This window comes from Heloderma suspectum, chromosome 11, assembly GCF_057233095.1.
Source record: "Heloderma suspectum isolate Gila_16-S chromosome 11, 16-S_ref, whole genome shotgun sequence".
Taxonomy (NCBI): Eukaryota; Metazoa; Chordata; class Lepidosauria; order Squamata; family Helodermatidae; genus Heloderma; species Heloderma suspectum.
Window position 1 is genome coordinate 13,823,844 of NC_139468.1, and position 71,311 is coordinate 13,895,154.

General features: G+C 46.7%; 2 protein-coding genes across 7 annotated transcripts in view; both read left to right on the forward strand.

Annotated features, from left to right (window-relative positions):
- Positions 1 to 242, forward strand: part of SCAMP5 (secretory carrier membrane protein 5) — an 11,947-nt gene extending 11,705 nt beyond the window's left edge. Inside the window, exon 6 of the mRNA XM_084816371.1 lies at positions 48 to 242. Coding sequence (XP_084672497.1) covers positions 48 to 242 — 195 coding nt within the window. The remainder of the gene's footprint in view (positions 1 to 47) is intronic.
- A 13,427-nt stretch (positions 243 to 13,669) lies between these two features.
- On the forward strand, positions 13,670 to 59,101 carry PPCDC (phosphopantothenoylcysteine decarboxylase). Of its 6 annotated transcripts, none has more exons than XM_084816922.1 (7): positions 13,670 to 14,746; positions 14,889 to 15,138; positions 16,826 to 16,989; positions 23,692 to 23,787; positions 24,349 to 24,477; positions 26,422 to 26,590; positions 29,320 to 34,149. In XM_084816922.1, the coding sequence occupies exons 3-7, from the start codon at positions 16,855 to 16,857 to the stop codon at positions 29,403 to 29,405; spliced, it is 615 nt and encodes a 204-aa protein (XP_084673048.1). In that variant the 5' UTR covers positions 13,670 to 14,746; positions 14,889 to 15,138; positions 16,826 to 16,854; the 3' UTR covers positions 29,406 to 34,149. The 6 variants fall into 6 exon arrangements, with proteins under 6 accessions (XP_084673048.1, XP_084673049.1, XP_084673043.1 ...); XM_084816917.1 differs by adding an exon at positions 41,694 to 50,769 and having other exon boundaries at positions 14,724 to 14,896; positions 29,320 to 29,412; XM_084816918.1 differs by lacking the exon at positions 13,670 to 14,746 and adding an exon at positions 53,675 to 59,101 and having other exon boundaries at positions 14,759 to 14,896; positions 29,320 to 29,412.
- The last annotated feature ends 12,210 nt before the right edge of the window (positions 59,102 to 71,311 follow it).

Consider the following 71,311-nt stretch of genomic DNA (forward strand, 5'->3'; position numbering starts at 1 on the left):
ATGGCTGACACCCTACATCTATCCTCCTTCTGCTTCCTCCAATGCAGGTGCATAAATTTTACCGGGGAAGCGGTGGGAGTTTCAGCAAAGCACAAGAAGAGTGGACAACGGGCGCCTGGAAGAACCCCCATGTGCAACAGGCGGCTCAAAACGTGGCCGTCGGTGCTGCCCAGGGAGCCATGATGCAACACGAAACGCAGTATTCAGCGACCCCTAACTATAACTACCCCAATGATATGTGAGATGTGTTACCTGACTGTAACTACCCCAGTGAGATGTGAACACACTGAGGTTGTGGCTTAAGGTGGGCAGGAAGAACTGGACCAGGAGTGTGTGTGTGTGTGTGTGTGTGGGGGGGGTTCTGCTGTATAGGAGGGCTGGGATAGCCGTACAGTAACCTCCGTGATGGCTGTATAATAACTCCCACGATGGGGGAGGCGTGTTGGATTCTTCCTCTTCCTTCTCCCCTCGACTCCGTACCGGGACAATCGTCCTTGGAGATCATTTTTTCTCTCTCACTCCCCCCACCCCCACCCCCGTTTGAAGAAGCTGTGCATCAGCCTGCAGGACAAGTGTGTTGTGCTGTCTTAACTGTACGTGTGTGCTCAGTTTTTTCCCTTTTGTGAAACAGTGTACAGTGGCGGTGATCTTAAATTTTACTGTGGTGATAGGTGATGTTTAGAGCTACATCAGCCGGGGGGTGGGGGAGGAGGGAAGGGCGGGGGAAGAAGTCAGCCCCATAGTTCAAGAGCAGGCTGGGAGTTTCACTTGGTCACTCAGTCCATGACTACTGTAAGGACTTGGTCAACTTCGTTCTGTCCCAGGGGTTCATTTTTCTGATAAGCTGGGCCTTGTCAACTTATTGGAACTTTGAATCTTGCTCTCTCTCTCTTTGCCCCCCCCCCGGGCCACCCCCACTTTCATTCCATGCTGTTCTTCTCATGTCGGAGGCTACAGCTTACTTTAGTGCATAGCATTATAAGTACAAATCCATTTGCTCTTCCAATGGATCAATAGGGAGGCTGTACTAGTGCGTGGCTTAGAAAGCAAAGACGTGAGCAGGCCTGTTTGAATTGTAGTGGACCTCTGTATTCAAAGCAAAAGTCATCCCATTCCATACCTTCTCCCCCCCACCCCACCCCCAAGCCCCCTACCTGGAATTATAGAGTTGTAGTGGTCCCAGAGGACATCTAGTCCACCCCTCTGCTCAGTACAGGGCATCCAGAGCTAGGGAATCCCCAACTGATGGCTGTTTAGCCCCTCCTGGAAGATCTTCAACCAGGAAAGCCTGTTACTCCTACCACTCTGGGTAGTTTGTTCCATAACCTCTTCATCTTAAGTTCCTTGTTTGCTTTTGAAGAGTTGAAAAGCCGTGGTCCTAATGATACACAGCAGCTCTGCGGCGGTTCTGTGTTCTGCAGGGGGGAAATGTCTCCAAATCAGGGGTGTAGAACCTCAGGCCTGGTGGCCAAATCCAGCCTGCCTGTGGTCCCAATCCATCACTCTCAAATTCCCCAGATACCTGCCCCCTTGACCACTGATAGTTTGGTGGTTTCCAGGCTTTGGTGCAGTTTCCTCCCCCACCCTGTTCTAAAGGGTTGAACCCCCCCTCCCCAAGCTCAGTTACCACCAGTAAGAGCTTTAAGCTAAAATAAGCTGGTGGGTTTTGACCATGCCCCTTTTGCTTTTGGCCACACCCATTGCTGGAATTCGGCCCTCCGGCTGCAAGAGGTTCAGTTCCTCTACTCCAAGTGTCCTTTGGCTATAGAACTCCGCATGGCGTTTTAGAGAAACTGCCTCGATCAGAAATCACATTGCCGCCATGCAGTTTGCCAGTCACTTGGCCAAGGAGCAGTTGCCGCTGGTAATCAAGCAGCAAATGCCTTTGCCCCACGCTCCCTTCTAGCCCGCCCAAGAATGGCGACTGCTATAGCTGCCAGGCAGGGTGCTGTTCGCCTGTATGCATGCTCTCTCTTCCTCTTTTCTCCCCCGGTCCCCTCTCATAGCCAAAGGAAAGAGTGCTGCTGATCTCCATGTATGATTAGCGCTGAAACTGGTGATTTTTTTCCGGACCAGAACTGTTTCTGAATTGTCTGGTGTGTTTGTGGGCCCCGTTCCTGTAACTGTATTTTCACAAATTTGCATCCGTCTTCCCACAGAGTCCTAAGGCTGTGTCATACATTTCAAAAACAAAACAAACGAGGCCTGCAACAAAATGCAGCAGTACAGAGTGCTCCCTGTTCAGGATTCTAGCCACTCCGTTCTGTTCCCCACTCCCAATTTTCCCTTGCCCTCCAGCCTCCAAATACGTCAGTCAGCATTCTAGTCCCCATTAGGCTGTTTTCAGGGTCCCCTCATTTCAAAGTATTTTCCCTCAAGATTTTTTGTGCTTCTGCAAACCTTGGGGTTCCCCCACACCTGCTAATGCCTCCTTGTTGTGTATGCGCGATGGCAATTGGCTACATAAACATTGGCATGCACAGTGTGAACATCAGCAACAACAGGAATGGTGACACCAACACAAAAGGTACCATAGGGATTAATGCGAAACCCACATGTGCAGTCTCTCTTCTGTGAGGACCCACACGTGGATGAGCTTCTTTTTTTTTTAAGTGTGAAGCTCTAGTGCATCCCGAGCAGATCTTTGCTTAAACCTCCAATGCCTTTTTCTCGATGGGAGTATAGCAACTCATTCTGTATCCTACTTCCCTTGACCAGCACTCTCTCCCCATCAACTTAACAGAGCAATGCCTAGTGAAATACCAACAGCTGTCCTGGTTAAGTAGGGACTCCTTTCTTGCCTTGCAAATAGAAGAGCATGGAACGCCTCCATGTTCAGATGGCCAGGGAGCGTGTTTGCTCCTGAGCAAGGAAAAGTACCTGCTAAATCTGTTTGGGACAACTCCAGCCCATCACCACCCCGCTATGTTCTGTGTCACTGTACTTTGCTCCCTTTCCACCTTGAAAGTGTATGTGCCCTTAGGTAGGTGCGTTCACAATTTATTAAAGATCAGTCATTGCACTCTGCTAAAGACACTTAGGAAACTTGTCTGCCTTTAGAAGTTTACATCTCTTTCTGCCAAGACTAAATTGGCTTCACCTTTTTAATATTTGTGTGTATCACAGAACAGCTGCTTTTTTGCATGTGCCCCACATCATGCTTTCTGGCTACCCGAAGCAACATGTTCCCCTGTTAGGGTTAGCATTTAAAAAGCTGGTGAACCCTGCAAGGATCAGCAGCACCATAGCTGAGGGCATTCTAAATTCATTCACTTTGGCAATGCTACTCGTGACCTGTTCAGTGGCCCCTGTGCTTTCAGGTGAAGCGCATAGCAAAATCCAGACAGGAAGAAAGTAGGACATTGGATAGTTCCGAGTGGCTCCTGCTGGCTGGAGCTCTCTGCTACTAGGACAGTAGGTGGATGTTGTCTCAGCAGGGAGCTAAAGCCAACTGCAGCCTTAGGTAGGCTGACAAGACCTGTAGTGAGATCCATTCCGCCCCTCCAGAAGGCACTGGCCAGACTGTTAAATGGCCGCCATCTGATTTTGTACCCTGAGACTTCTGCGAGGCTGGGAAGATGAAGGTTGGGCCAGGGGCTCAACCTCTGAATCAGACATCCTCTAGCCAGGAGGGCCCTGAATAAGGCACTGACTATCCTACCCCTGAGGAAGTATCCTGTGCCTCGTCCTCATCAGAATCCGCTGCTGTACATGGGAAGGCTTCAAGGCTAGGGGGCATTACATCTTGGCACTTACTATCTCCCCTTCCTTCCACCCCATGTGAGTTCCCCACCCCGTCATAAGAGTACATATCTTGCTACTGTATTGGTTCCTTGAAATGGGATAATTTATCTGGCGGGGGTGGGAGGAGAAACTGCACAGTTTTTTAAGCGGTGCTGTTTTAAGCATCCCTGAAGAGGTCCATTCGCCTACCAATGCACATCAGCCAAATGTATGGGATTCTGTCTGTTCACTGTTGAGAAACTGTGGCCTTGACTGCTCACAAAGATGGAAGCTGGCTCATTGTTCTGAGCAGATGGACTCAGTTGGAGCTGTTTCAGGCTTCTGACGGGCCTCGGTTTATCTGGCTTATCAGTTGGAGCAGTTGAGTCAGGCTTGAGAAAGACGCAGTTTTCTGCTTTTTTGAAAGAAGCAGAGCATTCTGATAGGGGTCACACTTCTACACTAGCACACTAATGATCCTTGCAGCTCTGGGAATAGAGAAGGCTGCGAAGGAATGGAGGCTGCGAAGGGAATGGAACACAATACAGTCTGCCGACAGTCCATAGCTCCCGATCTCAAGTGGGAAAAGTCCCTCAGGTCTGAAGTGAGCATCAAACAAAGGCCTGGCTCCCACTGAAATAGTCAACCCTTTGTCTAGGCAATATTGCATCAGCTTGCAGGCAGGGGCTTCTCCATTTTTAATTAATAAATCCCTGCATGTAAACAATTAGCATGTCAGGGAGAAAGTGAGGCTAGGACTCTTTCCTCTGACATGCTAGTTTTCTGTGTGCAGGGATTTATTATTATTATTAATAATATTGTACAGAGTAGCATTTCATCATGCAAACCTCTCCCACCCCAGCTCACAGTCTGAAGTGGTACAGCCCCAGTCCAGGTATTCTCAGCTCTGTGAGAACAAGGCCAAAATGGCAGCTAGGTTGCATGTGGCCGTGGGACACCGTGTCTGACAGCCTTTATTGTTGTAGTAAACGAGAAGAGCAGGGGCAAGCCTTAACAGAGTAGGCATGGTTTTTAGTATGGATTAGTCCTCTGCCGCACTAAGCTGCATCTCAGGGAGTGTAGACTGGACCACGTGCTCCACAGCTCTCGCCCTGCAGGCCCTGCAAGCGTGAGGGGATCACCAGCCATCTTGGGGTTTGCAGGGATTGAAGGTGCTGATGAAAGGTCATCTTTGGTCCCCAGAGGCAGATAAAGGGGTGCTTGTAGCTGAATCAGAAAGAGGCAGTGGAGGCTGGTGGCCCCGATTCCAGTGGGGCAGTGCATCCGGGTTTCAGTGAGAACCAGTCAGAACTCTGAAGGAGCTCTCCAAGTAGCAAAGCTCTAAAGGAGCTATCCAATGTTCTAATCCAATCCGAAGCACCTTGGGTAGCCCTTTTAGAGTTCTAATTGAAACCCATAGCAGATTTACCCCACTGACATGAGCCCCACTGACATCGGAGCCAACAGCCTCCACTGGAAAGAGGGTTCATGGTGGTTGCGAGCGTTCTTCTCTTCCTGCTAATGCTCTGCTCTTCCCAGAATCTGTGACCCTCACAACATGTCGGGTGGGGACCTGGATGCTTTCCCCTGCAGCCAGTGGTGCAGCTAGTGAATTTTAGACTCGGGACATAATGGTCTTCGGGAGACCCCCTTTAGACAGCCATGTTAGTGCACTGCTAACAGTCCTCTTCACCCTGCAACTGTCATGCCAACTGCTGCTACATTCCTGATACATTAGCACAGCAGCAAAACTATTGGCCAACCCCCATTAAAAATAACTACTCTGAGCATGGGATATTTTGCATTTGAAACTCGCTTAAATCGTTGCACCAGCATGACTATGGGAAGAAAATGGAGTTTGCTTCTGCTGCCCGCATCACCTGCCACTCTCTGGATGATCGTTTGCCCCCCTCTCCCCGTTGGCTGCAGGGGCCCTGGACTCCAAGGTCCAGTCCTAGCTGCACCACTGCCTGCACCTGCAAACCTCAGGCAGCAAACTCCATCGTCACCATGTTTCTAGTCATCTGTGCCATTCTTGTTTTAGCCACCCCTTGCTTTTTCCTCCTAAGCTGGGCTGTAGCTTCCTTTGACTTGACACCTACTTGCGCATAGTGGCTACGGGGTGGGGGTGGGTAAGCCTGTCCTATGGCAAGTTGGCTGTGGGTGAGCACTGCCGTGGTCAAGATCTGGATGCTGTTGCAAATGTCATGGTTGGCAGCCATGCCAGAATTCAAATCCAGCGCGCGATGGGGCGCATGTGTGTGAGTAGCTTGCTCCAAGCTGAAGATGCTGGCAAATGCCACAGGCGGGGCTTTCCCAGGGACTCTTAGATGTGTAGGTCACTTTCGTGTGTTGGAAATGGTTGGATCGTGTGAATTCTGTCTGACGCTGGGTTGAATTCATTTTGTAATGATTTATTATCTAAGAAGGGAACATCACTGGCTTCTGAAAATTTGCACTGATTTCATGAGGGTGCCTCTTGTTTTGGCATGGCAGAGCTCTGCCCTCTGCTGAGTTCCAGCCTGGTGGAGAAGAAAAGGACACTGGTGTTCCTGTTCTGCATTTCTTTTCACAGACTCCCAGAATAGCTGTGGTGCCATAAGTAATCATGTCAATGTATCTAATTCACAACAGAGTTTTTAAAAGAAATGTTATATAACAATGGGGGGGAAAGGAGGGGAGGGGATTTTTAAATATTGGGACCACTTGTGATTTATTCAGTCATTCCATGTCTGTCCCTGATGAAACAGTGTCAACTTGGAGACTAATGAATAAAACAAATTATACCAAAGGTTGGTACTTTTGGGGTGATTTTGTTTTGTGTTGTGCTTGTGACGGTGAAGCCTCATCACAGGCGTGCCTGCAGGCTGAAGCGTCAGAGGGGAGGAATCCTCAAAGGAAAATGGCAAGATTGAAGAGGGGACAGGTGAGAAGATGGCGAAAAAGGAACAGGGGAGAGGCACAGATGGATGAGAAGGTGTTATGAGAGAGAAACAGTCAAGCAGGTGTGAGAGAGACAGGCAAGAAGAGGAGTGCGTGTGAGGGAGAGATTCTCATATGCTGATTAGGTATGTAAACCAGCCTTACCCAACCTTGTGCCTTCCAGATGTTTTGGACTACAACTCTCAGCATTCCTGACCATTGGTACATTGGGGCTGATAGGAGTTGAAGTCCAAGACATCTGGAGGACACCAGGTTGGGGAATGCTGATGTAGACTGTGTGTGTGTGTGGGGGGGGGGGATAGTTTGTGTTGTGTGCGGGAGGATGTATGCAGTCAAAACACTGGTGACAGCGTTGTAGAAGTTAAGTCTTCCTTCTGGGTGGCCGTGGATTGGTCTACCCAATCTATGACACAACCCCTTCTCTGAACATGTAGATGTATGCAAATGTGGCTAATGTGATCAATATTAGAATCAAAATGTTATTTATTAATAAATAATCAATGCACTACATATACTGACACACATGATTAACACTTGTAATAAAACCAACATACTGCCCTAATGTTAACACTGAAAACTTTCCATGTACCAATTTTAGAGCAAATACTTTACTCAGCATTTTGCTGGCAAAAACTTTATAATACTCAAGATAATACAGATTTAGATAGAAAACATTCTCCAAGTCAGTAGATATCCAGCAAGTATATTCAACTTTAGTAATTTTATATCCAGTTAATTGTTTTTTATGGTAGAACTCAACATTTGATAGTATCTGAAATGCAGCGGCAGTGAGATCACATTTATATTTCCCACGCTTCCATTGAGGGCAGGGTGACATGCATGGATGTAGGTTACTTCCATTTTATTCTCACAACAACACTGTAAGGTAGGAAAGGCTGAAAAAGAGTGACTGGAAAAAGGTAACCCAGTGAGTGATGATTTAAACCTGGGTGGGCAGGGACCATTATACAACACTTATTTAAATCCGAATATTGAATAGTACCTAATAGCTTGACATACAATATCGTTTGACATCAACAGTGTTTTATTAATCAGACTTAAACCAGCTTAAGTCCAGCTGGCATCAGTTACTACTAGCATAACTGTAGTGACTCTAGGATGAATATGTGCCCACAAGTACTGTTCTGTGGGGATATGTGCATTTTATCAGCATATTGTATGTGATGGTTAACGTCTGACGATAGCTGGCTTGCATCGCTATTAGACAGGATGAGACAGCTTTCAGGAGTACAAATCAACATTTCACAGCTGCTGTCAAGGGTGTTGCTCGGCAGTTACAAGATTTGGGGCCCAGGCCTGAAAGACTAAAATCTGCATAAAATCTATATTTGCTAATTTATATCTATATGCCCATTTAGAAGTAATTACTAGGATTTATTTAAATTTCACAGGAGGCAAATCACCTCAACTAAAATAATGTATTCCATTAATTTGCAGTCTAACCCAGATCATCTCAAACCAATGGAAAAAAGTTTTCTTCTCACTTAATTGACATCAGGAGGAAGATTTTGGGAAATGGTGATGTTGCGGGATGTGGGAAGAGGAGAGTTAACCCTTTTTTGTGAACTGCTCAGAGAGCTTCAGCTATTGAGTGGTATAGAAATGAAACAAAACAAATAAACCCTTGAAAAGCTGCAATCCCCCTTGGAAATCACCCCTGTATGGCAATGAAGCAGAGAAAAAAACCCTTTCATTGGGACCAGTGGACAATCAGGGCTCTGGGGAATAGATCCAGGGCCCTGGAAAACAGATTCGGGATCAGTGCCCCATGGGCCCAGGCCTAACAACAAACACCCCTGGCTGCTGTGCTGTAACGCTCAGCATTTGACGGTAGCTGATAGTTACTTGGAACAGCATTTAGGAGATTATGCACATACTCATTTCACTAAGCAGGGAATATCCCCTAGGTCAATGGTGAGGCACATGTGGGCCCTCCAGGTATTGGCAGACTACAAGTCCCATCAGCCCTAGCTAGCATGACCAATAGTCAGGGATGATGGGTTGTAGTCCAAAACATCTAGCGCAGCAGTCCAGCTGGCCCTCCTGATGTTGGACTGCAGCTTTAGCCCACGTAGCCAATGGTGAAGGCTGATCAGAGTTATAGCCCAGCAACATCTGGAGGCTTACAATGGAACCAACTGCCCAGTGAGGTGGTGGGCTCTCAGTCACTGGAGGTATCCAACCAAAGACAGGGCAGCCATCCATCAGGGATGCTTTAAACTGGATTCCTGCACTGAGCACGGGGTCGGACTGAGTGGCCTAAAGTTGTTATTTTATTTATTACATTTCTATACCACCCAATAGCCAAAGCTCTCTGGGTGGTTCACAAAAATTAAAACCAGAAGTACAGCATAAAAACAATATAAAATATAAAAGCATTAAAACTACAGTATAAAAGTACAACCAGCATAAAACCTAGCAGCAATGCAGAGATTTAAAATACAGGAACACATTTAAAACAGCAAAGCTAAAAGACTAGAATGTTAAAATGCTGGGACTCCTGCGGAAATTCATTCACACACACACACACACACACACACAACACAGACAAGATATCATAAATACTGCAAGTGACAATATATACTGAAAATGTTTTACAGAACTCAATAAATGGCCCCTACCAGTTCTATGGTCCCCTTCATGGATCACTGCCTTGTTGTGGCGAAGGGGCTTGCGTAACTGAATGAAGCCATAAGCTATGCCGTGAAGGGCCACCCAAGACGGACAGGTCATGGCAGAGAGTTCTGACAAAATGTGGTCCACTGGAGAAGGAAATGGCAACCCACTCCAGTATTCTTGCCAAGAAAACCCCATGGAACGTATCACAAGGCTAAACGAGATGACGCCGGAAGATGAGCCCCTCAGGTCGGAAGGTGTCCAATATGCTACTGGGGAAGAGCAGAGGGTATTTCCATGAGCAGAGGGTATTTCTGCCCAGAAAGAGTGAAGCGGCTGGGCCAAAGCCGAAAGGACACTCAGCTGTGGATGTGTCTGGTGGTGAAAAGAAAATCCGATGCTGTAAAGAACAATATTGTTTAGGAACCTGGAATGTCAGATCAATGAATCAAGGTAAGCTGGAGGTGGTCAAACATGAGATGGCAAGATTGAACATCGACATCTTGGGAATCAGCGAACTAAAATGGACAGGCATGGGCGAATTTAATTCAGGTGACCATCATATCTACTATTGTGGGCAAGAATCCCTTAGAAGAAATGGAGTAGCACTCATAGTCAACAAAAGGGTGGGAAAAGCAGTACTGGGGTACAATCTTAAAAATGATAGAATGATCTCAGTACGAATCCAAGGCAAACCATTCAACATCACAGTAATTCAAGTCTATGCCCCAACCACTGAGGCCGAAGAAGCTGAGGTTGATCGGTTCTATGAAGACCTACAACACCTTCTAGAACTAACACCAAAAAAAGATGTCCTCTTCATCATAGGGGATTGGAATGCTAAAGTAGGAAGTCAAGAAATCACCGGGATAACAGGCAGGCATGGCCTTGGTGTACAAAATGAAGCAGGACAAAAGCTAATAGAGTTTTGCCAAGAGAACATGCTGATCATAGCAAACACTCTTTTCCAACAGCACAAGAGGCGACTCTACACATGGACATCACCAGATGGTCAATATCGAAATCAGATTGATTATGTCCTTTGCAGCCAAAGATGGAGAAGCTCCATACAGTCAGTAAAAACAAGACCTGGAGCTGACTGTGGCTCAGATCATGAGCTGCTTCTTGCAAAATTTCAGCTTAAATTGAAGAACGTCGGGAAAACCACTAAACCGTTCAGGTATGACCTAAATCATATCCCTGATGAATATACAGTGGAGGTGAGGAATAGATTTCAGGGATTAGACCTGATAGACAGAGTGCCTGAGGAACTATGGACGGAGGTCCGTAACATTGTTCAGGAGGCAGCAACGAAATCCATCCCAAAGAAAAAGAAATGCAAGAAAGCAAAGTGGCTGTCTGATGAGGCTTTACAAGTAGCTCACGAAAGAAGGGAAGCGAAAAGCAAGGGAGAAAGGGGAAGATATACCCAACTGAATGCAGAGTTCCAGAGAATAGCAAGGAGAGACAAGAAGGCCTTCTTAAATGAACAATGCAAAGAAATCGAGGAAAACAACAGAATGGGAAAGACTAGAGATCTCTTCAAGAAAATTGGAGATCTCAAGGGAACGTTTTGTGCAAAGACGGGCATGATCAAGGACAAAGAAGGCAGGGACCTAACAGAAGCAGATGAGATTAAGAAGAGGTGGCAAGAATACACAGAAGAACTATACAGGAAAGATCTGGATGTCCCTGATAGCCATGATAGTGCGGTCACTGAACTTGAGCCGGACATCCTAGAGAGTGAAGTCAAGTGGGCCTTAGGAAGCATTAGTAACAACAAAGCTAGCGGAGATGACAGTATTCCAGCTGAGCTATTTAAAATCCTAAAAGACGATGCTGTTAAAGTGCTGCACTCAATATGCCAACACATTTGGAACACTCAACAATGGCCGCAAGACTGGAAAAGGTCAGTTTACATTCCAATTCCAAAGAAGGGCAACGCCAAAGAGTGTTCAAACTACCGCACAATTGCGCTCATTTCACATGCCAGCAAGGTGATGCTCAAAATCCTACAAGCTAGGCTTCAGCAGTATGCGAACCGAGAATTACCGGAAGTACAAGCTGGGTTTCGAAGAGGCAGAGGAACTAGAGATCAAATCGCCAACATTTGCTGCATCATGGAGAAAGCAAGAGAATTCCAGAAAAACGTCTATTTCTGCTTCATTGACTACGCGAAAGCCTTTGATTGTGTGGATCACAACAAACTGTGGCAAATTCTTAAAGTGATGGGAGTACCAGACCACCTTACCTGTCTCCTGAGAAACCTGTAGAGGGTCAAGAAGCAACAGTAAGAACCAGACATGGAACAACCGATTGGTTCAAAATTGGGAAAGGAGTACGACAAGGCTGCATATTGTCACCCTGCTTATTTAACTTATATGCAGAGTACATCATGAGAAATGCCGGGTTGGATGAATCAGAGGTCGGAATTAAGATTGCTGGGAGAATTATCAACAACCTCCGATATGCAGACGATACCACCCTAATGGCAGAAAGCCAAGGGGATCTAAAGAGCCTCTTGTTGAGGGTGAAAGTGGAGAGTGCAAAAGCTGGTTTGAAACTCAACATTAAAAAAACTAAGATCATGGCATCTGGCCCCATCACTTCCTGGCATATAGAAGGGGAAGAAATGGAAGCAGTGACAGATTTTACTTTCTTGAGTTCCAAGATCACCGCAGACGGTCACTGCAGCCATGAAATTAAAAGACGCTTGCTCCTTGGGAGGAAAGCTATGGCCAACCTAGACAGCATAGTAAGAAGCAGAGACATCACCTTGCCGACAAAGGTCCGTCTAATCAAAGCTATGGTTTTCCCAGTAGTAATGTATGGCTGTGAGAGCTGGACTATAAGGAAGGCTGAGCGCCGAAGAATTGATGCTTTCGAACTGTGGTGCTGGAGAAGACTCTTACGAATGCCCTGGACTGCAAGGAGGTCAAATCAGTCCATCCTAAAGGAAATCAACCCTGAGTGCTCATTGGAAGGACAGATAATGAAGCTGAAGCTCCAATATTTTGGCCACCTAATGCGAAGAGAAAACTCCCTGGAAAAGACCCTGATGCTGGGAAAGACTGAAGGCAAAAGGAGAAGGGGATGGCAGAGGATGAGATGGCTAGATAGCATCACGGATGCAATGAATATGAACTTGAGCACGCTCCGGGAGAGAGCGCAGGACAGGAAGGCCTGGCGTGCTATGGTCCATGGGGTCACGAAGAGTCGGACACGACTGAACGACTGAACAACAACAACAACAACCAGTTCTATGTACATGTTGCCCCATCCCTGCCACATGGGGTGGGGCAAACCAATGTTGATGTCCAATTTCATTTTGCAGCACTGGACTATTCTGAGTGGGAGGGGGGAATCGAAACCCAAGAATTTCTTTTCAGTTCCCGTCAGGCCACCCGAGGGATGCAAAAAAAATATCTTCAGGCCTGAGATTGTCCTGCCCAATGTCCTACCTCGCCCCCAGACTGGTTTTTTTCTAGCGTGCCTCTTTCTGAGGGGGCGGTTTACTCAGCCGTAGCATAGCAATCTCAGATATGCAGATGATACCACTTTGATGGCTGAAAGTGAGGAGAAGCTGAGGAACCTTATGACGAAGGTGAAAGAAGAAAGTGCAAAAGATGGGTTGCAGTTAAACCTCAAAAAAACCAAGATTATGGCAACCAGCTTGATTGATAGCTGGCAAATAGAGGGAGAAAACGTGGAGGCAGTGACAGGCTTTGTCTTTCTAGGCGCAAAGATTACTGCAGACGCTGACTGCAGCCAGGAAATCAGAAGACGTTTACTTCTTGGGAGGACAGCAATGACAAATCTTGATAAAATAGTTAAGAGCAGAGACATCACGCTGACAACAAAGGTCCGCATAGTGAAAGCAATGGTATTCCCCATAGTAACCTATGGCTGCGAGAGCTGGACCATAAGGGAGGCTGAGCGAAGGAAGATAGAGGCTTTTGAACTGTGGTGCTGGAGGAAAATTCTGAGAGTGCCTTGGACTGCAAGAAGATCAAACCAGTCCATAGTCCAGTAAATAAGGCCAGACTGCTCACTTGAGGGAAGGATATTAAAGGCAAAACTGAAGCACTTCGGCCACATCATGAGAAGACAGGATACCCTGGAGAAGATGCTGATGGTAGGGGCAAAAAGGTAAAGGCAAAGGTGTCCCCAACCAGTCGTGTCCGACTCTAGGGTGCGGTGCTCATCCCCGTTTCTAAGCCAAGGAGCCAGCGCTGTCCGAAGACGCTTCCGTGGTCATGTGGCCGGCATGACGGAACACCGAGGCGCACGGAACGCTGTCACCTTTCCCGCCGAGGCGGCGCCTATTTATCTGCTTGCAATTTCTTGCTTTCGAACGGCTAGGTTGGCAGGAGCTGGGACTGAAGACGGGAGCTCGCTCCGTCTCGCGGCACTCGGGTCTCGGACTGCCGACCTGCCGACCTTCCGGCCTGCAGGTCAGCGTCTTACCCACTTAAGCCTAGGGACAGTGGAAGGCCAAAGGACGAGGGGCCGACCAAGGGCAAGGTGGATGGATGATATCCTGGAGGTGACGGGCTCGACCTTGGGGGAGCTGGGGGTGGCGACGGCTCCGGCGTCTCTGACGGCTCTGGAAGCTCTGGCGCGGGCTGGCCCATGAGGTCACGAAGAGGCGGAAGCGACTGCGCGACTGAACAACAGCAACACGTTTAAAACAGCAACGCTAAACGACTAGGATGTTACATGCGAAGGCTCCTGGCAAAATTCTCTCTCTCTCTCACACTCACACACCATAAATATTGCAAGTGCACGCTGAAAACGTGTTACAGAACTCAGCGCGTGGCCCCTTCCAGCTCCGTGTACGCGCTGCCCCACCCCTGCCTCTTTCCGAGGGGGCAGCTCGCTCGGCCCCAGCGCAGCCTTTGCTACCGCCGGATGCCTGTTTTGCGCGGGGAGCCGAGCCGCCCCCAGCCGCGCCTCTGACACGAACTCCGGCTTGACGCCGCGGGGCTGCCCTGACGCTTCCCCTCAGCGCAGGCCTGTGCGGGTCTGCTCAGAAGCAAGGCGCGGGGCGAGCGCGGACAGGATTCCAGCTTCGGCCGATAAACAAGCCCCCGGCTTGCGACATGAGGAGACTTTAGAGCGCCTGCGCCGCAGGCCTGGAATGGGCCGGGGCGGCTTTTTTTAAAAAAAATCGTTCGCACGGAATAAAGCCCGGCTTAGAAAGGCCTTCTCTCTCTGCTGCTGCTGCTGCCTTTTGGGGGGGGGGGTGTTGTGTGTGTTGTGTGTTGTGGAGCTATTAATCCTGGAAAAGGAACCGGAAGTTGAGCTCCGCGTGTCAGTCTAACTTTCCCATCTATGGTCACTCTTAAGACTAGGCGAAGAAACGGAAATTGAGTCCCGCGTGTCACTCCAGACTCCGCATCTATGGCCTCCATCATCTCGTTTGCCGGGGAACAACCGGAAGGTCCGTCCCGTAATGGCGCCCGCCGCGGAAGCGCGAGGGGCGGGGGCTGGTTCCTGCCGGCGGGTCGGGTGGGAAAGGCCGCTGGTGTCGCTCTTTGTTTTTTAACCTGTATTTCCTTGTATATCCCGCCTTTTCCTCCAAGGAGCCGAGGTCAGCATCCGTGGTTCTCCCCGTTACCTGTTTTGGTCCCCCCAAACAACCCCGTGAGGCAGGCCAGTGTGAGAGAGTCACTGGCCCAAAGTCAAGCTTCGTGGCTGCCCAGGGGACTTGGAGTTGAGTCTCTTCAGCCGTTGCTCCTGCCTAGGGTGGCCACCTACGAATCGCCCCAAAGGAGGAAACGCATCACCACAAAAGAGGGCAGGGATCTGCATAAAAGTTGCATATGTTAATTTGTATGTAGAGATGCAGTTTTAGAAATTATTATAATTTAAAAAAAGAAATGCGGTATATCTCACCACGGGAGGCCGCGGTGGCTTAGTGGTTAAGACGCTGAACTGCAGACTGGAAGGTCGGCAGGTCAGCAGTTCGAGACCCGAGTGCTGCGTGACGGAGTGAGCTCCTGTCTTCAGTCCCAGCTCCTGCCAACCTAGCAGTTCGAAAGCAAGACATTGCAAGTAGATAAATAGGTACCGCCTCGGCGGGAAAGGTAACAGCGTTCTGTGCACCTCGGTGTTCAGTCATGCCAGCCACATGACCACGGAAGCGTCTTCGGACAGCGCTGGCTCTTCAGCTTAGAAACGGGGATGAGCACCGCACCCTAGAGTCGGACACGACTGTTTGGGGACACCTTTACCTTTTTTTATATCTCACCACACTAACAGAAACGGTGACCTGTGTGCCGTCCTGTGCAGGCTGCTGGCCAGGTGCTCACCGGGTGGGCAACAGCTCTCATGGTTCATTATCTTTAAACTGCAGTTAGACAGGTAAAAGGTAAAGGTGTCCCCAACCAGTCGTGTCCGACTCTAGGGTGTGGTGCTCATCCCCGTTTCTAAGCCGAAGAGCCAGCGCTGTCCGAAGATGCTTCCGTGGTCATGTGGCCGGCATGACTGTACACCGAGGTGCACGGAACGCTGTTACCTTTCCCGCCGAAGCGGTGCCTATTTATCTACTTGCAATTTCTTGCTTTCGAACTGCTAGGTTGGCAGGAGCAGTTAGACAGGACAGTCCTCCAAACAGAGGGTGGTCCTCTGGCAGCCCTTCAAATGGAGGACTGTCCTCTGTAAAAGAGGACACAGGGCCACCCTACCTGCCTCAGGTTTTCCTTACCTCCATATATATAGAATCATCACTTACACATGTGTGGCCACTGAAGAACAGTGTCCACTGATAAAGAGTGCCAAGGTTAAACCATCAGCTGCTTCTCCCCCCCCCCCCCCGAAAACACATAGTAGTGGGGGAGATCTTTGGAGGATTGCACCTTTTGGGGTGTGGAAATTGACCTGCCCCTGTTTGCTTGCATATGTTACTTCATTTTTTTTAACACGTGGCCCATTTTGAATTGCCCTGAGCTGAACAGTGCAACTGGGTGCTTGTTTACTTGGAAGTCAGTCCCATTGTGTTCAGTGGGCTTGCTCCCTAGTAAGCATTTTTCGGATTTTAGCTGTGTTGTGGGCAGAACTCTGGGGTGGTTTGAATTAGAGCCTGATGCTTCAATATTATGTACACTTACCAAGGAGCAAGTCTTACTGAAATCAGTGGGACTTATTTCTGATTAAACATGTGGTGGGGTGCATTACACTGATATTACAACTACAAATTAGATAGGTGTCAAATGGCTTTGAAATGAGTCAAACTCATATTTTAAGAAAGTTGGTATTCCTCTCCTTTGCCTGTTGAAACATACGTGGGATATTTCAATGATTGGTTGATCTGTGTCTGGTCCTGAATTGGCATTTTCTATAGCAGCCTGCCCCAACCTGGCGCTCTCCTGATGCATTGGACACATCTTAAGGGCACCAAGTTGGGGAAGGCCATTCCATAGTAAAGCAGACTAGTATGTCATTATGTGATGAATCTCATCTAGTATGAATTCATGAACCAGTCTGAAAGCAATAACTCATGTTTTCCCTTTCCTTGCAGGCAGAGTATGATTGCTTTCTAAGGCTGATATGAATTCTCTAACACATTCTGAGCCACCAGCCACCGCCACACGGAAGAATGCCCACATCCTCGTGGGTGTAACTGGAAGCGTGGCTGCCTTAAAGTTGCCTCTTCTTGTATCCGAGCTCCTGAAGATACCTGGAGTGAGTAGTTGTTACACAGACAGATTTGAATCCCTTCCTCCCCTTGTATTTACAAATGGAAATTGTTGGCTGCTTTGTCTCAGTATGCTTTGGTGCAACTTGAGATTGTTTGCATTGGGCACAAACTAACCTAAAAAGTCTGCAAAGAGCTTTTTGAATCACTGTTTGAAAGACTACAGATGGCACTTTTAACATTTCTGTTACCAGCATTCCATTACCAGATAAATGGGTTTTCCAGAAAATTTTGAATCTGGGGGAGAAATCTGGAAAATTTCTAGAGAGTGGCCATGACTCCGTCCTCTTTGTATACAGAAGGTCCCAGCTTTAATCCAGTTAAAAGGATCAGGTTGCAGGTGATGGGGGGGAAAACCCCACTCTGCCAAAAACCCTGGAGAGCCTCTGCCAGTCCGAGTAGACAATATTGGGGTATAAGGGAGCTCCCTGTGTTCTGAAAACACAAAACAGGACCTCTAATGTTGATGCATGTGTGCATGTGAACATAGGAAGCTGCCTTATACCGAGTCAGACCCTTGGTCCATCTAGCCCAATATTGTCAACACTGACTGGCAGCAATGGGTCTTCAGGGTTTCAGACAGGATTCTTTCCTAGCCCTACCTGGAGACCCTGGGGATTGAACCTGGGACCTTCTGCATGCAAAGTGGATGCTCTACCACTGAGCTACGGCCCCTTTTCTACAGGGAAGGAATATTTAGAAGGTAGTGTGAAGGTAGGCCTGACTAGGCCTCTTGAGTAGTTTGGTTCAAGCAAGCAAGCAACCAAGGTGCCTGATGGGTGTGTGTGTGTGTGTGTGTGTGTGACCATGAGAAGGTAATTGTAACTTGCACATTATAAGCAAGAAATTCCTATCCACCAAAGTAAGCTCATCCCTAAAGATAAAAAGGCAGCTGTGCTGATAAGACTGTTGCTGAGTTAAATTAGCTCTTGAGCATTCATAGTGTATTTTCTTTGTTCTCCAACTTTCAGTCTGTATAAATCCATCCTATTTCTTTTTATTTTGTGAGACACAGGGTCGACTGTCTGTCCCTCAGCTGTGATGTGCTTTAATAAATTTCTGACTCTTCAACCTAACCTGCTTTGAATATTTCCTTAACAATAGCATTCCTTAAGATCCCATAACATTCATTTTTTGTCAAGTGTCACTTCACACCCATTTTAGGAAGGCAGGTCTTTGAACAGGCAGTTCTGGGAGGTCTTGTGGGAACTGGATGCACCTCCTCTCTAGAACAGTTTCATGTAGTAATACATTTTACCTTTAGGTGGTGCCATTTGCTAAAGGTAAGTAGACTTTGAACTAGGGGTATATGAAACCCCGCTTACCCGGTTCTGCTCCTCCCCCCCCTGCTCCTCCCCCCCGCCCCGGAATCCTGCCTGGCTGGCTCCGCTCCACGGCCAAGCCGCAGAGCTGCCGGCCGGGACAACCCGCAGTGGGGCTTCAAGCTGCTGCCGGGCTGGTGTGGACGCAAATGGCGTCCTGTGTAGGGGATGCCATTTGCGTCCCTACGCTGGCCCGTGATAGGCTATGTAAATATTTACGTAGCCTATCACGGCAAAAAAAACAAGGCAACGCAAATGGCGGTGGCTATGGCAGCCACCATTTGCATTTCCTTTTTTAGCTGTGATAAGTTATGTAAATATTTAGGTAGCCTATCACGGTGAAAAAGGGAACGCAAATGGTGGTCACCGTAGGCGCCACCATTTGCATTCCCTTTTTTTGCCGTGATAGGCTACGTAAATATTTACGTAGCCTATCACGGCCTCCGCAGGGACGCAAATGGCGGCTGCAGACGCGGCCGCCATTCGAGGAGCACCGGAACGGCCGACCAAGGTAGGCGCCGTTCCGGGCCCATTTTGCGGAGGGGGGGCTTCGTTCCACCATGGATTTCAGGGGGCTGAATGCGCTGGCATTCGGCCTCACCGAGATCCGTGGTGGTATTCTCCACCTTGCCTACTTCGAACAGACTTTTTCCCTAAGTCATGGAGGGCTGTGTTGTGATGTTATTGCAAAGGTCGGGAAGTTAACTAATCTGCTAATGTATTTTTGCCCATCTAAGGTGCTTTGCATTTCATTTGAATGGATGCTAGGCTACAGCTATTGGAAGACTTACATTTCATCTGCATGCTTTCTAGAGCTAAGATGTTTGGTCTATCAGCCAGTTGATGAAAAACATTTTGATTGACTAAGGCCACCCCAGTAATATGGCCACAGATTTTGTTTTTTAAAAGACAAGGGTTCTTATAGAATCATAGAATAGTAGGGTTGGAAGGGGCCTATAAGACCATCGAGTCCAACTCCCTGCTCAATGCAGGAATCCAAGTCAGAGCATCCCTGACAGATGGCTGTCCAGCCTCATCTTGAATGCCTCCAGTGTGGGAGAGCCCCCCTAGGTTACTGGTTCCATTGTCATATTGCTCTAATGGTCAGGAAGTTTTTCCTGATGCTCAGCCGGAAGCCGGCCTCCTGTAACTTGAGCCCATTATTCCGTATCCTGCATTCTGGGATGAGAAAAGATCCTGGCCTTCCTCTCTGTGATAATCTTTCAAGTACTTGAAGAGCGCTATCCTATCTCCCGTCAGTCTTCTCTTCTCAAGGCTAAACATGCCCAGTTCTTTCAGGCTCTCTTCATAGGGGTTTGTTTCCAGTACCCTGATCATCTTTGCTTATCAGGGTATCATGGGGCACTTTGTCGAAAGCTTTGCTGAAGCTGAGGTATGTTATGTCCACAGCATTCCCACAGTCCACAAGGGAGGTTAAAAAGGTAAAGGTGTCCCCAACCAGTCGTGTCCGACTCTAGGGTGCGGTGCTCATCCCCGTTTCTAAGCCGAAGAGCCAGCGCTGTCCGAAGACGCTTCCGTGGTCATGTGGCCGGCATGACTGAACACCAAGGTGCACGGAATGCTGTTACCTTTCCCGTCGAGGCGGTACCTATTTATCTACTTGCAATTTCTTGCTTTAGAACTGCTAGGTTGGCAGGAACAAGGGAGGTTACCTGTTCCAAAAATGAGATCAGATTCGTCTGGCAGGATTTGCTCTTCCATGTTGGCTTCTAGTAATCACTGCGTTGTTTTCAAGGTGCTTGCAGGCTGATTGCTTTATCATCTGCTCCAGAATTTTCCCAGGGATTGATGTCAGACTGACTGGTCTGTAGTTCCCAGGTTCTTCCTTTTTAACCTTTTTGGAGATAGGGACAATATTAGCTCTCCAGTCATCTGGCACTTCACCCATCCTCCATGATTTCTCAAAGATAATACACAGTGCGTCAGGAGTGCCCTAGCTGCCTCTTGCAGTCCCCACCAATAATAAACTCAGGACACAGGCGACGAAGATTCCTTCCGAGACTTTATTCCTTTATTACTTTATGACTCTTTCAGATACTAATCACTAGCGACAAACCAAGGAACAGCACTGGGGAAAGATAGCAGAGTAGCCTAAGCTCCAGGTAAGGCAGTTGGTCCCCGTTTGAAGGAGAACCACGGGAAGTCCCTGAACTTATGGGCTAGGGAGAGATCCTCCCTCTTTCCCTTGGGTCCTCGGGGCGCGACCGTTGTTTGAGCACCAAAGGAGTGGTACACCTCCTTTCTGCACCCTCCATCTGTTGTCGCTCGCTGTGTCTGCACTGAGTGTCCAGCAAGCCCCCCTCCAGTGCTCTCTCACTGCCAGGGTCGCTATCCCAGGAATGCTGGCAGGAGGAATCTCTGCCACCTGCTGTGCTTGTGAGAGATGAGCGAGCTCCTTTCCCACGGATTGCTGTACCTCCTCAGAATCAGAACTGCTCTGGGGCTCTATTGGCTCAGTTTCCACGCTGACACAGTGGTTCTGAGAGTTCTTCTGCCAGTTCCTTTATTAGTCTAGGCTACAGTTCATCTGGCCCTGGAGATTTGAACTCATTCAAAGTAATTAGGTGTTCCTTGACCATCGATCTCAAGCTGCAGTCCTGCTCCTTCAGTCCTGCTACTTCGCCTTTGCCTTTATTTTAATTAAAAATAAAAATTAAATGTTAGGGGCCTCCTCTGCCGAACTCCCCTGACCAACTCCTGTTTGCTCTCCCTGTTGGCTCTCTCTCTGGGAGCTTGCTTGCTTCTATAGTCCCTAGACCAGCTGGGGCAGCTTCCTCTGCTCAGCTGGGAGGCGGGAAACTTCTAGCCCACACAGCTGCTGGGAGTACTCAGGCCACACACCCTCAATTCAACTGGAGGTCTCAGGAGCACCTGGTGAGCTCACAGCCTCTCAGAAGGGAAAGGACAGCCCCCTGGGCTTACCCCAGCTCACTTACCTCTTTGCCTTTGTCTCCTCTTTCACTGGAACTCCCCTGGCCAACTCCTGTTTGCTCTCCCTGTTCACTCTCTCTCTGGGAGCTTGCTTGCTTCTATAATCCCTAGACCAGCTGGAGCAGCTTCCTCTGCTCTGCTCAGCTGGGAGGTGGGAAACAGGTGGCATGCTAGAAGAGGCATTCCTTCCTGAGTGTGAGTGAGTGAGTGAGTGTGTGTGTGTGTGAGAGAGAGAGAGAGAGAGAGAGAGAGAGAGAGAGAGAGACTGGGGTGGAGATGCCTCTTCTAAGACTTGTGTGCATTTATCTTAAACTCCCACTTTTCCAGACCTGGCCTGTGAAATTGATAACGTCACAAAGGCCACCAGCTAGATAAATAAGACTTTTTTTTGTTTGAGAAGGAAGCAGGAAAGAATCCTTTCCCTGCTTCCTAAGTGAAATCTTTTTGTGATGGTGTTAGCATGATTTTTGTTTGTTTGTTTATGGGAGGGGCTGTAGCTCAGTAGCAAAACCCATTTCTTGCATGTAGAAGAACTCAGCTTCTGTCCATCTTCAGGTAGGGCTGGAAAAACTCCTGCCTGAAAATCCCTGGAGAGCTGCTGCAAGTCAGTGTAGCAATACGGAGTTCAATGGACCATTGTTCTGACTCAATAGGAGGCAGCTTCCTATTGTGCTAAGATCCCATTTGTGGCTTAAATAAGGAAGCATTTCGTAATTTAATGGGAAGCATTTTCAGCCTGCTTATCTGCCAACTGGGATAATGTTGTCTGCATCTATAAAATGAGCTCCAGTCCACAAAAGCTTAGGGCACAATCCTGTAGAGATTGACAGGCGCCTCCGACCTCCCCTGAAGTCGGAGGCATCCGCCTATCCAATGCGGGGTGGAAGCAACACAGAGGAGAGGATTCCCTCCGTGCTACACCTGCCCTGCACTTTGTCTTAGACACATGTTTTCACGTGTCTAAGTGCGGCTTTGGGGAAGGGAGTGGGAACGGGGCTGGAGACCACATAAGAAGCTATCTAAGACAGCTTCTGTGGTCTCCTCCCATCCCCACCCTCAGGAACGCCTCATTTTCCCCTCTGCACTCCGTGTTATGAGCACGGAGGCGGCAGCAGTGACTGAAACTCAATCCAGACAAGACGGAGGTACTGTTAGTGGGTGGTTTGTCTGCCCGGCTAGGTGATATTCAACCTGTTCTGGAGGGGGTTGCACTCCCCCTAAAGGATCAGGTTCGTAGTTTGGGGGTGCTCTTGGATCCAGAACTGTCACTTGAGGCACAGGTGAACTCAGTGGCATGGAGCACTTTTTATCAGCTTAGGCTGGTATACCAACTACGCCCTTATCTGGACAGAGATAGCCTTGCTACAGTTATCCATGCTCTGATAACTTCTCGGCTGCCTTTGAAAACGGTCCGGAAACTTCAGCTGGTCCAAAATAGGGCAGCAAGATTGTTAACAGGGACTGGCCTGCGAGCTCATATTACGCCAGTACTTTTCCCGATGCACTGGCTGCCAGTCCATTTCCGGGCCCGATTCAAAGTGCTGGTGTTAACATTCAAAGCCCTTAACGGCTTGGGGCCAGGTTACCTGAAGGATCGCCTCCTCCCATATGTGCCTGCCCGGACCTTAAGATCATCATCAGTGGCCCTTCTCCGTGAGCCCCTGCCAAAGGAAGTGAGGCGGGTGGCTACTAGGAGGAGGGCTTTTTCTGCTATGGCACCCCGGCTCTGGAATGAGCTCCCTAGTGAGGTTCGCCTGGCGCCTATATTGTATTCCTTTCGGCGCCAGGTGAAGACCTGGTATTTTCCCAGGCATTTTAGCATTTTAGCTTTCTAAATTTTTATTTTTGCTGTTTTAAATCTGTATTTTAAACTCTTGCACTGCTGCTAGGTTTTATTGTGGTTGTATTGTTATATTGTGGTTGCAATGTTCTGTATATTTTAAATTGTTTTATTGTGTGTTGTTTGGATTTAATTTTTGTGAACCGCCCAGAGAGCTTCGGCTATTGGGCGGTATAGAAATGAAATGAACAAACAAACAAACAAATAAAAGCAGTGTGGTTCTCTCTGCCTGAGCTATGAGGGGGCAGGGGAGCAGGAAGGGAGCACGGTCTCCTGGCTACGAGCTCGTAGCGCTGTCTACAAGCTCAGAGCTGGGAAACCAAAAAATCCTGTCTACCCCAGATGCTGTGTAGGGGACATAGGGTTGCTCTCTTAAGCCCTCCAAAGTCCCTTAATCTTTAAGGTGCCACAGGACTCCTTGTTTTGTAATCAGATGTACGTGTGTGTGTTTGCTCTAACAAACTGATAAACATTCTGCAACTGGTGCAGAGGCCTGTAGCCAAACAGTCCAGCTCTTAAACAGCTTCTTTCCATCTCTCTGTCTCTCCCATCCTGCCCTGCCCTGCCCTTTTTAGCTGGAGGTGCTGGTGGTGACCACGGAGAACGCAAAGCACTTCTACAACCCCGGCGAGATCCCTGTAACCCTCTACAGTGATGCCGACGAATGGCAGGTCAGTGTTTTCCAGACCCGTGCAACTGACTTGAAATATGGCTCAAGAAAATCTTGTTTGTGCCCCAACTCCTCAAGGGTGTCAATAAGTTCTAGAAAATAAGCCTCACTCTCTCGGCTTGCAGAATTCGACTTTGGAATTGGGTTGACTTTGGGGTAGGCAACAGACTGCCCTGCATACCACACCTTGCGTTACTCGAATTGCTCTTTTGCTCTGTGACACTTTTACAGAGCACAGGAAGAACAGCATGGGCAGAACTTTCTTGTTTCCATTCTGTATTTTCCTGAGTTGTAGTTTCGGATGGGAGTTTCTCTGGGGCTTGATCAAGATGAGGCTGGGCAGCCATCTGTCGGGGATGCTCTGACTTGGATTCCTGCATTGAGTAGGGGATTGGACTCGATGGTCTTGTAGGCCCCTTCCAACCCTACTATGCTATGATTCTATGATTTCATGCAACCTTTGTGTATCTGGATGGGGGAGGAGAGCTTTTGGCTTAGTGCTTGTCAACATACGTATGTACAGTGTTTTTAGCCATAAACTGAGGGAATCTCTCCTCTGCAGATGTGGAAAAGGCGCACGGATCCTGTGCTACATATTGACCTGAGGCGCTGGGCTGACCTCATGCTGGTGGCTCCTCTGGATGCAAACACCCTGGCCAAAATTGCCAATGGCCTCTGTGACAACTTACTGGTGAGCTGCTGTGAGCTTCATCTGATGCTGTATACAGATGCAAACACCACTCATATTTGCCTTTCTGTCGTGCCCTTGCAGAACTTTATCAGCCAAGCCCCTCTCTCCTTCCGTTCACTTAAGGCTCAACTTCACACTCTCTCATATTAAACTGGGAACTCCTGCAGTTTGTTTGGTCTTTTACAACAAACTTCTTTGCATCACATTTGTGCATCTGCGGGCACATCCTTGCCCCTTGCTGTTGTTTTGCATCTTTCACAGCATGGCATAGAGCACAACTTCTTAAAATGTGAATGGCAGTATGATGATTGTGGTTTTAATAGTATGTTTCCAGACACGATTCAAAGTGCTAGTTTTGAACCTTAAAACCCTAAACAGTCTGGGGCTGGGGAATCTGCTGGATCGCCTTCTCCCACATGAACCTGCCCATTTGTTAGGCTCATGAACTTAGGTGCACCTACCTTTGGAATTGTGGTTCCACAGGATGGGGCCTTTTCAGTGGTGGTACCCAAACTCTGGAATCTGCCTCCCCAGCTGCATTTAGCATGCTGCCAACATTGTTAGCTTCTCGGCATCAGCTTAAAACATGTTTTCTTTTATTTACCCAAGTTTTCAATGGCATGTGAATGGCGTTAACACTATTATTTAGTTAGTTGTTGCTTTTGGATGCTAGAACGTGCCCTGCTTTTTTCATTTTTGTGTGTTTAGTGTTACAACTTGCTTTTAGCTATTTATTGTGAGCCACCTTAAGGCCCATATTTGCCCAAAAGGTGGGACAGAAATATTTTACATAAATGACAAGCCCTGGGACTTGGATGCTACACACACACACACACACACACACACACACACATCCAGCAGAGGAGGAGTCAGATGGCACAAAGAATGGGGGACACAGGGTTGAGGAACAACCCCAGGAGAGAGTCTCTGAAGCAGCTGTCCTGCCAGAGACTCCCATGGAGTGGGAGCTCTTGGGGCCAGCAGTAGCAGGGGAACATAAGAAGAGCCCTGCTGGATCAGACCAAGGGTCTGTCTAGTCCAGCATTCTGTTCACACCGTGGCCAACCAGCTGTTAAAGGGAAGCCCACAAGCAGGACACGTGTCTAGTGCAACAGCATCCTCCCGCCCATGTTCCCCAGCAACTGGTGTATATAGGCATACTGCCTCTGATACTGGAGGCAGCATACAGCCATCAGGACTAGCGGCTATTGATAGCCTTCTTCCCCAGGAATGTGTCTAACCAGCTTTTAAAGCCATCCAAACTGGTGGCCATCTCTATATCTGGTGGAAGTGAATTCTGTAGTTTAACTATGCGCTGGAAGAAGAAGTCCTTTCTTTTATTTGTCCCGAATCTCCCACCAATCAGCTTCATGGGATGGCCCCGGGTTCTAGTATTATGGGAGAGGGAGAAAAATGTCTCCCTATCCACTTTCTCCACACCGTGCATAATTTTGTACACCTCTATTGTGTCTCCCCTTACTTACCTTTTCTCTTAGTGAAACAATTCCAGCTGTTGTAACCTTTCCTCATAGGGGAGTTACTCCAGCCCCTTGATCATTCTAGTTGCCCTTTTCTGCACTTTTTCCAACTGTACAATATCTCTTTTTGAAGTGTGGTGACCAGAATGGTACAGTATTCCAAGTGAGGTTGCACCACACAATGAAGAATCCCATTAAAGTTATATTTGCACCAACGCAGTTATGCAAGCGGTTGTGCATTACACTTGTGCAACTCATTGTGCAACCGGTTGTGCAACGGAAAGATTTGGCAAAGCTCCACTGGTGCTAGCTCAGTTTGCAGAATGACACTGTTCGATACTGCCCAGTGATTGCAGTGTGGCTGGCACCCTTTCATGCTTCCACATCTTCAGTCCTTTCCAGCTTATAAGGGATAGGGATGGCTATGTTGTTGACCCATGTGGTAGGCGTTTGCCTTTCTTTTTAGACGTGTGTCATCCGTGCCTGGAATCTGAGCAAACCGCTGCTCTTCTGTCCTGCCATGAACACAGCCATGTGGGAGCACCCCATCACCTCTCAGCAAGTGGAGCAGCTCAAGGGCTTTGGCTACACAGAGATTCCTTGTATTGTGAAGAAGCTCATTTGTGGCGATGAAGGTTGGTCCTTAGCTTGCTGTCTGCTGCCTCACCTTTAGAAGCAATTACAGGATGGCAGAATACACAACACCCTGCCTGCAGGCTGCTTCTGATGCAGCATTTCAAAGACATGACTGTGCTCTCTGGAGTCCCTCCCATCTCATCTTCAAAATACCTGCACATTCTTTAGTTTTTAATCGCTTTAATCTGAAAGTTTACAACATTTACAGTGCAATCTTGTACCTTTCTACTCGGAAGCAAGCTGCATTGAGTTCAGTGGAACTTACTCCCAGATAAGAACGTAAGAAGAGCCATGCTGGATCAGACCAAGGTCCATCTAGTCCAGCATTCTGTTCACACAGTGGCCAACCAGCTGTCGACCAGGAAACCACAAGCAGGACACGAGTACAAGAGCACTCTCCCGCCCATGATCCCCAGCACTGGTGTATATAGGCTCACTGCCTCTGGTACGGGAGGTAGCACATAGCCACGAGAACTAGTAGTCATTGATGGCCTTATCCTCTAGGAATTTGTCTAAACCCCTTTTAAAGCCATCCATATTGGTGGCCATCACTCTGTCTTGTGGCAGCAAATTTCATAGTTTAAATATGCACTGTGTGGAGAAGTCTTCCTTTTATCTGTTCTGAATTTCCCACCAAGCAGCTTCATGGGATGACCCCATGGGGTTCTAGTATTATGAGAAATATAGCATTGCAACATTAGTGGACTAATCAATTTGATTCATTGATTAAATGTTTTTTTTATCAATTAGAAAGGTGTTCCCAGTCGAATGGGCAGCAGATTTTAACTACCATTAATTAACCATTGTTAATGTTTATTTTATATAAACGGTTACCTTCTTAAAAGAGGCATTCCTTCTCAGGCACACAGAGAAGGAAATGACTCTTCTGGGATAGCGTGTGCTGTGGCACAAATGTTCTCCTCCCCCTCCCCCAATTATTTTTTATTCATATGCAGGCTTTTTGCAGGTTTAAGCTGTGGTTTTATGGTCCCTGGGAGGTTGTACTGGGAACCATTGGATAGTTCGGATCTTCCCCTCCGAGGGCAGACAGAGAGAGATCTGTTGTGAGATGCCCCCCCCCCCCGAAACGTCTGTAGCCCTTGCCTCTCTGACATTAGAGCTCCAACATCAATAGAGGCAAAAAAAGGAAAGATCAGAGGAGGGTCCGAAACCCTCTTGGTCCCCAGGCACAATCCCAACATGGGGAGGAAGTGTACATAATTTCCCTGCCATTGAAAACAACAACAGAACAGGAAGGAAGAAAAGATGGAAAACATTGCCCCCTCCCCTGCCAGCATGAGCCTAGCAGGGCTTTGGTTACGATGGTCCCTCTGCCTTTGGCTCTCCCTTCCCAATTTGGATGGCTTTAAAAGGGTGTTAGACAAATTCCTGGAGGAGAAGGCTATCAACGGCTGCTAGTCCTGATGGATTAGTCCTGTGTAATCCTTTTAAAGAGTTGTCTATATAGTCTCTATCTTTGGAAGACAATCTTACTGGGTCACGAGTGATCACCATGATGAGTCCTGATGGCCATGTGCTACCTCCAGGGTCAGAGGCAGTAGGCCTATGTACAGCAGTTGCTGGGGAACATGGGTGGGAAGCTGCTGGTGCATTCATGTCCTACTTGTGGGCTTCCCGTGGGCAGCTGGTTGGCCACCATGTGAAAAGAATGCTGGACGAGATGGTCTGATCCAGCAGGGCTCTTCTAGTGTTCTTATCCCTCCCCTGTATGATGGCTGTGTTAATCAATTAATTGATTAAAACACATATGAGTGATAGAGGGGCTGTAGCTCCGTGATAGAGCACCTGCTTTGGATGGAGAAGGTCCTGCGTTCGAACCCTGGTGGCATCTCCAGGTAGGGCCAGGAAGGAATCCTGCCTGAAACCCTGGAGAGCTACTGCCAGTCAGTGTTGACAATACTGGGCTAAATAGACCGGTGGTCTGACTCAGTATAAGGCAGGTTCCTGTGTTCCTATAGGCGAAGATATCGCGAACGGCACGATGGCCCTAGTTAGGAAATCTTAGCAGGTTCAGGAAAATCAGCTCTCTAACGTTTTTGCTGTAAATCTAAGAGATAAGCTTTCTTCTCCTGTTCCCCTGACTTATTTTTGGTTACCAAAAGCCAGCATCAAATGAATTGATCTTGGAGTCCTTCAATAAGATGTTCAGACTTGAAAGGAGTGTCCAGTGGGAGAGGTGCCTGCATTTTAGGGACAAGAGTTGCATGACTCATTAAAGATGAAGCATAAGTTTTTGAGGGCCAGAGAGCCTACTCTTTTAGATGCAATTTAACAGAGTACAGAAGAGCAGAAGAAGTGGTGGTGAAATGCTTTTAGAAAGTGAGGCCCAGGAGACAACCAGATAGGCAACCAGTCATGCCTATCTGGTTGGAAAGATCCAACCAGATAGGCATGACTCTCTCCCAACAGGTGAGTAATATTGTGTATAAAGGCGTAAAGAGGGACGCTTCCTTTCTCGAGCAAGCGAGCCACTCCCAGTTCTGATTAAATCTGAGTCTGATAGTGCCAAATGTGCACAATGAATTCAAAGTGGATTTTGGGCTTTGGGCCACATGAATGCTAAAATAACCATCCTGAAGCTGCCGTATCACTTGGAGCAGGCACACGGTGGGAAGGGTCAAAGGGGAGAAGTCATGGTCAGTCTGTATAGCAGGAGCACACTCTTTGGGTGAGTTGACCCTGACCTGCTTGTATTCTGACTGCGCAGGTCGCGGTGCCATGGCAGAAGTGCCAGCCATCGTGGAGAAAGTAAAGGCGATCCTGTTGGAGCGGGGCCTGCTGGAACAGAGCTGATCCCCAGGTACAGACAGCATTTCCTCTTCCTTCTGACCGGTTTTTGGGCTACGGACAGGGAGAAAGAGCAGACAGGAAGCGAAGCCCACGAGACTGAGTCTAATCCTTACCAGCTGCTCTGACTCAGCACCATCGGGGACCTCCTGCAACTGAATTCAGGCATGTTGAATTTTCAAAGAGGATGCCTTGTAGTCCCTTTTGTGCCATTCCGATGCTTGTTCCTGTCTGAAGAGGGAGTTGCAGACTACTGTGGGATTTGCTGGCTGGTCTTCCGGAGCCTCTCGATAAGCACTCCAGAGGAGAATGATGCAGAGAAGTGTGGCGTCCACCAGGGGGCAGCACTGTGAGCCTCCACTAAAGTTCTGTTCCTCAATAGGCAGCTGATGGGTCACAAGAGATGCACCAGCCCTCTATCTCTCACTCTGCTGCATATTTTTCCTGGTTGCTGCCAGAGCTATAGTCCTAGCTTCTGCACAACCTTTTTTGACCCAGAGGGCCAGATCTGGTGTCAGCTGGGGGGGTGGGGGCAGGGGCCTCACACGTATACTCCCTCCCTCTCCCCCCTCCCCCCTCTCTCGCACACACACACACACACACGCTTAGACATCTCTCCTCCCTGCCTGCCAAGATATAGCAGTCACTGTGTGTGTGTGTGTGTAGGTAGGTAGGTAGGACCTGCTCTTATCTCCCAGCGACTGCCACTGAGATTGCTGTTTCTCCACCTCTGCTAGCAGCGGGAATGCCAGGGTAGAGCAGAAGCCAGAGTATTTGACTGATCAGCTTGGCTATGGGGAATCGGGGGCAGAGGGCTGCTGGCTTTGGGGGAGGGGGTTGCACTGGGAGCAGCCAAGGATTGGGCACCCCTGCTTTATGAAGAGGCTCTTGCAGGCACGTCCGCTACCATAAGGAAAGGTGGCAGGTGGGGTGTGCGTGACCCTGTGTGCATGACCCTGGTTGCCGGGCAGGAGAAGGGGGCTGGTCATGGGGTAGAGCTGGCCAGCAGAACCATTTCATTGAGTAAGGCTAGCCAATGTAAAAAAAAGCTGTCAGGTGCTGTGTCTTTTCCCTTGCAGGGAGGCGAGGGCAGCACTGCAAAAAGTCCAACGGAGCAGTAGTAAATATTCAGAACAGTTTCTTCGGTGTGGCCTTTGCACCTGGGATTTTACACAGGATTACAATGGAGCTATTTTACAACTGCCCTGGGGAGGAGTTTTCAGCAGCAGCAGCAGCACCCCCCCCCCCCTTTACCCTTTGCTCTGCCCTGTCTACTGATGCACAGGAATGCTGACATCAAAGAGCAGGGAGCAAACAGAAAACTCTGCAGGAGAGGTCTTTCTGGGTCTTGCAGCCGGCACCGCTGGGAATCTTTGGCACATTGATTTGGGGCTGTTGGTGCAAGGGGTCAGAAGGCCTGGGAACGCTTTTGCTGAGAATTGGGATAAACTTTCCGAAAACACTCGCAATTGAAGATTAAAAGCTTGTTGTGCAGGAATTGGGAAAGTGACCTCCGCTGCCCGGGGTGGAAATACGGAGGGGAGATCCAAGCCTGCCCCTATTCCTTTGATCCCTGCCCATGGACAGCTGTCAAGCTCGGTCAGTGGCCTGTTGAAGAAACAAAACAGCTCACGTGTTTGTTTGTTTTTTTCCAAAAAACCCAAAAAACAAAACCCAACCACTCCTAAAACATCCCACACAAACAGGCTCTCCTGGTACAAAATGTTCATACTGCATGCAGGGTGACTTTTGAACTGCCCAGGGCAAGGTCAACGCCAAATCCTTTATTTGATTTCCTGCAAAGAAAAAGCTCCCTGGACTTTCCCATCTTGCCTTCTTAGTCATGGGGCCGCTATGTGCGCGAGGCTCGAGGTATGGTGTTAAGGGCAGGAGGCCCTCAGAGAGGCCATCAGAGAGGCCATCAGCTCTCCGAAGCAGAGTACGAGCGTTGCGTTCAGAAAAGGTCCCAGCTCCCATTCTAGAGTTAAAGGATCTCAGTGGGGTGTTGCCGGGGGTGGGTGGGGGGTGGGAACCAGAATGCTGCTGCCAGCCAGAGTCCACAAGCCTGGGATAGATGGTCTGACTCGGTGGGCGGAAGTTCTCTGTGTTGGAGGATGCCTTAAAGCTGCAGGTGTGCCAGCTGTGGGGTGGAATATTTGAATTGGAGAGGTGTGTTCCCAGGGAGATGTGGTGGTGATTCTGATGCAGATGGAGACTCCTTTTCTCCCACTGCTCCTACCAGCTGAGACCTGAATGGGCTAAATCCCTGACCAAGACCCTTCACCGATCCACATTACACTTGTGGTGGGGAGGGGCAATTGCATCATCCCCATGACCATTCCAAGCTGATTTTGGAAGAAGCTCATGGCGTGGGGTGGGGAGGGGAGGCTGCTTTGTCTAAATGATCGTTCCTTGTACGTCGCTTTAGGACGGGTGGGGAACCTCTTTCAGCCTGAGAGTCGTGGGGTGGTGGGAGGGGAGGGGAGGCTGTTGTTGTTGTTCAGTTGTTAAGTCGTCTCCGACTCTTCGTGACCCCATGGACCATAGCACGCCAGGTCTTCCTGTCCTCCACTCTCTCCCGGAGTGTGCTCAAGTTCATATTCATTGCATCGGTGATGCTATCTAGCCATCTCATCCTCTGCCGTCCCCTTCTCCTTTTGCCTTCAATATTTCCCAGCATCAGGGTCTTTTCCAGTGACTTTTCTCTTCGCGTTAGGTGGCCAAAATATTTGAGCTTCAGCTTCAGTATCTGTCCTTCCAATGAGCACTCAGGGTTCATTTCCTTTCGGATTGACTGATTTGACCTCCTTGCAGTCCAGGGGACTCATAAGAGTCTTCTCCAGCACCACAGTTCGAAAGCATCGATTCTTCGGCGCTCAGCCTTCCTTATAGTCCAGCTCTCACAGCCATACATTACTACTGGGAAAACCATAGCTTTGATTACACGAACCTTTGTCGGCAAGGTGATGTCTCTGCTTCTTACTATGCTGTCTAGGTTGGCCATAGCTTTCCTCCCAAGGAGCAAGCATCTTTTAATTTCATGGCTACAGTCACCGTCTGCAGTGATCTTGGAGCCCAAGAAAGTAAAATCTGTCACTGCTTCCATTTCTTCCCCTTCTATATGCCAGGAAGTGATGGGGCCAGATGCCATGATCTTAGTTTTTTTAATGTTGAGTTTCAAACCAGCTTTTGCACTCTCCTCTTCCACCCTCAACAAGATGCTCTTTAGATCCTCTTCGCTTTCTGCCATTAGGGTGGTATCGTCTGCATATCTGAGGTTGTTGATAATTCTCCTGTCAATCTTAATTCTGACCTGTGATTCATCCAACCTGGCATTTCTCATGATGTACTCTGCATATAAATTAAATAAGCAGGGCGACAATATACAGCCTTGTCATACTCCTTTCCCAATTTTGAACCAATCGGTTGTTCCATGTCCGGTTCTTACTGTTGCTTTTTGTCCCTCGTACAGGTTTCTCAGGAGACAGGTAAGGTGGTCTGGTACTCCCATCTCTTTAAGAATTTGCCACAGTTTGTTGTGATCCACACAATCAAAGGCTTTAGTGTAGTCAATGAAGCAGAAACAGACGTTTTTCTGGAATTCTCTTGCTTTCTCCATGATCCAGCGAATGTTGGCGATTTGATGTCTAGTTTCTCTGCCTCTTCGAAACCCAGCTTGTACTTCCGGTAGTTCTCAGTTCACATGCTGCTTAAGCCTAGCTTGTAGGATTTTGAGCATCACCTTGCTGGCATGTGAAATGAGCGCAATTGTGCGGTAGTTTGAACACTCTTTGGCATTGCCCTTCTTTGGAATTGGAATGTAAACTGAGCTTTTCCAGTCTTGTGGCCACTGTTGAGTGTTCCAAATTTGTTGGCATATTGAGTGCAGCACTTTAACAGCATCGTCTTTTAGGATTTTAAATAGCTCAGCTGGAATACTGTCATCTCCGCTAGCTTTGTTGTTACTAATGCTTCCTAAGGCCCACTTGACTTCACTCTCTAGGATGTCCGGCTCAAGTTCAGTGACCGCAGTATCATGGCTGTCAGGGACATTAAGATCTTTCTTGTATAGTTCTTCTGTGTATTCTTTCCATCTCTTCTTAATTTCATCTGCTTCTGTTAGGTCCCTGCCTTCTTTGTCCTTTATCATGCCCATCTTTGCACAAAACGTTCCCTTGAGATCTCCGATTTTCTTGAAGAGATCTCTAGTCTTTCCCATTCTGTTGTTTTTCTCGATTTCTTTGCATTGTTCATTTAAGAAGGCCTTCTTGTCTCTCCTTGCTATTCTCTGGAACTCTGCATTCAGTTGGGTATATCTTCCCCTTTCTCCCTTGCTTTTCGCTTCCCTTCTTTCCTCAGCTACTTGTAAAGCCTCATCAGACAGCCACTTGGCTTTCTTGCATGTCTTTTTCTTTGGGATGGATTGAGTTGCTGCCTCCTGAACAATGTTACAGACCTCCATCCATAGTTCCTCAGGCACTCTGTCTATCAGGTCTAATCCCTTAAATCTGTTCGTCACCTCCACTGTATATTCATAAGGGATATGATTTAGGTCATACCTGAATGGTTTAGTGGTTTTCCCTACGTTCTTCAATTTAAGCTGAAATTTTGCAAGCAGCAGCTCACAATCTGAGCCACAGTCAGCTCCAGGTCTTGTTTTTACTGACTGTATAGAGCTTCTCCATGTTTGGCTGCAAAGGACATAATCAGTCTGATTTCGATATTGACCATCTGGTGATGTCCATGTGTAGAGTCGCCTCTTGTGCTGTTGGAAAAGAGTGTTTGCTATGATCAGCATGTTCTCTTGGCAAAACTCTCTTAGCCTTTGTCCTGCTTCATTTTGTACACCAAGGCCATGCCTGCCTGTTATCCCGGTGATTTCTTGACTTCCTCCTTTAGCATTCCAATCCCCTATGATGAAGAGGACATCTTTTTTTGGTGTTAGTTCTAGAAGGTGTTGTAGGTCTTCATAGAACCGATCAACCTCAGCTTCTTCGGCCTCAGTGGTTGGGGCATAGACTTGAATTACTGTGATGTTGAATGGTTTGCCTTGGATTCGTACTGAGATCATTCTATCATTTTTGAGATTGTACCCCAGTACTGCTTTTCCCACCCTTTTGTTGACTATGAGTGCTACTCCATTTCTTCTAAGGGATTCTTGCCCACAGTACTAGATGTGATGGTCACCTGAATTAAATTCGCCCATGCCTGTCCATTTTAGTTCGCTGATTCCCAAGATGTCGATGTTCAATCTTGCCATCTCATGTTTGACCACCTCCAGCTTACCTTGATTGCTGCTTTGTCTAAATGATCGTTTCTTGTACGTCGCTTTAGGACAGGGGTGGAGAACCTCTTTCAGCCTGAGAGCCGAATTCCATTTTGGAGAAACTCCTGCGGGCCACATTCCATTGGCAGGAGGGGCCAAAGGCAAAAGGGGCAGGGGTAGAATCCCCCAAATACCAGCATATTCTAGCTTGAAGCTCTTACTTCCAGTAACTAAGGCTTAGGAGATGCATTTCAACCTTATAGAATTTTTTTTCGGGGGGGGGGGGGAATACACAAAATTCAGGCAACCAGCAAACGATTCCTGTTTGAGAGAGAGGGGGTGGGGCCAGGGGAACGGGGCATGGCCTTTTGGAGAGTCCCAGAGGCCTGGATTGTGTCCCCAAGAGCCTGAGGTTCCCCACCTCTGCCTTAAGAGCAGATCAGAGATGTACCGAAGTCTTCAACTTCTGATGCTGGCATTGGATGAATTTCCCAGCTCACATAAGGAATTGGGGTATTAAGCTGTAGGTGTGATCTTCCTTTTCTATATTGGCTCCCTCTCTCTCCCCCTCTCTCTCCCCCTCTCTCTCCCCCTCTCTCCCCCTCTGTGCCAAGCCTTCCTCAACCTGGCGCCTTCCAGGTGTGTTGGTCTACAGCTCCTATCATCCCCAACAGACCTGCTGTTCAACACATCCAGAGGGTGCCGGGTTGGGGGAAAGCTGCTTTGTAATGTTTAGGGAGAAAACGGACATGATGTGTGGTGGTTGGGGACTGGAAAGCAACCTCAGGAGATGCTGATTTGGGAGTGGGGCAGTTCTGATCCAGAAAACGGCATGGGAGAAAGGGTAACACACACACATACACACACCTGCTGTTCCTTCTCCTCTGATAGAAATTAAAGTCCCCCCATGGCTGTTTTTAAGGGTTTTCAGCAGTTCCTGGACAAGCCCTAGCTGGGGGTGGGGTGGGGGCTAGCCCTACCTTCAGAGAGGGACTTTAAAGCACCGGCTTTGCATGCAGAAGGTCCCAGGTTCAGTCCTTGGCACCTGCAGTTTAATGGATCGAGTAGTGGTTGACAGGAAAGACCTGTTTTGCCAAGACCCTGAATAGCCCCTGCAGACCAGAGTAGACAACATCAGATGGACAAATAGTCTGACCCAGTATAAGGCAGCTTTCTGTGTTCCTTTGGGGGGTGATGGTGGTGGTGGTTTTGCTCCTGGTGGTTCCACATTGACCCATAGCCCAATTGGAGTCCACCAGGAGAAGATCCTTCAGTGTGGCGGCCCCCTTCCTGTGGAGTTCCCTGCCTTTGGAGGTCAGGAAGGCGCCAATGTTGTGTTCCTTCCGGCACCTCCTGCCTGAAGACACTGTTATTTCAGGAAGCCTTCCTTGAGTGACTGGCTGCAGCTTTATCAGAACTTGGTTTATCAGAACTCTGCTTTTGTTGTTTTTAGATAGTAATTATTTTCACATGGTTTTTATTCTTTTATCCTATCTGCTGTTCGCCACTCTGAAATCTTTGGATGCGGAGCAGTATACATATACGTATACACATATACATATATACATATACATATACTGTAAATAAAATAAATAATGAAATGTCAGGAGAACTCATCACAGATCTCTCCTGCCTCATGCCTTGCTTGGCCCTTGCTGCTGCTGGTGACCGTTTGCTGAGAGGAGAGGGCAAAGAGTGTTTTTATAGGCTTCACGCAAAGCTCAGGGGTACAGGAAGGTCACACCAGTGCTGCATGCAAATGATCTGCAAATTGGCCTTGCAGATTGCTGACAGGCTGCCTTGAGCTTTTATCAATATTGACAGAGGTTTGCAGGCCTCATGAGGCGAGGCCAAGCAGATAAAAGTCTGGGGAGCCCGCTCTGCCTTGCGTGTTACGTTGCGGTGCTGAAACGGCAGGAATCCATTCACCTTCCCTTCCGGCATGCTGAGGGATGCCTCGTCAAGGATGCTGGATTTCCCCATGGAACAGGCCTGTCGATCATGAAAGTGGTGTGTGCAATTCCTGCATCTACACCTAAAAAAAATATTGTAGAGTTGGAGAGAGGGCAACTAAAGTGATCAAGGGGCTGGAGCAAGTCGCCTATGAGGAGAGGTTAAAGCAGCTGGGGTTGTTCAGCTTGGAGAAAAGGGGAGACATGATAGAAGTGTACACAATCATGCATGGAGTGGAGAAAGTGGATAGGGAGACACTTTTCTTCCTCTCTCATAATACCAGAACCCAATAAAAGGAAGGACTTCTTCACACAGCACATAGTCAGACTATGGAATTTGCTACCACAGGACATAGTGATGGCCATCAATTTGGATGGCTTTAAAAGGGGGCTGGACAAATTCCTGGAGGAGAAGGCTATCAATGGCTACTAGTCCTGATGGCTATGTGCTACTTCCAGTACTAGAGGCAGCGCATCTGTGTACACCAGTGGGCGGGAGGGTGTTGCTGCACTCCTCTCCTGCTTGTGGGTTCTTGGTCAACAGCTGGTTGGCCCCTGTGTGAACAGAATCCTGGACTAGATGGCCCCTTGGTCTGGTCCAGCAGGGCTCTTCTTATGTTCATCTGCCATGCCTGAGAGAAACTGCTACAATGTACCCATTGTTGCCTGAATTTAATTCAAGAGTGTCCAACCTCCAGCTCGTGGGCCAAATTCGGCCTGCCGGAGGTTCCAGTTCAGCCCTCAGAGGTTTCCTTTCCACGCCATGCCCCCTCCCTAGACCTCTCCCCCTTCTGCAGATAGCATTCTGGGATGTGAATCTCTGATATTTTTCTTGGTTACCACCAGAGCCTTTTTTGTTTTTTTGCTTGTGGCATGCAGATTGTGAAATGTTCCCCAGAGAGGTACATCTGGCCTTAGCATTGCGTGCCTCAGAAGGACAGTAAAGTTGGGATTAACTATCAACTTTTTAGACCATTTAAAAACGATTGCCTTTCTGAGTTCTTCATTTCATATCCTGCTGAGTTCTCATATTTTTTATTTTAAGTTTTATTACGTATTTGTCTTATTGTACCGCCACACTGTGGAAAGATAGTGCATCTGTCAAGCATATGTGAATTGCACATTTGGTGGATGTCCATGAATGGCTGACCCAACCCTTTTGACCCCCAAGGTTTTGCTCTGATGTATAAGGAAGAAAGCTCTCTAATTAATGAGACTTTAATAATGAACTTTGTGGCACCAGGGCTCAGCTCCTGCTTTACTAAGCGCCCCAATTAAGTCTTTGAAAGTGGCTTTGAATGCTTCTATGATCCCATTGATGAGTCAGCAGTTGCACCCTGCAATAATAGTTGGCATCCAGCAAGCCCCAGAGGCTCTCTGGCTTCTGGTCCACCCAAGTCTGAAAGTACTCCCGGCAGTCGCCTTGCTGAAGCTAAGGAAGTTTGGGTCTGGCCAGTTTCTGGATGGGTGACCACCTGGGAACCCTCTTTACAACAGCCTTCAGTTCTATTTGGGAGAAAAAGCAGGGATGTACATGTTAATAAAAATAAATATATTTGTTCTTTTATATTATAAATGTTGTTAATATTCCAAATACAGAAACAAACAAAAATACATTGAATTTAAATTTAGTTATTGACAGAGTTTCTCTCCCCTCCACCCTCCTTACTTTACAGACAAAAGTATAGGTGGAATGCATTGGCTGCTTAGAGATTTCCTTTATGGTTCCTCATAATAACAAATTATAATTAGTCTCTCTTTCCATAATCTGAGGGTAGGCTTTGACAAGTATTGCTGCGTGTGCCCCTGACTTGTATATAAAATAAAAGCATACCATTTAAACAGCAACAAAAAATCAGACATTTTGACTTTTCCTTTAACTAATTTCACTTGATATTCCATTTTTTCTGCCATGGCTGTTCACCACAGCTCCATGTACCAAGACTTCAGTGCTAGAAGTTCTGAAATTAACATCCTTGTTCTTAAGGCCAAACCAGACATGGCTGCAGAAGATTTGGGTGTTTCAGTTAAGGGTGGACTAAATCCCCGATCCCCCGTTTGCTTCCCCATGTTGGCTTTTCTGTTGCTTCTAATGTGATTTGATAACACTGTTATAGCTTGTCTGTGGTGTGAATGTGCTCATGATCTTGTGATGTAGACATCATGAGCTCCCTTGTGAAACATTTGGTTTAGGGGTGGAGTATAAATGTAGCAAATAGACAGACAAGTGTTGCAGCATCTTCCTGTCAGTGATATTTTTATTGGTGAGTTGGAGAGCAAGATCAGGCCCTCTCTGGGAGTCTGCAGCACTCAGTGGCTGGCACCAAGAAAGGGGAAGGACTAGATCAGCCTTTCCCAACCTGGTGCCCTCCAGATGTGTTGGACTACAACTCCCAGCATACCCCAGCTGGCATACAAAATTCCCAACATCCCCCAGCCACCCAGTGTCTTTTAGCTGGAAGTTTTTACTGCCAGCAACTAACTCTTAGGAGAGGCATTTCAACTCTTTAGAAAGGAAAAGAAAACTGCTCAAAAGCTGGGAAAAGGGGTGGGGTATGGGGAAGGGGGTGTGGCCATCTGGGGAACCCAGGAGGGCTGGATTTGTTCCCTGGACCTGAAGTTCCCTACCCCTGGTTTAGAGACAGGCTTCCTTTGAATACCAGTTTCTGGGGGACAAACAGCAGGCTATTGGATTCATACCCATAGCATTTGGGTGACCACTGCAGGGGAATGGGATGCTAAAGCCAGATGGACCATTGGTCTGAGTTACCAGCAATACTTCCTTTTTTCCAAGTTTTTGTTAATCAACAAAAATGCAACACTGTTTTGTTCAACAAAAAACAGAAGGTGAAATGCCTGACAGTTCACAACCCGATTCTTAGGAAAGGCTTCAGATGCCATCGTAGTGCACAGGCACTAGAGGAGACGCTTGTGGCCCGAACCAGGAAGCGTGATAAAACTGGTGGTTTTAAGCACTGGACCTTGTGGGTAGGAAAGGAAGTCAAAAGCAGAATCAAAACTAAAGCTGCAGCCCTGGCATGCTTTCTTTGGGAGTAAGTGTCATTGCACTTGGTGGGACTTCATTTCAAGTAAGCATGTCGCCAAACATTGAACTGAATATTTCACAAACCCAAAGTGGGTGTATTGGGAGGAAGTGAAACCAGCTGTGATCGCTGTTGGCGCTAGTGACCTGGCATTTGAGGAAGGCCACTTTGGACTCTTTCACCCTCTGAGCTGCTGTTGCTGTGGGTTTCTCCTTTCTCCCTTCCTCTACTTCTCCTCCTCCTCCCCATCCCCCCCCCCTTCTTAGTCCTGCATTGGGGGCTCTTTCCTCATTTAAGGACATCAGAAGAGCACTACTGGGTCAAACCAACATAAAGCAGTGTTGCATTTCTCAGATGGTTGCAGGAAGCCCATGAGTAGACTCCAGAGTTGACAGCCCTCACCTACTGTGGGTGCTCATAGACCTGACCTCCATGAGTTTGTCTCATTCCCTCGAAAACAAAAGATACAGCTTCCCCTCTTGTCTGGCAGGAACTTCAGCAAGCAGGTGCAGAAGGCACGCTGCACTCATGCCTTGGCCCTGGTTCCCACTGGGAAGCCATATTTTAAATGGGTCTTGTCGGGCAGTTTTGTACTCTCCTCCAACTCCCGTGCAACGGCAGAGAGGATACATCCTCTTCCCTTCCCCTTCCCCAGTTTTCTTCCTTACCATTGCCTCTCCACTTCCGATAGTTCTTGCCAGAGGTAGCTTGCCCTCATCTAAACAGGCCATCAAGCTAGTGATATATACATACATGTTTGTGCCTAAGAGACACTTCAGTTATGCTGTTTCTGACATGGTACAACTGACGTGGTACAGTCGTGGGGTCATATCTCCTCAGGCTGTTCACAGGGGGGATTTTTTATTTGAGAACAGCCAGACCCTGATGCTGGGAAAGATTGAAGGCAAAAGGAGAAGGGGACGGCAGAGGATGAGATGGCTAGATAGCATCACCGATGCAGTGAATATGGACTTGAGCACACTCCGGGAGAGAGCGCAGGACAGGAAGGCCTGGCGTGCTATGGTCCATGGGGTCACGAAGAGTGGGACACGACTGAACAACAACAGACGTATCCCCCCTCCCCCCGCCACTGCCGTCAAATCCTCACTTAAAAAGGCAGTTGGGCTCTTGTAACGCAAGTTTGTGCGTCGTTTGAACCAAACAGACCTCTCAGTTCATAATACTAGAACCCAATGTGGTCATCCCATGAAGCTGATTGGTGGGAGATTCAGGACAGATCAAAGGAAGGATTTATTTACACAGTGCACAGTTAAACTATGGAATTTGCTACCACAAGATGTAGTGATGGCTTTAAAAGGGGTAAGACAAATTCCTGGAGAGTCTGTCATTGGCTACTAAGCTTCACGGCTACCTCCAGTACCAGAGGCAGTATGCCTATGTACCCCAGTTGCTGGGGAACATGGGTGGGAGGGTGCTGTTGCACTCATTCCCTGCTTGTGAGTCGACAGCTGGTTGGCCACTGTGAACAGAATGCTGGACTAGATGGAGCCTTGGTCTGATCAAGCATGGCTCTTCTTATGTTCTGATGTTCTTATTCTGACATGGTACAACTCTCTCCTGGGTTTATATCTTCTCAGGATACACATGGGGGGAATTGCTGCTTTGAAAGTGGCCAGGGGTATACGACAGGTCTGTGTACTGCATTTCTAAAACCTACAATTTGTACTCTGTTTTAAGGAGCTATATGCAAGGCATAGTTCTGGGGGCAGATTAATTACAGGTACACATCGGCTGCATGGCGGGGGCGGGCTGGCAATTAGAGCTGGAGCACTCTGCCAATCTCCCGGCCTTGTGGGATTCTCTTATTATTCTCCCTGAAGAATTACTGGCTCATGTTGTTTCCCAGAAGACAAAGCAACCAGCTCTTGGTATTTCATCAGCCATTCATCCCTTAAAAAGTTGCAATAGTGTGTATAACTTTATAAAAAATAGGGGCTCTTCATGGCTTACGTGATTCAGCTGGATCGGTTATTTTGCTGACTTATACAAGGGACATTTCTTCCTTTCACAGAGAAAAGGTAGCCGGTATGATTGTAGCAGCCAAGATCCTATATACAAAATACTGGAAAGAAAAAGCAGAAAGAAACCACACCATTAACTAAAGAATCATGTGGGACTATGCAGTAATGTCAAACTAACAAATATTCTTAAAATAAAAGAAGGAAGACAGATAATAGATGCTCTTTCTAAACCCAACAAGCATTTCCTGATTCTGTAATCAAAAATTACCAATGGACTTGTCTTTTGTATGTCATAAAATGGATACTATTGCCTTTCTTTCACTAGATTTTTAAAAATTAGGAAGAACAGAAAAATGTGATGCAACCTTAAGTAGGGACTTCTCCGAGGCTCTTAAGGCACAATCCTATGCACATTTAGACAGAAAAAATGTCCTACAACATTCTGGGAGTTGTAGGACTTTTTCTGTCTAAATGTGCGTAGGATTGCCCCTTTGGTGTATGGATTGGAAGAGGGAAGCTCATATGGGAAGAAGCATTCTCTAAAGCACCCTAAGGGTGTAAAGGTTAACATCAACACTTTGAATTGTGTCTAGAATTGAAGTGGGAAACAGTGCAGTTCTTTCAATACCAGTGATACACTCTCTCCTTGGCTTACTCCTGCTAAGAGGCAGCCTGCTGCATTTTGAAGTAATAGGGGTTTCCAGACCACCTTCAAAGCAGAGAGTGTTACAGTTGTCCAGCTGGGAGATTACCAGGGCGTTTATCATCATGGCCAGTTCAGCTTTTCCTAGGGATGGTCACAACTAGCATAGCAACAGGAGAGAGCATAGCTCAGTCTTAGAGCCCGTGCTTTGCATGCAGACGGTCCCACGTTCAGTCCCTGACATCTCCAGTTAGAAGGATCTGCCAAAGATTCTGTCAGTCAGAGCAGGCAATACTGGAAGGAAAGAATGATGCTATCCCATCAGGAGCCATGGTGGTGGGTTAGAGTGTTGGACTAGGACTGGAAAGTCCCAAATTCTAATCTCCACTCAGCCACGAAGCTCACTGAGTAACCTTAGGCTAGTCACTACCTCAGAGCCTAACCTACCTCACAGGCTTGTTGTGAAGATAGAAATGAAGGGGTGGAGACGAAGTATACCTCCTTGATCTCCTTGGAGGAAAGGCAGAATAGAAATAAAATATCTTAATAAATATGAAGAAAAGGGACAGATACCACTTCCTTGATCTCTTTGGAGAAAAGGCAGGATAGAAATAAAATATCTTAATAAATATAAAGAAAAGGGACAGATACCACTTCCTTGATCTCTTTGGAGGAAAGGCAGGATAGAAATTAAATATATAAATGTCAACAAAAGGGACAGCTACCACTTGGGATTCTGCAGGTGACACCTAATCCAGGAGTGTCCCCCCCGCCCCCTCCCAACCTGAATCCTTCACAGTAGGGATGGGTGAATCATTCAGTTTCGCTTTCTCCTGCATTTGAATATTTTACATCTTGAGTTCTTTCCCAAATATGAAGAACCGTGTAAACTTTGGTGAATTCTTATAAAAAACAAACTGAAACGAAATTCTCACTGACCTGCACCAAGCAAATGCAATAGGTTTAGCTAATCCCAGCAAAGAGAGGGCCTATGTCTTGCCTGCCTGCCATATAGCAGTTAAAGATGAGAAACCTGTCTGAAAGAGAGACAAAAAGATGGTGACTCTAACCCTAAATACTAACATGGTTGAATATACAGGGATTCAAACCCAGACTTTTAAGAGCTCTGCAAGCCCTGGGCCTGGACCGACAAATCTGTCAGTTTTGGTTTCTCTCACATTTGGATGTTATTTTAATCTCAAATTCTTTTTGTCCCAAATATGGAGAACTTCGCAGATGTGGTGAATTCTGATCATAACCAAACTGAAATGAAATTCTCACCCTTCTCTGCTTCAGAGGGAGTACAACCCCATACCAAGACCAGAGGCAACCGCTGGATTTCAGATCGATCAGGCCTCCTGCTGTTAATGCCTCCATCTTGCCTAGGTTGTGCATCAGTTTGCGCCACCTCACTCAGTCCATCGCTAACCACAGAAACCGGGTCGTGGCTTCCATTGCCATGCTTGGCTCTGCTAAAGGGGAAGAGCAGCACCTCACCCTAAATCTCTCCCAGTGCTTCCATGGCTGTGTGAAAAATGCATAGGGAACCAGATCAAGATCTGTGGAACACCATAGGACAGCTGTCCCCTTAGCAGCACTTTGGAACATAACATGCTGCCTTAGACTGGGTCAGCCCATTGGTCCATCTAGCCCAGTATTGTTGACACTGACCGGCAGCAGTGGCTCTCCAGGGTTTCAGGCAGGATTCTTTCCTGGACCTACCTGGAGATGCCGGGGATCGAACTGAGGACCCTCTGCATGTGAAGCAGGTGCTCTACCGCTGAGCTATGGTCCCTCCCACCTCCTGTAGCAAGGGGGTTGGAAGAATCCCTGTTCTTTCTCTCAGTGCCAGGCCAAAGCGCTTGATGATGCAGACTGAACCTTTGTGTACCTCTGTAACACCCGGTCCTAGCTTGGCGCTGAGCTGAGCCAAGCAGGGTGGTGCCGGCCAAGCCTATCTGCCTTGGAGGCATATCCAGGCCACTGGTCTTCCGAGGCATCACACGCTGCTGTATTTTCCCAGATGGGGAGTTACTGTAGCTCAGCGGCAGAGTCACAGCTTTTCAGGTTCAATCTCTGGCATCTCCAGCTAAAAAAAATGAGAGCAGAAGGACCAGGTAGGAAGTGATGAGAAAGACCCCTGCTTAAAAGAATTATCGCCAATCAGAATATATGAAAGATGGACAAACAGTCCTAAATCAGGGATGTCGACCTCTTTCAGCCCATGGGCCAAATTCAGTGTGAGAGAACCTCTTGAAGGACACGGTCCAGTGGGGGGTGGGGGGGATGAAGGTAAAAGGGGGCAGGGCCAAAAGCAAAGGGATGGAGACAGAAATACCGGCATATTTTAGCTTATAGTTCTTTCTGCCAGTAACTTAGCATTAGAAGAGGCTTTTCAACTGTTTACAATGGGGGGGGGGGGGATGTGCCAAAGCTGGAGAAAGGAATTGAGAATAAAACTGCCAATATCATACTGCCCCTATACAAATCTATGGTGTGACCACACTTGTAATACTATGTACAGTTCTGGTCACCACACCTAAAAAAAGTTACTGTAGAGCTGGAAAAAAGTGCAGAAAAGGGCAATTGAGGGAGCAATCCTATGGCCGCTAGTTAGCGGCTAGACGGCCATAGAATACTTCAGTTTCTGGGAACTGACACCCCACCCCCCTGCTGCCTTGCAGGCAGCTTGGAATGGTCCTGCACTCCGCGCTCAGGAGAGGAGCGCGGAGCAGCGAAAACGGGGCATTCCATGGCGGGGAAGGTGGAAATGCCAGTACGACAATCCTGTGTTGTCCGGCAGCCGCTTCCTCTGCTCCACCCTCCTGCGGCTAGACAGCCAAAATCTGCTGTCTAGCTGCAAATGCAGGGCGGAGAGGATGATCCCCTCCACGCTTCTCCTGCCCTGCATTGGATAGGCGGTCGCCTCCAAGTTCGGAGGCAGGCACCTATCCCAATAGGCTCGCTCCCTAAAATGTTGAAGGGGATGGAGCATCTCCCCTATGAGAGAAAGTTATGACAGCTGGGATTGTTTAGCTTGGAAAACAGGAGGGTAAGGGGAGGCATGATAGAGGTCTACAAAATTATGCATGGTATGGAGAATGTGGATAAGGAGACATTTTTCTCCCTCTCTCAAAATACTAGTACCTGGGCTCATCCTATGAAGCTGATTGGTGGGAGACTCAGGACAGGTCAAAGGAAGGACTTCTTCACACAGTGTATAAACTATGGAACTCGCTACCACAGGATGTAGTGATGGCCACCAATTTGGACAGCTTTAAAAAGGGGTTGGACAAATTCCTGGAGGAAAAGGCTATCAGCGGCTACTTGTCTTGATGGCTTTGTGCTATCTCCAGTACTAGAGGCAGTGAGCCTATGTACACCAGTTGCTGGGGAATATGGGTGGAAGGGTGCTGTTGCACTCATGCCCTGCTTGTGGGTTCCTGATCAACAGCTGGTTGGCCACTGTGTGATTAGAATGCTGGACTAGATGGACTTCTGATCTGGTCCAGCATGGCTCTTATGTTCCTTAATCACCGAACAAATGGCTATCAGGAGAAAGAGGTGGGGCCAGGAGAAGGGGGCATGGCCATCTGGGGAGCCTGAAGGGCCAGATTTGCCCCACTGGCCTGAGGTTCAACACCCCTGTCCCCGATGGGTGAATCGTCTGAGCTGGTATTAGGCAGCTTCGTATGCTCCGGACTCCACTGGAAAGGTGAAAGAAACAGCAGCGAAATAAGAGTGGGGTGGTGGGGTCCAAGATCTTTGCCTGAGAGAATTTTAATTGCTCAACACAGCAAGAAAATTGCATGCCCTACTGGGTCAAATGGCTTGGAAGCCCTCCAGCATGGGTGGTGTTTATCTGCTCAGGTTTAGGGACCTGAAAGAGTTATTTTTTGTTTTAATTGGCTGCTTGTTTACATGGCTCACTAACACTTTGGTCGTGTTTGTCTTGTTGGCTCTAAGGACCACGTTAAAATCAGATGCACAGAGTCTAACCTCAGCTGGTGGTTCCTTTGTTCTCTGGGTCTGCTCTGCTCAGGTTTGATTTTGAGATGAGAGTTAAAGCACGGATATTCCACTTGCAATCTGTTTAGAATTCAAAGAAGGATGGGGTTTGTTTGTTTGTTGAAGTATTTTTATTCCACTTTCACACCCATGTGGACCCTACAGGCTGCTCACTCTTTCTTTCTTTCTTTCTTTCTTTCTTTCTTTCTTTCTTTCTTTCTTTCTTTCTTTCTTTCTTTCAACTTAAACAGAGATGTTACACCAATCCACAACATTCAAAAAAGAGGAGCAGCTAAATCAGAGGAACAAATAGATAAGTGGATATCAAACCAGATATTCTAGACCAAAAGCAAACTGAAATCAGAGCATCTGTATTGACTTGGTGTCTGAAGGCAAGACATTGATTAGATATTCTGGAGCAAGCAACTCCACAGAGTGGGTGCCAACATTGAGAAGGCCCTATCCCACATACCACCTGCTGTATCTCTACAGAGCAGGATTTCCACAAAGGAGTTTCAACATGTGAGTGGGATCAGTGGGGAGGAGGCATTGCTTAAGGTATCCAGGTCCCAAGCCATTTTGTATTTTACAGGTCAACATCAGCACTTTGAATTAGGCTCGGAAAAGCATCGGTTACCAGTAGAGATGATACAATACTGGTGTAATGTGATCAGAACAGTGGGTCCTAGCTAGTACCCAAACTGCCACATTCTTCATTTGCGGAGGGATTGTGGCTCAGTGGTAGAACATCAGCTTTGCATGCAGAAGGTTGAAGGTACAGCCCCTATTACCTCCAGGGAAAAGGATCAGGTGGCAAGTGATGTGAAAGACCTCTTAAATATGTATGACTGATCCTCCTGGGCTTCCTTACCTCATAAACAGCTTGGGACCAGAGTATCTAAAGGCACATCTTCTCCTGCATGTACCTTCTCAGATCCTTAGGTCATCTTCAGAGGCCCACCTCTGGGGGCCCAGTCAAAGGAAGCTAGGTGAGTGCCTACAGGAGACAGGGCCTCCTTGGTGGTGGCACCCCACTTGTGGAATAATCTCCCCAAAGAGATTTGCCTGGTGCTTACTTTGTTATCTTTTCGGCACCATGCCTTTTTTTTTTTTTCTTCCCCTCCCAAGCATTTTAGAGACCTTGTCCTAGGTTATTATGGCTGTTTTATTGGTTCCTGTGCTGTTCATTGTTTTGCATTATATTGCATTTTATTCTTTTAAATATTTGTATTGTATTTTATATTTCTAACTGCATTCTAAAATGGCATTTTAGTTTTTTAAGTGGTTGTAATCCACCCAGAAAACATTAGTTACTGGGTGGATTAGAAATGTACTTAATAAATAACATCTTGCAATAACAGAATGTAAACAGAATCAAGTTAACAAATCACCTGCGCAGTCCACTGCAATAGCATTCAGACTGATTGCATGAATATGTTTTGCAGCCTTAGCAAACAAAGCTGTTTTGTATGTAACATAAGGGTCGCAGTCTGACAGTAACCAACAAATCTTCACATAGATACTTACTAAATAAATAAGTGTGTAGGGCCCTGGTTTGCATTGGGACCATTGCATGCAGGTAGAGGAGGTTCAAACCAGGGTGGGCAACTTGTGGCCCTCCAGATGTTTTGGCAACAACTCTCATCAGCCCTAGCCAGCATAGCCAAAGGTAAAGGATCATGGGAGTTGTAGGTCAAAACATCTGGAGGACCACAGGTTGCCCACCCTTGGTTTAAACCTTCACACCCATCTAGTGCCAATGGAGCCCCCCCTTTTTAGCCCTTGTGTGTATGTGAGTATGGGTCAAATGTGGGGGGTCAAATGTGGGGGGACAGCTGTGTGGGAACATTAAAACCTCCCCTACCTACGTGTGGTAGTCCTGATCCAGATTGGGCCCCCATATGCTTACACTGAGGGAAAGACCCTGTTGGGATCAGCTGCTTGCTACATATTTAACATAGCGCGTAGTTTAACCCTGAGACCCTGCAGAACTGTTGCCAGTCAGAGTCAGTAATGCTAGGCTAGGCAGATAAATAGTCTTACCTGGTATAAGGCAGCTTCCAGTGTACCTTTGGAGAGGGAGCATTGCTCAGTGGCAGGGCATGCGCTTTGCATGCAGAAGCTCCCAGGTTCAATCCCTGGCATATCCAGTTGAAATGGACCAGGTAGCAGGTGATGAGAAAAGAACTTTCTCTGCCTGAGACTCTGGAGAGCTGTTCCCAGGCAGAACAGAAAATACTGGGCTACCTGGACAAGTAATCTCATCTGGTATAAAGCAGCTATGTTCCTGTCCACCAGCTGAATTTCCCAAATACTCTTCAAAGGCAGCCCCATGCAGAGCTCATTGCAATTATCTAACCAGAGCCATCTAACCAATTACAGAATGATCTCCCCAACGACAGATGGTTATCTTTTTGGCACCGGGTTAGGACTTTCTTCTTCTCTCAGGCATTTGGGGGCATGTTCGTTCGTTCGTTCATTCATTCATTCCATGTCTATGCTGTCCAGTATCCAAAACTCTGGGTGGTTTACAAAGATTAAAACCTTAAAAAATACATTATAAAATACATTTACATACAACATTTACATAAACAGCACACAGAGAGACACACATATATCTAAAACAATTTTAAACAATCAACCATCAGACAAATCCAGGACCAGATTAAAACCCCATCATCTGCTGCCAAATGCCTGAGAGAAGAGGAAGGTCTTTAACCCAGTGCCAAACCTTTGGAGGGCTACCACTGAGAAGGCCCTCTCGCTTGTTCCTACCTTCCGAGCCTCCCTCGGAGGAGGCACCTGGAAGAGGGCCTTAGATAAAGAACATAGTGTACGGGTAGGTTCATGCCGGGAGAGGTGCTTTATGAGGTATTGTGGCACATGATGAGTTTTTAATCAGGCCCTGGATTTTTCTTATTGTTGATTGTTTAAAATTGTTTAGATATGTGTGTCTCTCTGTGTGTTGTCTGTTTATATGTTTGTGCGTGGTTGTTACATTGTGTATAATGTATTTTTTAAGGTTTTTAATCTTTGTAAACTGCCCAGAGAGCTTCGGCTATTGAGCGGTATAGAAATGTAATGAGTGAATGAATGTTCAAGTTGGGTGAAATGTGCTATCCCAGCTAGCCAGATCCTACAACTGTGATCAGCAACAATTTTTCCACTGGAACAAATGGGAGATCAGGCCATGTCTTTTATCCTCTTCACTCCTTGAATCAGCTACTCTTTCCGCCCTCCATTTCTCCCAACCATTATCCACATAATGCCTGAAATATGGATGTATGAGAAATTCATTTCAGTTTCTTTTGACCACAGTCTGCCCGGTTCATGCCTCCTGAATGCAAACCTGAATGCAATCTAAGGTTGAAGTCCATACATTTCCAGGCTTGTGATGCAATTCATCCACGGGGTGGGGGGGTGGGAGGGAAAGTGCTTGAAAAATGCATACATAAAAATTTGCACTTCTAAAAAATGTCCAGTAGCACGCTTTAATCCATGGGATAAAAATGCATACATTCAAAAATGCACACAATTGATGCTACCTTTCCAAAAACATGCACAGAAATACGCACAAAGTTCTGTGTGAAAAGAAGAAAGTTCGCAATGTGATATGAACACAGGATGGAATGAGCTTCAAGGTGGAATTCAGAGACCCTCAGAGAGCTTGAGTTTGGTTGATTCACCCATCCCTAGCCTGAGATGGCTCAGGGAAATTGGAGAAAAGCAGCAGCAGAAGATATAAACCAGGGAGAGACTTTCTTTTGGCATGCCCAAGGGCTTTGGTATACCCAGTGCAACTCTGGACTTCTTTTCTTAGAACAGCAGAGATCCCATGTCACATCACAAAGAACTTTTCAAGCTCCGACAAGTCTCTGATGCACATTGCTGTTGCTTGAGAAGCAAACGTGCAAAGCCTTTCAGGACAAATGGAGCTTGTTGCCCGTTGGCTGAGGTTTTGGATTTCCCCCACCCCCTCTGACAAGTGAACACTGTCTGCCCCACATCTTGGCTGCGTGTTAGCTACCAAGCCACGTACAAGGTTATGTTTTTGTCATATAAAGCCCTAAACAACTTGGGACCAGGGTACCTAGCAGACTGTCTTCCCTTACACATACCCAGGCAACCTTTAAGATCCTCACAGGAGGCCTTGCTGGTCATTCCAAAATGAAGGGAATGTCTCTATGAAGTACGCCAACAGCGGGCCTTCTCAGTAGCGGCACCACCCTCTGGAAAACCCTCCCCTGTGCAGTTCAGGAGGCAGAAATGTGACATCTTTTAAACACCTCCAGAAAACACACTTGTTCACCCAGGCTGTAAGTAAATTAATCATGCCACTCCATTTTACTGCTCTTTGTTTGGAAGTGTTTTAATGTTGTGTTTTTTATGTATTTTAATATTTACTGTGAACCGCTGAGGGATTTTATTATATTCAGCAATGTACAAGTGTCACAAATAAAATAAAATAAATCTTTTGTTTTGACAATGCTTTGGGACTGGAGCTTCATAGCAAATCCTGAATCCGCAGCCTTCACCAGAGGAAACATTTAATCTAATTATTTTATGAATTAATAACCACTTGCACATAGGCATATGATCTATGACAGGGGTCCCCAACCTTTTGGAACCGTGAGTACATTTGGGAATTTGAAACTGCTGTGGGCACCTCCACAAAATGCCTAATCAGTGGAGTGCCAGTTTGGCATCTTATGGATCTTAGGCTGCATCTTATTCAGCAAAAATGTTTGTTTTGTCTCTATTGGACAGCACATCTTCTCTTTAACAAGGGATTGCCTAATTTGGCTAATTGCTGGCAGTGCAATGCTTCTTTTAAACATACACTTTGGCAATATCCAGTAGTTACTTCTTTTGGAGAGGAGGTTATTACACAGATAAATTTTGTACTGGAACAGTTTTCAATATTCACTGATGTACACTGTCTTTTAAATTATTTACCTGCTTCATGGAAATTCACAGATGGTCAGCATAAGTGGATTATTTGTGTCCTTTTGACAGCTTAAAGACCAATCTTACATTGGAAAGATAAACATTCACCTCCTATAATGCAATGGATTAAGGACCTAGCAATGCTTTCCATATTTGAATGGGTGGCATATAGGTGCCACCTTCACATGGATACAGAGTTGGGTATTTGATGTGCTTTTGTTGAAGCTTATGTATAATTGGTAGAAAGTTGTATGCATTTCATGTGAATCCGTGTATATATATATTGAAAATTTGTGGGTGCCCTTGGACACACATGTTGGGAACCGCTGATCTATGATCTATATGATCACCTGCAACAAAATGTTGCAGTGTAGAATACTCTTGTTCAGCCAGCCAGCCACAATAGTCCATTCTATCCCCTCTCCCATCTCACTCCCCTACCCCAACAGTCACCATTTTATAATGTCAGAGCATGCTCAGTCCTCATTGGACTGTTTTTTTTCGGAGGGGGGGAGCTCTGTGGGTTTTTTCTCTAATCATTTTTTTCTTCTGCAAAACTTTTGGTTCCCCCAAGCCTGCTAATCCCTCCCCTTTCTTGGTATGCGGTGCCATTTTGGCTACATAAAATAATTGGCACTCACCCCTGAAAAATAGGGAATAGAAGGAATGCTGCAATACAATCCAGTAAATGTTGTATTGCATAACAGGGCTCCAGTCCAGAAAGAGGGAGCTACATGCGAGCACTGGTTTCTGCTTGTGTGGCTGATGCAGATGCAGGGATATACATCCATTTCCACAGTGCAATCAATGCCCATTCAAGCACCACTGAACTGGCCGCGGAATACGTCTTTTAACGTGGATGAGAACACACGTTCCCATTTGAGGCCATCCGCTGCGTGCAACTACAGCTGGATCTCTCTCAGGCACATTACACCTAACAGTTTTCTGTTATTTGACGCCATTTTTCCGTTGCATACTTGGGTCGCATTGCTGCTTGCAAACCATAAAAATAACATAGTTTAAACAAGAACAGCACCAAATACATGAATAAGAGTGACAAAAGTAATCAAGACTGTCTCAACCAAGCAGTCAACCGAGGGGAGCATTAAACATCAAAATCTTGCTTGAACAGAGTTGCCTTGTTCCATGTTCCCACTAATTCAGGCTGCAATCCTATGCACACTTTCCTGGGCATAAGCCCCACTGAGCACAGCTTCACTTTCTTCTGAGTAAACATGCCTCTGATTGCGCTGTTAACCTCTGATGGAGACGGATCACAGAGCAGAGCCTCATTGGTAGATCTCAGTGGGCAGGCAGGATCATGGAACTGGATCTGCAAGCTAATGCTCCGTTTATTGGTTGCTGCAAAGATATGTATAACTCAGAAATTGAAAACAATATTCATACTGCAGACTTCAGGCCGGTTTCAGAAAATACAGGAAATCACTTCATTAACCAAACTGACATATTTTGCAAGAAGTCTTTATGGGAATCAGACAGATTTATAGAGAAATGGTCACTTGTTTATTAATTTCTAGAGTAATAAGTTTGATGATAAAGTGCAACCATCTGCCTTTCCCCCCAATTCCATAGCAGAACTTAGTAGTAATGTATGTTTTTGATATTTTTTTTCCTGAAAATGTAAATATATTGTTGCTATTCCTTTGCTCTTTTATATATGTTTATAATATATAAACCAGTTTCATAAACTTGCAAGCTCAGTGCCAGCTCAGGCTAACTGAGCAAGAAGAGTTCAAGTTTCAATTGCCGAGCAAAAATCAAGTCAAGAGATCTTTGGCTAACTTCTCCTTTACATCACCTTCTTTAGCTCCATATATATATATTGTGGGGGAAGCTGTTATGGACTTCTTCATATGGTCGTCCCCCCGCCCCCCGGCCACATTCTACCCTGTCTAAATGCCTTTGGAGTACTGATGTATTGCAACAGTCTTAACATCTGTTTGCTGCAGCCAATCAGTTTCACAATTTCGCTTACAAAGGCCATCTGGTAGCAAGTTGTGGCTGGCAGTCTCTTGTATAACGGGCTGGATAAAAATCTTCCTAGACCTCGGTGACACTATTGTATGCACCATTTCTGATTTTGATCGAGTAGGCATGTCTGCACAGATTTACCCCGGTGTGTGCGTAGTCCTATGTGCCAGTTAACACTGCAGAATGTGGCCATCCCATCCAGGAGTGAACCAGGGGAATTCAGAGTGGTCTTGTTCCTGCTGAGCTTTTTTGGAGAATTCTAGGGAAAAGCTCAGGCTTTTTCTGAGGGTTCTTTCTATGCAATCATGGAAAAACTTGGTCCGCTCCAAATTCTTCCCAGCAGGGTGGCCCTGTGTCCTCTTTTACAGAGGACAGTCCTCTATTTGAAGAGCTGCCAGAGCACTATCCTCTATTTTGAAGGTGTTCTGTATTTATTTGAAGGGCTGTTCTGTCAAAGTCCTGTATGAAGATAAAGAACCATCAGAAGGAAGAACTGAAGGGCCTTTAAGTTGCCCATGAATGGTTAGCACCTGGACAGCAGAAGGAGCAAGACATACAGATCACCTGGTCATGGTCTTCCACGCTGTGGTGAGATGAATTGTATTTCTATTTACGTTGTGATAATAATGTCTCAATTTGCATCTGTACATATAAATTAGCACATGCAGATGTTCTCTTTTTTGGCGATTCAGCAGTGGCCACCCTACTTCACAGCCAGACTTCCAGTTTCTTTCCTGCAACCAGGTCCCTTTATTTCCACTTGCAAACTCCTTATTTTATTCTAAACCTGACATTCCAGTAACACTGATGGCTGGGGCCACACACACACACACACACACACACACACGAAAGAGAGGTTTTCTCCTCAGGCCCTCATTAAGCCCCAAAGCCTTACCAACAGGAAGTTTCTAGCAAAAAGATCCCCGTGAACTGTATTTTGTCAGGGTTTCCAGCTTCTTACTAGGAAGGAGCATAAGAAGCTGCCTCATACTGGGTCAGACCATTGGTCCATCTTGCCCAATATTGTCGACGCTGACTGGCGGCAGCTTTACGGGGTTTCAGGCAGGGTTTTTTCAGCTCTACCTGGAAATGCCGGGGATTGAACCTGGGACCTTCTGCATGCAAAACCTATGTTCTACCCAGAATTGGTGTCAAAGGTAGGCATGGTCAGGCACCTGCTGAGGGCCCACACCCCAGCAGGGGCCCACTGACAGGAGCCCACTGACAGGAGCCTCCTGAAGTTGCTCCTCCTCTTCACCCTTGCAGCCTGCTTGTTCACCTGCGTCTCGCTCTGGCCCAGACAACGGTGGTGGTAAGAAGGAGGAGCAGAAGAGGCCTCTGCCTGCTTGCTCACTGGCCCTCTCCCTGTCAAGCAAGCAAGTGGTAGGAATGATGAGACAACAGAGGAGCAAGAGCAGCTGGTGATGATGGCGATGAGGAGGGGTCCCTCAAGGAGGGAGCCCATTGAGGCGACTTGTCCGAAGGCCCTCAAAATCTGGAGCCTGCATTGGCTCTACCATTGAGCTATGGCCCTTCTCTAAGGGCCCTGAAGCCCTGGCAAAGTACAATCCACAGGGATCTTTGTGCTGTGTGGGAACGTCCTGTTGGTAAGGCTTTGGGGCTTAGTGAAGGCCTGAGGGGCAGCCCTTCCCTTTGGACCCCCACGGTTGCTGATGCTGTAAGGTAAGTTTGGCCCAGGGGAAGGGAGCAGTTTGGCCCGAGCTCCCTTCCATGCCTAACCAAACACTCAAAGGGCTTTGGGCTCATATGAGCTCCTTATTTCACAGACCTGTGCCTCTGTCCAAAACCTGGCAACATCACTAGTAATTAATAGGCAGCAGGTCTATTGTGGTCACTTTCCTCAAAGTAAAATAGACACACTGTCTGAGCACAAAGCTTGCTGAGGTTAATTTGCTGAACTATAAGGATGTCATAGGATACACAGCTTGCTCTTTGTAGTTTCCTCCTACAAAATTTGAGGGGAAAGCAGTCTGATTTCAATTTTGTGGATTCCTTTGATGCTATGCATTTCTTTCTTTTTAAACGTTTTGATAATATGTTTCTACTTTGTTTTATTTGCTGTTTGATCATTGTGATAACCATAATGGTTGGGATAGTATATACTGACTAGGGTGGCCATTTGTGAATTGCCAAAAAAGAGGAAATGTATCACCAAAAAAAAAGAGGGGGGGACCAAAGAGGGCACAAATTTGCATTAAAAGTGCATGTGCTGATGCATATGCATAGATGCAAATTTAGAAATAATTGTTATAATTTCCACAGAAATGTAGTATATCTCACCATAGTGCGGAAGTCTGTAAGCAGGTGACTTTTGTGTGTGCCTGCCTGTTTGGCAAGGCCGGCCCAAGATATTTTGCTGCCTGAGCAAAGGACAAGATGACGGCCCATTCCCAGTGGAGGCTGGGGGCTGCGATGTCAGTGGGGCAGTGAATCTGCTCTGGGTTTCAGTCAGAACTCTAAAGGAGCTATCCAAGGTGCTTCTGCACTTTGGATAGGTCCTTTAAAGTTCTGACAAACCCAGAGTGGATTGACTGTCCCACTGACATCAGAGCCACCAGCCTCCACTGCCCCTTCCATTCCACATATAGAAGCCAACTGGACTGGCAGCTGAATCTTACTTCAACTCTGGCAACAAGATAGGGTCCTCTATCACACCAGAGAGCAGCAGGTTAGTTTAGGAGGTGCAGGACAGACTGTGTGGCTATGGGGGCATGAGAATTTCCGTTTTGCTCACAAAACATGTCAGCATGCCCCATTTGAAGCTCTGAATGCGAGCGTGAGCATGTGTCAGCCTGAAATATTAGTAAATTGTCGAGTGCGTGCTTGCCTTCGTCTCATTCTGATTCCCAGTTTGATTTGTGCAAATTTCCTAATCTGTGCAAATTTCCGCGGCAGACTGAATCAGCCCCGCTTTAGCCTATGGAAGAAATTTGCAGAGATTAGGAAATTTGGAGATATTTGCGCAAATCTCCCATTCCATCACTGCTTGATTTGCTCAAGTTTCCCATTCACACAAAGGGAGCAGCGATCATGAATGGGAATTGGGTGCGAGATGAGTGGTGAGATGATGTTTGGAGAATCCTAGCAGGTCTTGAACATCACTCGTTCGTTCACCCATCCCTATGCGTGGCACACACAGCCCTGTCCTCCAAGAGAGTGGAATGGCTGGAGAGCTCAGGGGGGACAGCTGGGGGGGGGCAGCCACTGCTGCCCCCCCCAGCATCTGCTGTGTGAGGCAGTTGCCTCACTCTGCCTGTTGATACGGCTGGCCTTGTTATTTTGTCTACTGTTCAGGTTCTCAGTATTGTTGGGCAACACTTCTTATGATTCTTTAGTTTTAAACTGGATTGGGACTGGAAAGCCCTTTAAATAGAGGATTCCTTCAAACAGCAGATAGTTGTTTGTAAAAGAGGACATACAGAAAGACATCTATTTTATCAAGTATGTGTATGGCTATTTATATGCAGGCATATATCTGCAGAATTAGGGATTTCTGAAATCCTAACATTGTGAAAAACGCATTTGGAACCAACTCATCTCTTAAGCCGATTATGAGATTTTGTGTGTCAAATGTATGCTGCTTACAACACTGCTGGGTTTTGGGTTATACTGCAGTTAGTTCTGAAAATGGTGGAACTGTGCCACACCTTATCTTCCTTTATGTGCTTATCTCTAACTTCTTTTTCATGAAAATGAAAATAAACAGCAGTCCATTTCTAGCCCTGGCCAGAGAACTTCGGCTATGGGGGAGTATAGAAATGTAATAAATAAATACATAAATAAATAATAGTATGAACAGTGGTAAAAAGACTAATGAAAAGAAGAAGATAATAAAGGAATGAAATAGGATGAATTAATATGTTACCCTTGAATAGAAATAGAAAATAAAGGAGGGGAGAAGAAGAATCCTGAAACTGTTTGAGCTGGGGGAGGGATTGGGGAGGGATTTTGAATAAATATTAATGTGTTTTTGTAATTTCTTTTGAAACTTCAATTACTTACTTAATTAAAAACAGTGGCAAAAAGAAGCATAGACAATGTGATGGTAGTGAAGCCTAACTTTAAGTATCTTTTAAAGTAGAAGTGGAGAACCTCCAGCTGGTTTTGGACTCCAAGTCCCATCAGCCCCAGCTAGCATGGCCAATGGTAAAGGGTGATGGGAGCGGGACTCCCAACATTTGGAGGGCCACAGGTTCCCCATACGTGCTTTATTATTTATTTATTCAAAGAATTTTTATCCTGTTCCTCACCCTAAAAGGTTCCTGAGGCGGCTTACGAACAATCAGTCAAAAGGAGACTGTCCGCGCCTGCAGGGTTACAATCTAAAAAGATACGACACAAAAGGAAAAAAGTGGTGGGGAGGGAAGAGGAAAAAAGCAAGTGGTCTTTCAGCAGGGCTGATGGAACGGCCTTGCTTCCCTTCTCGTCTCCCTGTGCTGCAGCCTGCTGGAATGATTGGCTTTAATAGCTTAGGTGGCTTTAAAAGGGATTAGACAAATTCATGGAGGATGTCTATTAATGGATACTAGTCATTACTGTTATATGTAACTCCCAGGTACAGAATAAGTATGCCATTCAATACTATTTGCTGGAGAGCAGCAACAGGAGAGGGCTATTGCCTTTATGCCCTGGCTTTATACTTCTGGTTACGTAGGAAGCTGCCTTATACTGAGTCAGATCATTTGTCCCACTGGCCCAGTACTGTCAGCACTGACTGGCAGTGGCTCTCCAGGGTTTCAGGCAGGATTCTTTCCTTGCCCTACCTGGAGAAGCTGGGGGTCAAACCTGGGACCCTCTGCATGCAAAGCAGGTGCTCTATCACTCTGAGCTATAGTCTCTCCCCTCAGGTTGGCCCTTGAGGGAAATAGGATACCGGACTAGTTGGTCTGATCCAGCAGAGCTCTTCTTATGTTCTTCCTTATATATTAATCTTCCACCAGCCAGGATGGGAAATGTGAAATGCAATGTGATCATAGCCAGCCAGGACAATCAGGGAATTTCTAACTTTATGCTTCTCATCATTGGTGGAGTAAATACCTTCCCAAAGTCAAGGTATTTACCTTGCTTTTGTCAGGCATGACAATGGTGCATGTTTCCCGGAGCAGACAGATCTCTGGTTCTCTTCAATGGCCAGTGTTCTCTGGCCAGAAGAGCTTTGCCCTGGGTGATTTGGGGGCAAGTCTTGATGTGAGTGTCTGATATCTGGATGCAGATTGGTCATTGCTGGATGGTGTGCAGCTGCAGGCAAACTGCCTGATGTGGTATGACAGCTCTGTGTATTGTTTTGATCTGTTATGGCACATTCACACATGTGAATTGTCACTGGATGTTGCTGCTGCCATCCAGTAATGATGCCTGGGTCTTAATTTCAGCCACAAAGGCCCTTCTCTCTAGTCTGCCATCAGGAGCCATCAAATTGGTAGATACCAGAGACATGGACTTTTCAGTGGTGGCCCAGTGTCTTTGGAACTCCCTCCCGCAGAAAATACACATGGCCTCCTCATTAGTGGCCTTTAAGTGAACTTTAAAACCCTTTTTGTTTGTTTCACTTAGCCCTTTATTTATTGAATTCTATGGTTTTATGCTGGTTTAAGGTTTTAGCTGGTGCTGTACTTGGTTGTTTACATTTTATTGGCCTGTTGTTTATTCTATTTGTGTGATGTATTGAATATTTCTTCCTTGTAAGCCCTTTTGTGTGGATTTACCCTGAAAGGTGGGGTATAAATATGTTAAACGATCAGATCTTAAAGTAATAACAGACATAGAATCAATCATAGAATAGTAGGGTTGGAAGGGGCCTACAAGGCCATCGAGTCCAACCCCCTGCTCAATGCAGGAATCCAAGTCAGAGCATCCCTGACAAATGGCTGTCCAGCCTCGTCTTGAAGGCCTCCAGTGTGGGAGAGCCCACCACCTCCCCAGGTAATTGGTTCCATTGCCGTATTGCTCTGACACTCAGGAAGTTTTTCCTGATGTTCAGTCGGAATCTGGCTTCCTGTAACTTGAGCCCATTATTCCGTGTCCTGCACTCTGGGATGATCAAGAAGAGATCCTGGCCTTCTTCTCTGTGACAACCCTTCAAGTACTTGAAGAGCGCTATCATATCTCCCCTCAGTCTTCTCTTCTCAAGGCTAAACATGCCCAGTTCTTTCAGTCTCTCTTCATAGGGCTTTGTTTCCAGTCCCCTGATCATCTTTGTTGCCCTCCTTTGAACCCTCTCCAGCTTGTCTGCATCCTTCTTAAAGTGTGGTGCCCAGAACTGGACACAGTACTCCAGATGAGGCCTAACCAGTGCTGAGTAGAGGGGAACTAGTACTTCCCGGGATTTGGAAGCGATGCTTCTATGAATGCAGCCCAAAATAGCATTTGCCTTTTTTGCAGCCACATCACATTGTTGGCTCATATTCAGCTTGTGATCGACGACAATTCCAAGATCCTTCTCGCTCGTAGTGTGGTTGAGCCACGTATCCCCCATCTTGTAACTGTGCATTTGGTTTCTTTTTCCTAGGTGCAGAACTTGGCATTTGTCCCTATTAAATGCCATTCTGTTGTTTTCTGCCCAGCACTCCAGTCTATCCAGATCACTTTGAATTTTGTTTCTGTCTTCCAAAGTATTAGCTATCCCTCCCAATTTTGTGTCACTTAAACATATTTAAGTGAAGATTGATTCAAGCATTGTTTGTTGGAGAGGGAGCCCTTATCCTTTAGATAGCGTTCCCCTATTTTGTGATTTTTTAAAGACAAGACAATGTTTGCTTTGTCTTAAATGCTCTTTTTAAGCCACCCTGGCTTTATTTTATAAAGAAAGGTGGGGTCCAAATGTTTAAAATGAAAGGAGATCAGAGTTCACCCGTGCCCCTCCTAGATCCCATGGGTTCTACCTCCTACTGGGATTTGTTTGCAGTTTGGAAATGGGAGAGCTGCATGGCTTACATTCCTATGGGTTTGGGCAAAGCACGTGGTCTGCCCTTCTCCTACCAGGGTTTGCTGAGATGTTAGGCACAATGGCCCTTTTGATCTCATCGGTCCAAGACATCTGTGTCATTTTGTTCTATGAGCCAAGAGGATCAAATCAACTCCTTGTATACACATCCCAGTTGCAACCACCAGTACCCAGGCACTTCCTGTTCAGTGTCAGGACGGGAAGAGACAAAGGGACTGTGTGCTGCAAGGATGAGATTGTTCACCCACCCTCTTTATCTCCACCTTTGTTTATCTGCCCAGATGCCTCTTGGGACCTCTGTCATTCAGTATCTCTCAGTCTCTGGCCTTTGCCTTATCAAATGTGTTGCTCCTTTCCTTTCTGAGCTGTTGTTTTCCTCCTTCCTTCCTTCCTTCTCTCTCTCTCTCTCCCTCTCCCCCCCCCCATTTCTCTTCCCCTTCATTTTGGTCAGTGCCAGCTAGAGGTTTCTGAGGGCCCTTGGACAAGACAGCCTGAATGAGCCCCCTCCCTCACTGAGCCTACCTTCTCAACATCGTTGTCACCAGCCACTCTGGCACTTCCTCATCCTCTTCCTCATCATTGCTCCCACCTGGTTGCTTGACAGGCAAAGAGTAAGTAGGCGGCAGCATCTGCTCCTCCTCCTTCTCACCACCACCATTGTCTGGGCCAAAGGGAGAGGCAGGTGAACAAGCAGGTTGCCATGGTGAAGAGGAGGAGCAAGTCCAGGCAGCAATTGTCAGTGGGCCCCTTCTGGGGTGTGGGCCCTTGGCAGGTGCCCAACTATGCCTACCCTTGACCCTGGCCCTGATTTCAGCTTATTGGGATGCCAACATCCCAGCATCCCATCAAAAATCTGCAGAGGACACGACAGCTTTCACTATCTGGCTCCAGTGGGCGGGGTTTCTTGCCCTCCTTTTTTCCCCCCAGGTTCGTTCGGGCAGTTCCTCTTTAATGTGCCAGTTCTGTGGAAACCCACTTCAGGCATCTCCCACAACCACCTTTCTTCTCTTTTCCAATTTATGACACATTTATCTTAAGCAAATAGTTCCCACCTGACATCCCGTCTCGTGCGAGGCCTTCATGATGATAACAACTGGGCCAGACCCAAAAAGTCCTGGTTAGTTTCTTTAAACCTCATTCCCTCACACAGATAGCTGACTCCCACTTCTCTCATCTGTTCTGCAGACTGTTTGGAATCACTTGAAGAGTACAAGAGACTCTGAAAAATGCAGTTCAAAATTTATGGTTTCATCCAAAGCAGAAGACTATGTTACCCAACTCTCGTGTATTTTTTGGACTTTCTTACATGTGTACAAATTATGTTGCTTCAAGACAACAAATCATGATGCAGAGCAACCCACTGGCAAACACATGCCCTTTTAACATCATCCCAGGTCCTTCATATTGAAAGAGTGGCAGTGCAAATGGGACTACGTGAACTTTGAAAAAGCAGATTGTTTCTGGCAATCCATCATGGTAGTCCTACCCCAGTACCTTGGAGTATTCCTAAGTAAAGCATTATCTCCAAGTAGGGGACTCAGAAATTTTGTTCCTGGTATAAACTGTGGGACCCTGCACACTTAGCCATCAGATGCCTTGGTTAAGGAGGCAGTGGTGAATAGTGTGCATGTGTGTGTGTTTGGGATGATGGTGTCACTAACTTTGTGGAGACTTTCCTAATCTGCCCTTGTGCAAAAATATTAAGCATCCAAGTGATGGAGGAACTGAACCCTTGGAGTAGCTATGACTTGAGATGAGTGCAGTACTTTTGTTTAGCTTGCATCTGGAAAGGAACCAAATATATGTATACCAGAAATAGATGGCACCCCTGACAAGCACTTCCTGATGGGTTTCTGTTAGTGTGTGTGTGTGTGTGTGTGTGTGCATGCACATGTGTATGTATATATGGGGGACGACACGACCCAGGAACATTCTAAGTCTCCAACAAAATACTGAACTTTATCAGCTAGACAACAGGTGCCTTGAGGTGCCCCTTAAATAAACAATTAAATTGCTTTAATGAGTCCATATAATGGAGCCATTGAGCTTACCTATCCTCTGAATTAACAGAGGAACCAATTCTTATCTGGCTCATCTTTTTTCTGCACTATCTTGATTTCTGTGTGGTATAAAGAATTAACTTAGGGTGCACCTCTATACACACGTCTGGGAATAGGTCCCACTGAAGTCAGTGAGTTTACTTCTGAACAGACTAGTTGTTGTTGTTGTTTCACTACACGTCTGCCTAGGGTTGAGAAGAAACACAGTAAATAATAATAACACCAACAACAATAGCAGCAACCCCTTTCACTGGTAGTGAAAATGGGGGCCTGTTTCATTTATTTTTTTGAGAAGGACCAACCATAGGTCTGTCCTTCCTTCCTTCCTTCCTTCCTTCCTTCCTTCCTTCCTTCCTTCCTCTCTCTTCTTTCTTTCTTTCTTTCTTTCTTTCTTTCTTTCTTTCTTTCTTTCTTTCTTTCTTTCTTGCTGCCTGTAGCAATGACAGTGCAGCTATTCTCTGTGGCTCCCCAAATGCCCCTGGAATGATGGTACATCGCAGCATCATTCTGAGTGGGCACAGCCTTCTAGTGGAAAAATGCCCAAAGCCCTCTCAGAAAGATGCTATGCCATGATGTAGCATCATTCCAGGTGCATTCATGGGACAGGGGCATGGTGGCCACTTTCCAGTGGCCACTGAGGGGAGTTCTGCCATTAACTCTTCAAAATTGCCCCCCTTCTCCCTCCCAAAACTGTGAGATGAAATGTCAGAAACGCAGACGTTTGGCTCAGCCCTACTTCGATCACATTTTGACCATCGAATGGCCCAGTTTGACCATCGAATGGCCCAGCTTTGGAGAACCCAAAAGTCTTTGGATGGTGCTGAAAAGAAAGAGAACAGCATAAGGGCCAGACCAATCCTTCCTGAGAAGGTAACTCCAAAGACAGGGCACCATACATCTTCTCTCTTCCGCATAGGAACATAGCAGGAAACGGTCTTATATTGAGTCAGGTTATTGATCCACCCAGCTCAGTATTGTTCATGCTGACCAGCAGAAGCTCTCCAGGTTTCAGGCAGAGCTCTTTCCCATCCCAGCCCTAGCTGGAAATACCAGGGATTGAACCTGGAGCCTTCTGCATGCAAAACAGGTTCTACCACTGAGCTACATCCCTTCCCTATCAGCCATCACCACAAACTGTGGGGGCACTTGGAGAGGGGCGCTAGCACACGGGCAAGTTGTTGCAGGAGCAAACATTTCTTCAGATATCTAAATGATCTGAGAGGTGTTCATAACTGGAGAAACAAAAGACTGATGATCAGCATGCTGCCAGCGCCTCACGTGTTGATAGCAAAAAACTGGAAATCCACTACAGTACCATTTGTGAAAGGGCGGCCGTCAGAGAATATGGTTTGTTATGATCACGAACTGCAATGATACATGCTTACTCTGGTGGATTAAAATGCAATTCAGTTATTTGCGGAAGATTGGAACCTGTTTACGGATTATTGGAAAAAATAAGTTCAAGACGGACAATGCAACAATACAAATATTGGCTCTGCCTGAGGTCTCCAACGTGTGGCCTGTGGGCGCTAATGTGCCTGTAGACATCTCTCCTGGAACCCACCACGCTCCCTGTCTATCCTGATTTTAATTTTATTTCTTAAGTTGTATTATTATTATTTTAATAATTGTTTTTTTTTTCATTTTTTCATTATTATTAACTGGGAAGCTGGCATGCTGCAAAGTGAAGTGCTACCCTCCAGCACCATATTTAGCACTTTACAAGGATTAACGTGCTAGTGCTTTAGCAATATGGTGACACAGCGTAGCTGCGTATGCACAATGTCCCCTCGCAGTAGGGACATGTGAGTCTCATTTCTGTGGAGACTGGCAGACTGTGGACACTGGCAAGCGCACTTGTTGGTGGGATGTAGGGAAACTTCCAGAGAAAAGGTTCTGCTTCTTTTCTCTGGATGCCTGATATCCCTTGCAATACATTTCCTTTCCCTGAGCAGGGGAAAGAGCGGGGCGGGGACCAAGCCTCTCATACATGGTAGACGACGTTCACTTTGACTGGCAGGACTCTGCCCACCCTGTGGATTAAAGTGCAGTGTGACCTGTGGAAGCAGTTGGTTTGGGATGGGGTATAGTCTATTTTTTCATCTTAGTGTGCCACTGACAGACCAAGCCAATTTCAGGAAAAAGAGGAGAAAAGCTGAAAGCAATTCTCAGTGCATTTCCATGAAAATGGCCAAACCAGTTTCGACCAAACCAGTTTCAGATCGCACCCTCGTAGGTAGGCAGGTATGACACAAAATCATTTCCAGATCTTGAAAAAAGAGTTGTTTGCTCCAATTAGCTTCTGTATATTTAAGGAAAGCTCCAGTTAGCTTTCTTCAATTAGCTTTTGTATATTTACATTCATGGGACCTGAGTGCAGACTGTCTTTGAAAAAATGTGGCATGCAATTCCTGTTGTTACCAATACATAGAAGATCCTCTTGAAGAACTTCAGTGATATGTATATAATCTGAGCATGTGTATCTAAAGGAAAAAGTGGAGATTCTCTGGCCCCGGAGCTAGAACAAATTCCAGAGTCGTGCTAATTCTTCTCCCGGAATCTATCCATTCTGTACCAATGAAGAATGGAATCAAAGCACTCCTATTTCCTGTCACAATGAAACCTAGGAGAGAAGGAGGCTTCCTTTTCCCATTGTCTGGAATTCTGGGTAATGGGGACAGGAAGTGCCTTTTTACTTCCTAATCTACTTGGATTAGGGCCTAAAATCCCTCTCAAAGTTCTGGAAACATACAGCAAATATATTCCCCAAAGAGTAAAGCTGGAGAAGTTTACATTCCTGGGATTACTGCAAATTCTTCTGCAGGAACTAAACAGGGATTTAACCCAATTCAGGGCAGCTGCTATGGCAGATCCTATCATCAAATTACTAATGCAAATGTTATGTTATCTTAATTCTCGACTAGCTCCTTATCTTAATTGCTGCAACAGTCTGTACCTGAGCCTCTGAATTCGATGGTATGGTGTTTCCCTTCCCTTCCCATCCCTTTATGCATGAATGCAGCCGTCCCCAGCCTGGCGCCCCCCAGATGTGTTGGACTACAACTCCCATTATCCCCAGCCAGCATAGCCAGCAATTGTGTGATGGGAGTTCTAGCCCACACATCTGGAGGGCGCCAGTTAGGGGAATTCTGCATTGGTGGTTTGTAGCCAACACGTTGTTACCAGAAATGACTTCATGCTTGAAATCTTCTGGTGCAAATCAAGCTCGGTCTCTGTATGACAAGGACGGGGAACTGTTCTGCCACCAGGGCCCAGATCGCCTCCCAGAACAACCCCTGGGGTCAGATGATGTTAGGGTGGCACCTCCCTCCTGAAGCCTCGCCAGTCACTGACTGGGGATACAGACAAGGTTTCCCTTGCCAGCACTAGAGAAAGACAGGCCTGTCAGGGTGGATACTGAGCCCATAGAGCCCCAGAGTAGTTCTGATTCTGAGGAGGACCAACCACCCGTGGGAGAGGAGCTCGCTTATCTCTCACAGGCGCAGCGGCAGGGAGAGATTCCTCCTACCTGCATTCCTGAGAGAGATAGTGACCCTGGCAGTGAGAGAGCGGGGGAGGGGGCCTTGCTGGACATTCGGCGCAGATGCAGGGAGCGGCGCCAGATGGAGGGCGCCGAGAGGAGGTGCTCTGCCCGCTTGGCGCTAAAACAACGGTCGTGTCCCGAGGACCCAAGGGTAAGAGGGAGGATCTTTCCATAGCCCATAAGTTCAGAGTTTTCGCGCTCTTCCCCTTCAAACGGGGACCAACTGCCTTACCCGGAGCTTAGGCTACTCTGCTAACTACCCCAGTATGTTTCCTTGCTTAGTTGCTGGTGATTAGCATCTGAAAGAGTCATTAAGTTGTAAAGGAATAAAGCCTTGGAAAGAATCCCTTTCGTCTGTGTTGTGAGTTGGCTATTGGAGGGGACTTAAAGAGGCAGCTAGGGGGCTCCTGACATTACCCACCACTGGAATGCGGCTCCCAAAAGCGTCTCCAAAATTGAATCTGGCCCTCAGGCTAAAAAAGGTTCTGCACCCCTGGTCTAGGCATATAAAGATGTCTTTTCCTAGTGCTAGAAAGACAGCAGGTTTGGCTCTGGGTGAACCTCCCTTGGGAAGGCATTCCACCTATCTGGTGCCACCACTGAGAAGGACCTCTCTCTGCTCACCACTTGCTTGGCCTCAGAAAGTGGAGGGGTGTTTAAGGAGGGCTGATATCGTTATATTAGAAGGGCAATAGTGTTAGTCAGCCGTGCCAAAGGCTAACCCACGATTCCTCCTCCTCCTCCTCCATTTATTTATAGATACTTTTATACTGCCCTTCAATCATATTCCCATGATAGTTTACAAAAGGAGCAATTAAATGTAAATACAAAGAAAAGAGAAAAGAAAAGAAGCTAAAATCTATCAAACTATAAAAGCAGCATTAAAAAGTCAGCAGAATTAAAACTGCATCTAAACACCTCACAAAAGTAAAATAAGAAAAGATCTTTCATGAGAGTGCTCTACTTGGCACTGAACAGGCAATAAAGTAGGCACCAGGTAAACTTCTGTAGGGAGAGTGCTCTACATCTGAACCATTCAGATGGCCCTCTCTCTGGTCGCCACCTACCTCACCTCAGACGGTGGGGGAAACCATAACAGGCCCTCCACTGTAGATCTTAATGCATGGGTAGGTATATGTGGAGACAGGGAATCCTTCAAATTCCCTGATTCTAAGCCATGAAGGGTTTTTAAGCTCAGAACCAGTGCTTTAAACTAGGCCCAGAAACAGATTGGGAGCCAGTACAGTTGGCACACCACAGGCAAAATATGATCATAACACCCAGTCACAGCAGTCTAGCAGCTTCATGCTGCACTAACTGTGGTTTCTGAACAGTCTTCAAAGGCAGCCCCACATATAGTTCATTGTGTAGTCTAATCTGGAGATTTGCCAGAGCATGGATAACTGGATCCAGGCTACCTCTGTCTAGCCTACTTTTAGCCAACCTACAAAATTAGGTTATAGTACTCTCCCTTGGTATTCAGCAGTTCATTTCCTGGAAAGCATGGTATGTATGTACAGCTAAAATTCCAGGCCAGGAACAATGGATAAGGTCAGCAGGTATTCTCCTTACATTCCAAGCCCACCTGTGCATATCCAAAATAATATGCAAGCATTCTTATGAGGGTGACTGCCATTGGAAGGCCACCAAGAAGTTGCTGGAAGAACATCAAAACCAGTTGGAAAGAAGTCAACATTACAGAGAAAGGATTGTTCCATTGTTAAGGTAAAATCAGGACAATTAATTGGAGTCAATCATTTATATAAAGAGATGTGTAGAAATGTTGGGTGATGTAGCTTGGCTCTTTGTGCCCACTCTTGAGTCTTTGGAACTGACTTCAGGATGACCGGTGCCTTCCTGAAGATGCCTACCTGTCCAGTGGGGGAAGGATCCGAGCAATTCAGGCTAGATCATCGTAACTTGTCATCAATATACAAAAACTTTATTGCTTAATAGAGATGACTGGATTGTCTGTGCTGATGTGTATGGCTTTTCACTTCAGCTTTGCTGGTTAGCTCCAAGAGGAAGGTCATGGCTCAGAAATAGCACACATCCATGTTCTGCACATAGAAGACCCCAAATTCAATTCATGGCATCTCCAGTGAATGAGTCCCAGCAAGGCTGCGAAAGACCTCTGCTAGAGATTCCCACAGTATGGTGAGAAAGCACACGAGACAGCCACCTTGCTGAAGCTAAGCAGATCTGGGTCCGGTCAGTTCCTGGATGGGAGACCCCTTGGTAAATCTCATGTAGCCACCTTGATGGAAGAAAGGTAGAATAAACATGTAAAAATGAATGAATGATAAAGTAAGGGTGAGGAGTGTGTTGGCCTTTCACATGTTGGACTACAATTCCTACCATTCTTGACCATTGGACATGGTGACTGGGGCTGAGTCCAACAACATCTAGAGGGCTGCACACATTCCCCACTTCCTGCTCTAAAGAACTGCTGAGGACTATATTGGGAATATTGCCATGTCGCTTGCAAGTTGCTGGAAGGGGGCAGTGTTGCATTTAGTTACTTCATGGGAATTAGGCCACACAAGCCTTAGGATCTCTATAGCCTACAATGTGGTTTCCTGTGGTTTGCTGGTTTTGCTTCTCCCCTTCCTTCTTTCCCTCCCCCCCTCTCTCTCTGACCGCCTCCATTGCTGAGAGCAGTTGTGTTTGCTCTTTTGCTCCTGCCAGTGTTATAGAACTCAAAAAAAGACTGAACAAACTCTTGTTTATATGTTGTACCTGCATTTTTATGCAAGAATATTCTGAGTAAACTATTTTACCTTTTCTTCACTAAAGAAGGGTGTGGTCTCCTTTTTAGCCTTGTGTGCATGTGGGAATGGTAAACACTCATTCTGTTCTGCCTTTCCTCACCCCCCTCTGCTAATTGCCTTTCTAACAGGAGGCACCATTACGAAATAATTCTCATGAGAACAGACTAGAGGGACCATTGGTTTCTGGATAAGGCATCTCCATATGAACTAGAGGCATCAATGTTCACACATTTACCCAGAAACCTTGCTCCTATAAGATTTCGTCTCCTAAGCTTGGGGGGGGGGGGAGCAACATTTTGGGGCCAGTTCCCTGTCCTGGAATCCAGCAGGGGGCACACCCCTCCCCCCAGCCCCCCACTACAGATTTTGCTGTCGGAATTTGGCTGTGTGGCAGCAAAGAAGAAAGAAAAGAAAAAGGCATTGAAAAGAACAACCAGTCCTTTTTTGCTGCCACATTTCCACGCTGCCAAATTTTGGAGGCAGATCGTAACATTTTCTTAAAAGCGAGGGGCAACAGTCCTCTTTTTGCTGCCATGCTGCTGAATTTCAGTGTGCAATTCAGAATGCTTTAAGTGGCAAATTCAATTTCAGCATGTAATCTCAATTACAATGTGAAATTCATTCATTCATTCATTAGATATTAATGCATTTGCATTCATTCATTAATTGCAATTAAATCCACAATCTCGATTTCAGTATCAATGTGCGAATTTCAGTGTGCAATTCAGATGCTTTCGGTGGCAGATTCAGCAGGGGTTGGGCACAAAAAATGGCCAGGGGGACCACATGTTCCCCACTGGCTACATATTGCCCATCCCTGTCCTAAGCCTTGTTTGCTCATCCACTAATGGGTACCAAACGCCTGAGGGGGCTTCCAAGAATGAGCCAGACTAGCCATGCCTCCTCGATGCCGACGTGCATGGTGGCTGCACGCATCAGCTGATGCACAATTGGCATCAGTCTGAAGGGGGGCTGTGCGCATATAGAAGTACATGCATAGCGCTCCCTGCACAGGGACACAAACCCTGATCAGTCACAGGCCACTATGGGTACTGAATGACTTAACAGGGCTATCATCCCTCCTTATATCAAGCCATCTGTTTCTAGCCCTGTATGTACAACTAAATGGTACCAATACTAAGTTAATGATGCTAATAGTATTTTTCCTTGGTGGGTTGTATGCGTATATATGATTTAGAAGAGTAAATCAGGTGCTAACTGAGTGGAGTGTCTCCTAACTGATTTTTTTTTTTAACTTCAGCAGCAGTTGGCTCCACATGTGATTGGAGCAGTGACATGTGTGGAGGCGTGCTTAACCCTTTCCCCTTGAGTTGTTTCTCCAGTCAAAACAGAACAGCCAGCTTGTTTTAGTCCCCAAAGGGAAAAGATACATAGGCTTGGCTCACACGTAACGACAACCCAGAGTATGGCTTGAGTATGGGTTGTCATTGAATTGTGGGTTGTTGTTACGTGCGAACCCTGCACTATGGTTTAACTGTGGGTTGTTAACAACCATGAACAACCCAGAGTTAACCCAACAACAAACCATGGATTGTCTTCCTGGGCTGTTTGGAGTTAACACCCCATAGTTAAACCATGGTGCAGGGTTTGCATGTAATGACAACCCACAATTCAGTGACAACCCACATTCAACCCATACTCTGGGTTGTCATTATGTGTGAACCAGGTCAGAGACTCAGTATTTTTTTACCTTGCAGGGAGAAAAGTACCTAGGGATGAGATTTTGATTGAGAAAATTGCACTCTTTCCTCGGTGCGGCTGTTCAAATCAAATTTGGACACCCCCATAGCTACTGGAGTTGGTTTATTTTTAAACCCATTGGGAGACACTCTGCATTCCTCCCGTGTGATATCTAGTTTTGCCCTATAAGGAGTAACAGCTGTTGCTGGCTCTTTACAAAACCCTATATCACCAAGAATTGCATGAAGAAGTCTGATTTTTTCTGTACATAAAAGCATCCTGACTGCAGTTGTAAGACTGATGCTTGATCTGTCCTTAAAGCAACAGAACAGAATGCCTTGAGACCACTCTGTTAGCAGAAGTGGCTGAATAAAGCAGACAGAATCGAGAAAGTAGAAGGGCTTGGCAAACTTTACTGAGTCATACTGAACAGCCAGATATATAAAACAGCAGAGCAGATCAGGCCAGGTTTCTAAGAATGAAACCACCACTACTACAGAACATACTGAACATGTTAGTCTTTTTATATGCACAAAAATGCCCAGGCTAAAAAAGAAACTTATTTGGTTCCATCTTGCTGCTAGGTGAGATGCTGCTAGGTCCCACCCCCGCCCCCATTGTAACCCCTGTTAGCATCTAAGGCTCTTTGTTGCATCCAGAGCTGCTAGTTAGCTCTGTATTCTGAGTGAGCCTTGTTATTGCACCTAATAACTGCTTTGAAAGCTCCAAGAACAAATTACCCATAGCCTGCATCTTTATTTAGTGTGAACGCTTGCTATCACTATTCCAGCACACTGAACATTTCTGTGTGAGTTTAACTGAGTGTGACATACTGTTAGGGCAGAGTGGGGGAAACTTCAGGCTTCGAGGATCTGGGTTGTTTTCTACTAGAGGCACATCAGCTAGAACTAGGTGCCAAACTGTGGAAAAGGTTGCCGTTAAGCACAACGTCTAATGCAATGATTTGTCTTTAGTACCAAAAGTGAGCTTACAATTCTTTCACAGAAAAAAACACTCCTGCTTTTATCCCCCAAGCTT

Bases quoted from the DNA above. Each gene is read 5' to 3' on its own strand.
- PPCDC (XM_084816922.1), top strand. From the start codon at position 16,855: ATGAATTCTCTAACACATTCTGAGCCACCAGCCACCGCCACACGGAAG. The intron at 16,990-23,691 runs GTGAGTAGTTGT...TGCCCTTTTTAG, and splicing joins AGCTCCTGAAGATACCTGGA to CTGGAGGTGCTGGTGGTGAC. The intron at 26,591-29,319 runs GTTGGTCCTTAG...CTGACTGCGCAG, and splicing joins GCTCATTTGTGGCGATGAAG to GTCGCGGTGCCATGGCAGAA.